Source organism: Chenopodium album, chromosome 1 (genome assembly GCF_948465745.1).
Source record: "Chenopodium album chromosome 1, dcCheAlbu1.1, whole genome shotgun sequence".
NCBI classification, from domain to species: Eukaryota; Viridiplantae; Streptophyta; class Magnoliopsida; order Caryophyllales; family Amaranthaceae; genus Chenopodium; species Chenopodium album.
The window spans coordinates 2,424,204-2,488,365 of record NC_137834.1 but is presented as its reverse complement, the minus strand read 5'-3'; the positions used below and the strand labels follow the sequence as shown (position 1 = coordinate 2,488,365).

The following is a 64,162-nucleotide window of genomic DNA, read 5'->3' as shown; positions in this document are numbered from 1 at the left end:
TGTCATATGATGGAATTATTTATAGGGTAACAAGTTTCCCAAACAATGTAAATTGATGTCAAAAGTATGATATTGACAATAATAAATATTGTAATAAGTTACACTGCGGAGTTATAGTTCAGGATTGTATTCCTGTGGATGACAATTGGAATTAGGAACAACCTCGTTCGGTCTTTACTAAAAACAGTTGAAATTTCTGGTTCAAATTTCTCTGACATCCAATTTGTTTGCCTAGTTTGGAAGCAAAGGTCGATTGAAATATTCAAAAAGAAGAACAAAATCCACCCCTCACTTTCTGCTCCCATACATATGTCATACTCAATCACTGCCTTTCGCGTTGACAACATTACTTTGATGGAAAATTTTACTTGTGAAAGTGAAAATAAATGATTGTTTGTCTTTGCCTCTTTGGTTGTATATATACACATTACACTACTTCATCATTATTGTATTACTCTGGTGACACCGCCTAGACTGGCCTCATCGGCACAAGCCTTAACATAGATCGAAAACGTTCATCATTACATGGTGCGACTTAGAGCCTGTTCTGATTTACTGAACTGAACTGAACTGATTGGATTTGAACTGAACTGAACTAAATAAAATAAATAATGCTGAAATAAATTGTTATGAGAGAAGGAAATTAGGAGTTGAACTGAATTAATTGTAGTTGAATTGAACTGAACTGAAATTAAGCTGAAGAGAACAGACTCCTATTCAATCAAACCTAACTCTGATATGTACCACATGTAGAGGCCAGGAGAGACGACAAGGAAAGGAGAGTTTCATCCTAAAACCAATTGTAAATATAATGAGTAGCTCGCTCATTTAGATTATAAATCGAAAATTCATTACTTTATCTTTCAATAAATAACACGTACATGTATAGTGATAGATTATAAAACAAATTTATGGGCCTCAACCATCGATCACCTTAACCATTTGACTAAGTTGGTCCACTAACAAGGTATCAGAGTAAACGAAAAATTCATTACTTTATCTCTTAGTCACGCACTTGCTTTGAACATATTCTCGGATTTGTTTAATTACTAAATTTGACCAACCTAAAACTTGTAAAAAACTTTAGTAAAACTTTTAGATGAATCGAGCAATGCAAAAAAGAAAGTAGCTAAGTAGTATTGGAACACAAACCAAGCTGACAATTGCCGGCACAGGCACTGCATGCTAAGCTAACTACACTCTCGTATGTTGCGTTGCTATTCTCTCTCAGTTTAATTATCTCCACTAACTCGCTCTCGTCCCAACACGTAAGTGGCTTAATGTTAATTAATCATCATTAATTTTAAACTAATTAAATTAAACCCAATTATTTAATTTTAATAATATTACTAACTTTCATTAATCTCCCACACTCACATGCATACTCTGCCCATTTCCACTCATTATAATCACATGCATGCTCATCTAATATTCTTTCTCCCAACCTCTTGCATTGCTTACGTACACTTCTTTAAATTTATAAATTCTCTTGCTTTATTTAAAACAAATTTCACCCTTAATGTAACATGTACAAAATGTTCATAAAAATGATGATGTAAATCAGTAAATATAATAATGATATAAAAATAAGTGAATATAATTTGTTAAATTAAAAACTTGTTTTTGAAAAATTACTTTTAAAAATTGAAATTATTTTTGAAAATACAATAAATAATGTTAGATATATGGAAATTTTGTGAAAAACTACCTATTATAGTTCAGAATTTGCGATAAACTACCTATTAAAAAAAATATTGTAAATGACTACCTAATTTTTGAAAAATGTTGTAATTTACTACCTTACGCCGAATTATGAAGGAGTTTAATCAAAATTCTCCGGCGTCACATGATACTTAATGACCCTTTTCTTTCTCAAATTTTCTCACAATTTTCCCATGTGATGGTCACTAAGTGTCAGGTGACCAAGTCAACGCCGGAAAATTTTGGTCAAACTTCATAATCCGGCGTAAGGTAGTAAATTACAACATTTTTCAAAAGTTAGGTAGTCAATTACAACATTTTTTTTAATAGGTAGTTTCTCGCAAATTCTGTACTATAATAGGTATTTTTCACAAAATTTCCTAGATTTATCTATATTATAATTACAGAATCAGGGCTTGTTCTCATTGACTGAACTGAACTGAAATGAATATTTTATAAGAGAAGGAAATTAGGAGCTGAACTGAACTGAATTTCAACGTAAGAGAACAGACCCCTTATTAATGAGGTTTCTCCAAAACCTCAATCCTCAACTCTCATGAGTTTTTTTTTTTTTTTTTTTTTTTTTTTTTTTTTTTTTTCACTAACCTCCCACTAAACTTCCATCATTGGTTAAAAAAACAAAATTCTATCTTTCCTACGGAGTATTATTTTATCTTTCTATATATATATGTTACATGCACCGATACACTCTAGTAGTATTAAAAATAGAATTTCAAAAATAAGAAAACTAATTTATTTAGTTTGTTGGACAAAAAAAAAAAAAAAAAAAAGCAATCATAACACACGTCATGTATCTAACCTGTTGTTAGTCATTTTTCAAAATCTACTGTAAAATTTTTACCATTTTGCATTATTGGTCATATATAGCTTAAGTGCTTAACTAGGTATGTTTCAAAAAAAAAAAAAATGCTTAACTAGGTATGTAGTATGGCAATAAAAAAAATGTACTCATAGTATGTCAATACCTAAGTTTAACCATAAGAGCCTGTTCATATTTATTGAATTGAACCTAATTGATTGGAGCTAAACTGAGCTAAAATGAATATTTTATAAGAGAGGAAAATTAGGAGCTGAACTGAACTGAAATTATATATAAATACTTTGTATGCATTTTAATTCAATAAATACTTCACTTTGACGAAAAAAAAAATTACCTCACTAAAGTATTACAAAAAATATAAAATAAAATAAAAATAAAAATATTTGGACATTAATAAAATAAACAAATTGTAGTCAAGGTTAATATATAAAAGGAGCAAAATCGCGAATTACAACAATATATATATATATATGAATTGAATAATTCGAAAATTAATTTTTTTTCCCTTATATCACGATATCGTACCGACTACAAAAGTACAGGTGTATACAGATTTTAAAAAATATATATATGCTATTTTTAAAATTATTTTTTATTTTCATTTAAAGCATGTTAATACCTCGGTTCCATAATCATTGATATAGTCAAACTTAACACACTGGTTACCAACTTTAACCCTAAGTGTCAACAATAAAACTTATTTAAAAAATAAATAAATTAATACACTGTATTATGACATAAACTTAATATCAATACCTTCTTAACCATAGTTAACATGCATGATAAAAAATTTCAAATCATACACTAGTAAAAAAAACTTATTCAAAGTTCATACAAGTATATAAATAATGTGTCAATTTAAATGAAATAGAAGAAGCGTAATTACATACTTCATGCATGTGCACCGCATAATATTAGTATTTCACTGCTTAAAAATGATTGAAGAGATGATTTTTAACTATTCGTTTGGCTTAAAAACCTACTTCGTATTGTTCATCCGAAACAAAATATTGAAGAAATACGTAGAGACTAGCACTAGAGGGTATATAGAGTGGAAAAGATGATGATTGATGAGAACACGATGACGCATGCTTGGAGGGAAAAGCACGCATATATAGCATCTGAAATCGAAGTAACGTTAGTGGAGAGAAAACATAAAAGCAAATTATTTAAACCCCACTTAATTATCTTCCTCCAAGAAACTATAACATGCAATGCAACGACGTTCTATCACCCTTTTTGTTTTCACACATGCAACTACTTACTTACTATGGAGTAACTTTTTCTTTTCTTTTTTTTTTTTTTCTTTTTTTTTTTTTTTACCCTAAACAACTTTTTCCACCTTCTCGATCTTTTTAGGGGGTTGTTTATCACAAATGACTCACTTCTTTTCCATATTCGTAATAAGGGTCTGTTCTCTTCAGCTTATTTTCATTTCATCTTCAATAAGTTTATTTCAGTTTTTAATTTCCTCTCTCATAACATATTCAGTTTAGTCTCAATAAATTCAGTTCAGTTCAGTCAATTAGAACAAGCCCTAAGTATATTTAATAATTACTTAACTAGTCTATAAATTAACTTGAACAAACAAAAATTTAACGAATACATGTTAAAACGAGATTTAAAAGATGTATAAAGGTACACATAGATCTTTAGGCGTAAGTTTTACTAGTTGTTTGTAAGGGGCCCAACCCCAAAAATGAGTAGTACACATTGCATCATATATTCATATATAATTCCAAATGTTTGTGGTGTTTTGGGGTTAGTGGAAATTTTCTATATTCAAAAATCTTTGCTTTGATAGTAATGTATGTAATGTCTTTGGTGGGAGGAATATTCAAGTACCATTATCATTCAACGATCATTGAGGGGCCGCCACTAGACACTACTCCCGGAATAGCCGATGTTTTTGGCTAATTTTCTTCTCTACCCTATAATATGTCTTTTGCAATAATTATCCTTTCTCAATGGAGTTGCAAAATTCTACTACTATATATGCTTTACAAAAGCAAAGTTCACTAATCACATTATTTTCTCTCCTCACAAACACATTAATTAAGCTTGACTAAATAAATGACTACCTTGTCTAGATAATTACTCTCTCCATCCCTTTATTAGAAGCCTATTTTTAATATTTATTACTCATATAATAAAGAGAAATTGAATAAACTACTAATTTAGAGACGGAAGAAGTATTTTAATATGAAAAGAACAATACTCATAGTAATTACTACGCAGTACCCATACCTTTTTTGTTTATAAAATTATATTACTAGTACTCCCTCCGTTTCAATTTGTTAGTCCCATATACTATTTTGGGCGTTTCAAAAAGATATACCCATATTGAATGTGATCCACTTTTAACTTAGTTTTTATTTCCTATTTTATTCATATTAAATTCTCATTGGTTAGATTAATTGATTGTTGACATGACTCTAAGTAAAGAAATTACTCCCTTGATTTATGCAAATATGACTAAAACTTTCCTAAAAAAAATCAAAAAAATTAAATAAGGCAAAACTATTTATGAATTGTTTTTTAATTTAGTGTTAGATTCCAAATATTATCCTTTTCTTATTTTATGTGATTGATTCCATATTGGACTATTATATTAAAACGGAGGGAGTATTATTTAAAAAAAAAAAACTTAATTAGTTTGGTTATTGCCTACTATTCAACCTATGTAACCCAATCCAATTAACTTGGGTTTTCTAACCAAATTAGCCGCAGCTTAGGTACCAAATCATGTCAAAATGCTACCTATGCAAGCCAAGCTAATTTGGTTAGTTCAACCATCAATGAAACCTAGTATTCCAAGCTTATTCTGTCTAAAAAATGTACTCTTCATGTCATAATGCATATTTCTAATATTCGATTGTTGTCTATCCTTAGCTTTAATCTAATTGGTAATTTGATTCTATAAATATATGTATGCAATATGATAACTGATACGAGATACGTTGTAATATTTTTAAAAAGGACTAAATGTTTTTTACCCTGTATTTGGTAGAAATGATGAGTAATTCTTTTAAGTCAATGGAAGATAAAATGAATTGTAGTTGAAATGGTGGTAATAAACTAATAACTTTGATGAGTATATATATTTCATCTGAACAGTATTTTAGTTCTTTGATTTGTCTCAAATCTTAAAATAACCCTAAACAAATTGTACATGTCAACTACACAATTATCTGGTCAAATTAACTTAAACTACATGCTTGTCATCCATAATATAGTTTCTTTTAATTTTCTCCATAAATGTCTCCAATTTCGGATTGAATTTGAATTGACAAGCTTGGCAATTTTATATGCTTGTATGTTTCCATGCAGCCTGCTATGTAACCAACGTATCTAATACAAGATTTGATTACATAATTTTATGAGATTTGACATTATATAAGCCGGCCTTTAAAACAAAATTGGTTGACTTCAAATTTTTCTTCTTTTATTATGCATTTGGCAATAATCTAATTTATAAATTTATTAGTCTGCTTTCATCGGATTGGAAGAATATTTGCACGGAATCTTCTCAGGAATTACTCGTTGGAATCTTTTGATGACTTGGTATATTTTCTTTTTTGAAAATTTTAATTATTTTTTGGGCTAATCTATTTCATTAACGTGTTGAAAAAATATAACTACTAAAAAGTACAAATTGCAAATCAGATCACATATGTTTAGCAAATAAGTCAATTATCAAAATTATGAATCAGTTATGTGGGTCTTAATTTTGAGCAGTTTTTTTTTTTTTTTTTTTTTTTTTTTGAAACATAATTTTGAGCAGATTGATGGCCAAAATAACTTATTTTTAAGCTACCAAACAGTCTAAGATGTACTTATATGCTTATGATGTACTGGGAAAGACTAATGACGAGGCTTGTGTAAGTCCGGATGTCCCCACTTGTAATTTGTAATGTCCTTGTGGTTCATTTTTACACATTTTAAAAAAAAAAAAACAAATCCAAGTAAAACAAGAAATGAACCACTCTTTGTTGTAGCCTATTATTACACAAATTTCACGTTTACAACTCCATTTCACTTTCCTACCTATATATGTTTTCTCATACAATACCCTTTTCTCCTTCTTTTACTTTTATTTTTACTTATAAAACTTATTACCAGCTAGATAGTATATATCTTGAACCGATCTCGATCTAGGGATAAATAATTATACATATTAATTATAAAAACTATTATTATTATGAATAATATAGCTTATTTCATAGTACACTACTTTGATCCGTATCTTATTTTAAATTTAATAATTATATTGTATTGTATGAGAGATTTGACATTAAGCATGCATTATATATATCCTTGAACTTTTCTTTGTTTGTCATAGTTTAGAAGCATTTCAACCCCTACATCAACATGTATGAAAATAATTTGGTTCAACCTAGGTCTTCTACACCCGTTCATGCATGCTACTTACACATAAATTTTGAATTCATAAATAAATGTATAAACTGCTGGCTTACTTGAAATTAGTCGTATTCAATGAGACTAAGTCTATATATCTATCACATATATACAACAATATGTGCATACTCGTAGTATAGTATATATGAGGCTTAATTATTTTATTATATTGAAAAGAAATAAAGTCAGAAATTAATGTTAGTGGAGGGACAAGAATAAGAAGGACGTCATTGAATTCATTTGAAGTACATTATACCAAGTATTATAATAATTAAGATTATAACGATAATATAGAAACATTCGATCGATCTATCGGACTAGTAAACTGGTACTCGTACATGGGCATGCGTTGGATACATAAAAAATAAAAAAAGTATATATTCATGTTGTCTGTTTATATTTAACATAATACGGAGTATAAGATAAGATATAAAGTACATTTTTTTCCTGACAACTGCTCTTCAAAGGCGAATAATTGTCCCTAATGATTTTGATAATAGTACATTTTTAACTTTCTTAATTATAAATACTCAACATTCACCATGTCCTGTTTATTTAGGTTTCAATTATTTTCATCGGCTCATAGAGTTTACAGTGGGTTAATTTTAAGTTTAATGAGTTAGGGTCTGTTTTGATTTACTGAACTAATTAAAACTTAACTGAATTGAACTGAAGTGAAATGAATTGTTTATGAGAGAAGGAAATTAAATTAGAAATTGTTTGGGCCAAGTCCATTGTCCTAGGCCCATTGACCTGGAATTACGAAAATACCCCTCCATAATCCAGCCTATCATTAATCAAAGGAAAGTACGAATTTACCCCTAATCTGTCCAAACAAGTACAACTTCTGCCACCTGAAAGTACATCTATAAATAGCTCTCCAATCATTAATGATGGTAACTTTTTCCTAATTCTCTAAGCTTCTCTCTCTACTTTCTCTCTCTACTTTCTATCTCTAGAAAGTAAATTCGCTGATTTAAGAGTGGCTTTCCCGGGTCACACCCCCGGGGCAGTTAACTTTTCTTTCTCTTTTGCAGGCCTAGCTTTCGGACAGCAAGGCATAGTTAAGGAGAATTCGGACATTCATTGGACATAGCTCTAGGACATCTTGATTTCATATACATTACCCTAACACCGAGGAGTATTCTGTTTCCAGAAACGGAAACTAAACTGAACTGATTGGAGCTGAACTGAACTAAACTAAAATTAAGCTGAAAAGAACAGATCCTAATTACTCTATAACCAATTTGTGTTCTAATCCTCAACTCTTTTTTGCTAGCCTAGAAGGATGAACGCATATTTTCCTACTTATTAAGTCAATGTTTTGTTTACATCAGGTGAAATGTAATAGTGTTTCACTTCATAATGTTTTTCTTATATATCTTCGTAATATATACTTCATTCGTATATAGATATGATCAAAATTCTATCAATCGAAAAAGCATTACGAACCAAGCAAAAATAGGGGTGTTCGTTCGGTTTTCGGTTTGGATTTAGTCCAAATCCGATCCAATCCGAAATATAATTCGGTTTTCAATTTTCCAATCCGATCCGATCCGAATTTCTCTCTTGATCCAATCCGAATTAAAATTCGGTTATTTGAATCCGATCCGAAAATCCGAATTATAATACATTATTTTTTTAGCGCCGAATACAATTATAAAAATAAAGATTTACTATAAATAAAAGTCTTCAAAATCATGATTAAAATACATAGTTCAACGTCAAGTCATTAATTAATTAATACAAAGTCTCTCTAATTTATTTTATGTAGTATTAAGTATTTGAGTTAAACTTCAAAATATACAGAAATCCATAATTATACAAGCTTACTTTTACAATTCGGTTTTCGGTTTGGGTTGGATCCAATTAGGGTCAATCCAATCCAATCCGAAAATCCGAATTTCCAAAAAATCTCAATCCGATCCGATCCGATTTAAAGTTCGGATCCGATCCGAATTGATAATTCGGTTTGGATTGGATTGGATTTCGGTTTTTATCCGAATTATGGACACCATCAAGCAAAAATAGATCAGAACACTCTATTTATTATAAACTATAATTTATTTGTTATAATATATCATAAATCGGTTAGCCCCCTTCAAACAAATATTACCGAGATCTCAATGCTTAGTCATTGAGTTAGGGTCCAGGAGCTCGCTCCCAAGTTTGGGAGACTTGAGGGCGCAATATGACTAGTTATGTTTCCACTCGTGGTGGTGCTACTGTTACCGAGATCTCAATGCACAGTCATTGTTTTTTTTTTCCTAAACCAATAGAAATGCGACACATAAAGAAGTAACCTGCTAATCAGGTTACCAGTCATTTGGAACCTCTGGAAGCAAACATATGGCAAAGTTGAAATTATAACATTATAATCCAAAGGTAGAATTATTAAAGTAAATTTTTCCTTAAATTTATTGATCTCTTTATATTCATTTTTTCATAGCATATATAGCATTGTTCAACATCCAAGCCACTATAAGAAGATCATATTGATGAATTTGGTCTAGATGGATTAAATAAAAATGAATATAGAGAAGAAGAAATAAATAAATAAAAATAAAGTGTAAGCCTAAGAATATAGCTAAAGTAGTTGAAATGTTGAATATTATGCGGGGTTACAAAATCAGAGTGAGAAGATTGGTTGATTGACATCTCCACAAAAGCAATAATAATCAGCCCTGCAACAATTGCAATAAGATGGTGTGTGTGTTTGTGTTTGTGTTTGTGTTTGTGTTGATGAATGAAATATACTCATTTTATTCAAACAATAAAAGAGAGAGATTGAAAGATAGATAGAGATGATGGGCTGGAAAGGATGTCATCAGCTTTTCCAGATTATTAATTAATTTCAATAAATTAAATTAAAATATAAAATAAAATAGTGGAACCAACCAAACCAATTGAACAGCAATGTTTTGGTCATCCTATCTTTAGATCAGTATTTTTATGTTTAGAAAATTATCACGTCTCTGCCATCCTAATTATTTAATTATTAACTCTTAATTATAATTATAACTATTTATTAGAGTTGGACAACATATATTGCATGGAGGGTGGGAAGCACATGATCTTTTCTTAAATACCAACAACAATGCAAGCTAAGGATCAATTAACAGGAAACCACGTTTATTTATGGTTAATTGGTTCATTTCTTTCATTTCTGTTTCTTCATTTCTGCATTATATTGGCTCAGTGTGAATCAAAGTATTATCATGGCAAACACCATCATGCCTATACCAACCTCTTCTCTTTTTCTATTTTTTTTTTTAATATATAAATATCTCACTACTTGTTCCTATTTCCTTTATCTGATCTTTCGCGTCTTTCTTACATGTGTGTTATCTTATTCACATGAAGTTATTAGAGCTTATATATTAGAACTTATTGTAAATATAAATTAAACATAGATAATTAACCCATATCAAAACTTACTTGAATTTTTTTTTCAAAAAAAAAAAAAAATAATTACTTGAATTTAATAATTCTTATTTAAACCCATAACAAAAATAAGGTGAGCAAAACAAAGTCATTAGAAAACATTGTACCACTCTTTCGGATTTGGTAAATAAGTCAAAAAATAAAATTTGCCATTCAATAATTTATAGTAATGTTTGAAGTTGTAAAAAAAAAAAATAGAAATTTCCATACTTAGAATTTTATCCATAGATAGTACGGAGTATTAAAACAAATTTTGTATGAAAGGGTATATATTAAAACAAAATTGATTCAGCTTAATTAGTAATTTATGTGTATCATCATGCTAGCTTTATCACCAGTTTACTACTAGTACTGATGTACTATCTAGTAGTCTAGTACTACAAGACATGCACAGCTAGCACCATCATTTCTTCGTTGCATTGCTAATTTGCTAGGTCCACTACCTTATACTCCATCGACTATTGTATGAGTTTAGATTATGGCCTAGACAGGCACTCCTTTTCCATTTCTATATACGAAGTACTTTGCATGTTTGGATGACACATATAATTATTTGTCACTTTCATTATGTTTTACGATGATTTTTTTAAGGCAATATTCAATCCGTAACACCCGAGTAATGCTACACATATAATGGTTGTATGCGGACAATGTGGTAACCCACATATAATACCATTATATATATGCCACGTCAAAAGGGAGGAAAAAAAATAAGAGGAAAAAAATAGGGGAAAATAAGATGGGGAAGTGGACCCCAAAATGCAAATTAAACCAATCAAATGCTGTCAACAATGGTTGTATGTGATGGGCCACCACATAAAACCATTGTATGTGTAGCCTTTTCCCGTAAGACCCTGTTCTTTTAAGTTGATGTGGTCTGCTTTGTTGCTGACACATGCTATGTACTTCTCTATCCAGAAAAGAACAGGATTCACTTACGTATATATGATGTAGTGAAGTAAATACAACATGTGTTAGTTGATTGAAAAAAAACTAGGGAGTAAAATCTAAGCTTTATAGTGTATGTAGTAGCTAGGAATAATAAGTATGATGAATGCATTATTCTCTCTAATCAAATTGGATATGAAAAGTCCATGCAGCTAGTAAAACAATCAAGACATTATTGTGATGATTTGAATTTGATTGGCCCAGATTACTCGCTAAGTCCACATCTTACTGGTTGCCGCGCGTCTAAGTTACGTGATCAACCTTCCTTTTTTTTCTCTTTTCTTTTCGGCTATCACTTCCTTAGCCTTATGATTATTGCAGTTTCTTCCATAATGGAACTCTTCAGATTTCACTTGTTTTAGTTTGATAGGACTAATTAATGGTTTCTGTCGTCTCTACATGAGATACGTATTGACTTGCTAATTATGATGAATTATGTCCATATAGTTTGCCTTTTATACTATTCATATTATTCGGTTTTTAATAGAGTGATTAGTTCATACGGAGTACATTTTTGTGTGGTGAAATGTCCATGCAAATTTATTTATGTACATAATATTTCTAACATGAAGTACATAATAACATTGATATGAAAGTGATATAATACTTGTATTGCTTGATGAGATTCTATCATACAATTATATACTCACAATATATATATATATGCACTTGAAGTTTGCCAAATGTTTTAGGAAAGTGTTTTGGTGGGCCTTTATATATAGTATGGTTGAAAATGAGATGTGATTGGAGGTAATGAGTGATTTTCTACTAATGAAAATGTAGTATATGGGATTGGAAATAATGAATTCTTAATTATAAATTTTAAAATAGAGAAGAATGCATGTGAGTATTTTAAAAAAAATAAAAATTTAGATGTGATCAAAGACAATAATGGTCCTATACCTAACATAAAAAAGGATAATGTTAATAGGAAAATCAAAACGAAAGGAATGTATTATGAAGTAAGCGGGGAGAGAAAACCTTTCTCCATGTTATTTCTCAAAAATTAAACGAAATTTCTTCTAATTTTGTATTACAATTATAACGTTTTGATTTTACACTCTTTGTAATATACTAATATATTTAAAACAACAATTATTTGTTCATCTTGAATTGTATATTTTTTTTTTTTATAAAATATGGATTTTAATGATTTTAATATAAAATATGATTAAAAAAAATATGAATGAAAAGAAGAAAAGGGACTTTTAAGAGATATCCTAAAAAGAAATGAACTTTAGAGTATATATATTGACCTCTTGAACGACATCCCTAATAAAAATCCATCCTCTTTTCGAATAAATACTTGGTCTTTATAAAGTCAAATAAAGAAATCAAAGTACTCCATACTATTCTTTTCCCCTACACTGATTACTATTCTTACCCCAAATATTCTTTTAATTTATTTATAAACAATCCTTAACCCTCCAAAAAAAGAAAAAAAGAAAAAAAGATAAAAGTGACAATTTTATTTATTTATTATAATATATTATAAAATAAAAAAAATAGAAGTGGTCGCCAATATGGATCTATCTCACGTCCTCATAAAAAGCTCGAAATCACAACTCACAAACTTCCAAAGTAAGAGAATTAACCCAGATTTTTCAGCACCTATTTTGTTTTCCCTCTTTTGCACTCTTCTCTCTCTTCAAATAAAAATTAAAATTAGATATTCTCTCTCTTGAAATTAAAATTGAAAGAGAAGCAATCTAATCTAAAGAAAGCCTTTTTATTAATTACGACTCCAAAATAAATGGGTACAAGTAGATGGTGTACAATCTGTACATGTACATCTACTAATTCGATATTAGTTTGTTGTGTTGTATAATTAGAATTAGTCGGCGTGCTGATGGAAAAACAACAAGCTACCAACAAAAGTTGCAGAATTTCATCAACTAGTGATTTTTCAAGAAATTTAAACAGCTTTTGGTACTGTGGTTGGATTATTATTATTATTATTATTATTGTTATTAGTATTAATATTAATATTATTTTGTTGTTATAAGATATGACTATGGTTCCTGCTCCTAAACTATCCAAACCACATCTTGTTTTTTATGGTGGCTGTGGTGCTGGTGGTGCTGGTGCCGATGTCATGACTCGATTCGCCGATGGCTGCAGTGCTCCTGCTGGCTATGTTGGTTATGATAGCGTCATCGACGGCAACACTTGTACTAATACTGTTACTAGTAATACCGACATTATTGCTAATAGCAAGCTAGATATTGATAACGATAACGATAACAATAGCCATAACTGTGTTTTAGGATCTGGTTTAGGGATTGGTTATCCTAATAATAATAATTACGACTCCTACCATAATATTATTTTTCGTATGGCTGAGGAAGACCACTCTAGAACTTCTAACAGTACTAGTGTTAACGATGATGGTGATCATCAGCAGGCAGCTGCTGCTGCTGCTGCCGCCGCTGCCGCCGCCTCTTCTACTTCCATGAAGGGGCGGGACGATACCCCTACCCCTCCCCCACCTCCACACCATCATCAAAGGGGTATCGTTGACAGCAGCAGCAGCTGGCTGCAGTTAGGTCTAGGTAGGACGACCCATGTGGATACTCCTCCGCTTCCACAACAACATCCAGCGATGTCATCGTCGTTACAGATGGGAGGAAGCGCGGGTGGGTTGATGCTGGAGCTCAACCTAGGAGGTGGAGGTGGAAGCAGTGGCGGAATACCGTTAATGATGCCGGGGTTAGAGCCAAGAATAATCCCTCAAAGATCAACTGATCATCATCATCATTTTATTACAACTAGTAATAATTTGTTTACTAGTGGAGGTGTTATTGGATCACCAACTACTTACATCTCTCATCAACAACAACAACAACATCATCCCATGATTCCTCTAATAGCCTCTATTCCACAACCTCAACAACTCCTCCAATCTCATCATCAACAACAACATCAGACGGGTTGGGGTTTTGCTAATCAGAGAGCGGCTTTGTCAGCAGCCGCAGGGTGTTCATCATCTCTATCTCCATCTTCATCTTCGTCCATGCCACCTGCACAAATTGGTGCGGGTTCGGGTTCAGGTTCGTTTTTAACCCGCCCATTTACACCTTCCGGGTCATCCGTAGATGCCGCAGATTCCGAATTCAGAGTATTACATCCTCCTCCTAGGAGACCTCATACTGGCATTTGGTTTGCTCTTCAAGCTTCTCTCCATCAGTAAGCTTTGTTACCTACCTCTATTTTTATTTTTAATTTTTTATTTATTTGTAATAATATTCTACAATATAAACTAATGGGTATAATTTGTTGCTTAATTTGGTTCGTACCCAGATCAAAAGAACCGTTTTTACCTCAAGTATCCAAGAGTTTTCTCCGAATCAAGTAATTTTCTTTTTAACTTTTTCTCTTGGTTGTAAAAACAAATGATGATTAATTAAGGTTTAATTGAAGTTAATTAATTGTTTGTTTGATTAGGGATGAGAGGATGACTGTTCGATTAGTGATGAAGTATGTGGCTAACAAGCTTGGATTGGATAGCGAATCAGAGGTAAATCAATTAAATCATCTATGTTTAATTTCTTCTACGTACTATTACAATGATAATGATTTAATTAAACCTAGTTCATCACATACTTTGATTACTTAGTTCATCATTAGTCAATTAGTACTAAATCATCTTTGGGGCTTTTTGGGTGTTGTCAATGCAAATGGTGTTAGAAACATCGATCAAGAACTAATTAATTAGTTTCACCGGATATATAAATCGAAGTGTATGTAGATATGTGTATTGTTTTTTTAGCTGTAGAGAAAACCACAAAGAATAAAGACGTACCAGTAGATAAAATTTGATCTTAAATAAATGTTGGTTATTATTAGCTCCTTATACTTTAATCGATTAAGATAGCTAACATTCATTGAGTTATGATACAGGATAGAGAATTAAGGAGTCCGATAGTGCCACAACTTTAGTTTAGGTGGTGAGTAGATTTCTAGGTTGCAATCTCCTTTTTGTTTTTATTAGGGGGGGCTAAGTTAAGCTACGTATATATTACTGTTTATCTAATCTAGGAAATGCGCTCCTCGAGTTTGTATTGCTTATAAGCTTTCATGCATGCTTTGGGCAGTAATTAATTAATTAATGTGTTAGTGTATTTAGTCATTTATGTTGATTAATTAAGCACTCATTGTAGTTAAGAGTAGAAAATGGAGAGATATAGGTTAGAGAACTACCTACCACCATCTTAATTTGCTTCCTACCTCAAAACAAATAAAATTATTATTTGATTCATATATATGTTTAAAGTAATTTTCTCAAATATATATATGCCTTCTTCAAGGGGATATTACAATATATATATGTCTATGTCCTTCACCTTACACTTATTTATTTCACTAGAAAGCAACATCTCGATTAAGTGCTTATCAATTTATTTTACAAAATTTTCCAAAATAACAATTCACCAAAATTAAAATGAGAGGAGTTGGTGAGGATTTTTTATTGTTTTCAATGCACATAATCAACATGTAAAGTGAAGAAGCTAAAAAAAAATTGGAAAGTGGAAACACATAGTGAGAAGAAATTCAGTCATTATTGACAAGCTTAGGCAAAAGAACTGAAAATAAAAAATTGCAAACACGAATAGTGAAAGTGAGTAAATCCTAATTAAAAAATAAACTCCATCAATGTGTGTTCATATGCCATGATTTTAGGAAATTAATTAAAAGACAATGCTAATTGAGCTATTTATTTCAAATATAATTGTACAATCTTATAATAAGTTACAAGTATTATACAAATTATAAAAAAGACAATAACATAATCTATATTTTGATGTATTAAAATTCTAGCTCAAGTTAGTCTACTCACCACGTTTCAGTCTCTTTTATACTACCTCCGCTCCAAGTTACTCGCAATTTTAGGGTATTATTTGTGAGATATAAAATATTCCAAAGTTGGGAGAAATTTGGACCGGAGGTAGTATAACGAATCTCATCACATAGCCTAGGATTTGAAAGCTAGAGCTTAACAGTTGAGATGTGAGATATGTAATCCTACATACATGTTTTCCTACCCCAATACTTGTATTTTCTACTTACTTAATAAAGCCTTGAAACTAAATACGAAGTATCTATAAAAACCCATACTAATGTTAAAACACAAGAACAAAAACAAGTCTCATTCCCAAAAGTAAAACGTACAAATAATCACTCCTTTCAGAAGACATATATAACACAATTTTTTTTTTTTTCAAATTAACTAATGGAAACACTAATTAAACTTATATCCTAACAATTCTTCTTTAGTCATATCTTCTACTCCCTCTATTCCTAAATTACATTCCTATTTCAATCATTTATTCCTCACATAATAGAGGAAAACAGGAATGTAATTTAGGGACGGATGAAGTAGCTAGGAGAATTCATGCTATTTTTTTTTTTTTTTTTTTTTTTGGAATAAAACATTCATTATTATGTATAAATTTAAGGTACAATAATAGTAATAATCAATTATCATGCGATACTAATAATAAGGTGCATCACATAATACATTGTCCAGGGAACATTATCTAATTCTACTACTACGTATGTTCATATTCATGCAATATTCTTAAAATTTCCTACCATCCTAGTAATGATTAATAGAGAATAATAACAAACTTCTAATTTTAATTAGCAATTAGTTATTAGTAATAATTACTATATATACCTACTACTTTAATCATAATGAGATGATTAGAGATCATATCCTCGCACACCATCTATTCGGCTATACCTTCCATGTCTGAAACTATATTTGCTGTGTTAATTAATTTACATGCAACTAACATAGGATTGACTTGTTCAAGCTAGCCGGCAAGTATTATTTATATATGTGCATGTAGTAACAAACTCTAGTAAGCCTAGATTAGAATTATTTCTTTTAATTCTCCAAAAAATAAACATTATATTAACATACCAAAGATATTACAATGGTGCAAATAAGTAGTATCTATAGTAGGAAATACTTCATCTTAAAAAAAAAAAAAAAGAAAAAAAAAAGTACTACGTAATATATACTTATAGAATTTCATATAAAAAAAATATATATATTCTTCGTATAAAGAAAATATTATAATAAACATATATATACTCCGTAGTAATTAGTTGATTTATCAATGTATTGTGTCTTTCTAGCACGTCAAAAAAACGAAAAGATAGATTATCAAGCAATCAATTGATCAAGTAGAGAAACAACTACAAACCCGTATAAAAGTCAAAGAATTAAAATAACACAATTGGTCTTCATGTACTCATTTTTCCCTTGCAGATCAAACCTATTTCTAGGATTAAAAGAAGATTAGTGGTGCAACAATTACATTATAATTTATACAATAATTAAAATAAACAAGGCAACAAACTACTACAACGACGGCAGAAGTTCTTCAACGTTTAATATATGAATAGATGCATAATCTTATAGATTCTTGCGTTTGATTATGTCATGTTTTGATACTTTCATACAAACAAGATTATTATGAAAACCTTCGTTATAATTAATATTATGCTTTATATATATAATACTCCGTATAATATTTATTCCTTACCAAACAACTATAATTATATATAAATAATAATTAAAGTGTTTTGTTGTCTTGACTTAGCTTAAGAAGAGGAATGCATGAAAATACTCCAAACATTCCTTTTTATTCTTCTCCCCTTGCTAGCTACCTAATATTTTTATAATCAAGTCAACCCTTAATTATATACGTCGTCTTAAGTGAGATTATATCCAAAGGATAATATTGTAGCAATCATTCATTTACATTTATAATCAGAAAAATATTCTTACGTACCAATCAAGAATCTGAAATCTATCTTGTTTAAGCTCAATTAATTATATTTAATTTGTGATTATTTGGTTGTCTTGTCGTCTTCATCAAGGATGTGATCAACTCATCCCACGTAAAATTAATCATGTAACTTCAAATTTTCTAATCTAATAGAATGTGTGACAATATCAATATTCTTTCTTCTAATCATAATATCACCAAATTATAGTATAGGTATTCTTATTATATTGAACTAGCTTAATTGCCAGTAATATCTTTCTCATGTCAACCTTAACATTGTTGTCTACCAAATTATAGTAAAGGTTTTTATTTTTATATAGAAAATCATTTGTTAATCCTTAAGCTAGTCTACCAACTGGACATGCAAGCCAATTAGCCAAACATTACTTCTCTTGTCATACTCTTGTACATACATACCCTTTAGATAGCCTCTAAGGATATGTTGGGACGTTGGGTGTCCTCGCCCTAACTATACAACTATATGATGTACCGTCATAAGGACTATCTCTTTTATTTTTTGGTTTTGGAGATACGGAGTAGTAGTCAAGGGTGTTTTAATTGTAGGATGATTTTACAGGAGTCGTTTGAAAAATGACTACCATATTATTTTAATAGTATACAATATGATTGGTTTATTTTTTTCACCTTATAAAATGGTCACAATTAGTCTTATTATATCTACTATGCATACATATTTATTGAAAATTTTAATCCAATATATAATAATTTTTTTTCGAGAAACTATAAAATAAGAATAAAAATTACATAAATGTTACTAAAAATTTGATAAATCAAAAAAATGTTGATAATACTATTTTATACCTAAAATTAAGTAAAATAATTAATTATCTTGAAAAAATATATCAATTATAAACTTTATAATCATGAAAACATTATGGTAATCATATTTCAAATGACTACTGTAAAATTTTCATGTAATTGTAAATAAGGTGTAATACTAGTCGTCATTATATCACTTAAGGTCGAATTTCAAAATATCAATCAAAATCCCAGAGTCTGCTTATAGTAATTTCACAATGAGTTCTTGCAACTCAAGTAAGAATTCAGTTTTTGCGTAAAAGAAAATAGAAAGATTGTGTATCAACACAATATATAATTTCACGTCCAAAACTCTCTAGTCACCCAATTCCCAAAATCTGATATGGCATGCAACTTATAGTACCAATCATTATATTCTCTTTTAATATTTTTATTTTTTATTTTTTACAAATTGGAAAATACTCTTACTTGATTTTACCGCAATTCACGGTCTCTAATCATATACCCACTCATCCCAACCTAATTCATGCATATTGATACCTAGAATTTTATCTTTTGAAATAAGTACCTTGCTTTTTTTTTTTTTTTTTTCCTAAAGTAAAACAATGAAATAAAATGAAATAAAATAAAATAGTAGCTCATTATATATAATAAAGAAAAATGAAATAATGGTGCATAATTTCTAGAATGGCATGATGATTTTTGTTCATATTCCGCACGCAAACGTGTTGTACTTATATGCATATATCATATCAATCATCATGATGATTACCCCCTTATAAATTACTATATGAATAAAAAATAATAATAATTTGATCGAGAAGCACTGAGATATATCATCATCAAAACATGAAAAAGAGTCTTATAAACAATAATGGTAGGATGCCACGGGAAAGCAAAAAAAAAATATAAAGATAGTATTATAATTATAAGAAAAGTGAGCATGTTTGATATATCTAGCCTTAACCCTAATAATATCACTTTTCCTACTTAATTACATAATAGTAGCTTACTATATAATATATTTCTTTTTATGGGTGCATTGACTTTTTTTATGAGATGTGTGAATAAAAGTGCATTTATAGAAGAATCAATCATATATTTATGGCATTATCTAATGTTTTGGGATTAGTTTGTTGACACTCAAAATTAAACAAGAAATGAAGACATTAGGAGGAAAAAGAAGAAAAAAAGGGATTTAGTTGATGATATTTATAATAATTAGTAATAGTTGTGGAACTATTACATCCATCATAAAAAATCATCAACACCATTAATATTATTTAATTATTTACGAGAAGTATGGAAATGCATAGGCACCTAAAAAAAAAAAGAGTACACGTGGAGGCTTTTACGTGAAGCAGCCCATTTGCATGCCTTTCTATTGTAAAGTTTATGTATGTAGCAAGATCTTCTTCGTCATGCTTTCGATTGTTTACACTCATCAATCATAATTCATTCATCCAATTATCTCTTTAATTTCTCTGTAGCATACGCACTTAGTCCGTACGTTACTAGATGCCTTAGATTGTTTTATCTATGGTTGGCCCCTCCATATATCATCTCTAGGATCTCTTATTCTAGCTCTTCCGTCCCACAAATTTTGCCTTACATGGTTAGATAACGAGGAGTTATAAGGTTTCACTAAATAAATTTTGATTATGAGGTATTTGGTGTTGTGGTTTACTTGATTTATTCCCGTTTAATAAAAGAAAAAAAAACGTAGTCTAAATAATAGGGTGAAGCTAATTGTCAAATAAGGCCAAAATATTTGTTTTATTTTTTCTTTTTATAGAGTTCGATTATTGTTAGTGGAATTCTAAATCTAAATGAATTGTTTCTATCAATGTAACCAACACACACCTTCTTGAACCAAAGGGAAGGAAAAAGAAGGGGAAAAAAAAAAGAAAAAAAGAAAGAATGCATAATGCTCTTTGATGTTTTATCTTTTAAGTAGATCATCAATTATTTTAATTTAGGTTGATAAGTAATTTATTAGCTGTTGAATATTCAATCTAAATGATATATAAAGTATTAGGGCTTCATTAGTTTAATTTGTTGGAAAGATGGATTGACTCTTATGATATACAAAGTACTTTCTTTGTCACTTTATTATTATAGTTAGTTTTTGACTTTTACACTCTTAATAACATCCGGTAACATTGACAATAATATTTTTGAAACACTAATATCTAATCAAATAAAAAACTTTAAGTTTTTGGAAATATATAATGCCATTAATTTATATATAAAAGTATATAAATTTATATTCATAAAATTATTTTGAGTAGCTACATACATTGGTATATAAATAGTATGGAGTACAAGCGTAAAAGCCAATACGAAACAATAATAAAAGAAAAAGAGGAAGTATAATAAATAATAAAAATAAATAAAAAAAGCAAGAGCTTCATCCCTTATCTACTTAACTAAGCATTACATAAAATTAACAATCTTATTTAAGGGATAGTTAGTTCTACGAAGTAGTACATTGTTAAGTTGTTAACGAGCATGGAAATAAGTTGGTTTACGTAAGATGACCTATTAAATGTACATTGATGACGTTGCTTAATTGTATAGAAAAGATAAAAAAAAAATGTAAGGTAGATGGGAGAAATTAAGTGAGATAAAGGATGAAAAGACAAGTTGGTATAATATGTGGAATTAGATTGACCCTTGGCAAAGTTCTAGGGTTTCTCATGAATGATAACTACAACGTGAATACGACGTGCATGGAATTTTTCCATTAAAAAAATTGTATGACAATGAAAGATGAATAGTGTATACCATGAAAGTTAGGTTTTATTATGTATGTATTTTTAGATGTTAGAAAAGGTTGAAGAAATTTACAAGAAAAAGTGTTACAAAATCTTTTGCCGATTCCTCGCCGTACTTTGTGGATCCTATTATCTACTTTTATACATACTCCATTCAGAATTTCAATTCTTAAAATTAGACTTTTTTTGGGAGAAAACTTCAATAATATGGTATCATATAGTATTTGGATAAACTTGTCTTTGTCTATTATTGTTAATTTATCATTTTAGTATATAAAAAAAATAATAATAATAATCTCTTGAAACGGTGAAAAAAGAAGCCCTATTAAATTATGAGTATGACGTTTTAGATTAGGAAATTAATTTTAAATTAGTTTTGAGTGAACTTTAACCTATTTTTTATTATCTTTGTGTATAAAGGAGTGATTTTTTAAGGAACAAAAAATAGTATAGAAATTAATCTTTAAAATGATACACTGAAAGAGTGAAAGAGGATAACTTTATCAGTAAAACAATTCGATACACATAGTATCACTAAATTATTTTAGAGTAACTTTATATCCGCCTTACTACATACATTGTACGCCTGTCTTTTTTTACGAGTTTGTGTAAAGGGATAGAGAAAGCAATAGTGTATATATGCACATAATGTATGTGTGAGTTATAAAAATGAAAAGTCATAAGAGATGATGATTTTGGCTTACGAGCAAAGTATGGGTGGGACATGTAATGATTTAAACTCGGGCAAACTTTTGATCGTGGGATGGCGGGCAGATTAATACTCCACTAATTTTAGTCTATAGTTTTGTGATAATATTATTAGTGATTACCCTAATTATTCAATCGTATCTTTTAATTAAGCGGCTGACCGCTGACCGTAGTGCTTTGCCTCGTCTTGTCGGGAGAAATTTAGACTTTTTTTTTCGAGGATCATCAACTATTATAACTTTAGGAGATCACTTCTTTTTTTATGATGATTTTGACGTCGACATAAAAAGTATTTTTAGCTAAAATAATTTTAGCATGAATGACGTAAGCTTGTCACAATGGTGATCTCATTACTACGCAGTAATTGTGTGTGTGTGTGTTTTTTTTTTTTTTTAAAAAAAAAAACAAAAAAAATTGATCATGTTTATAGTATTGTTAACGTCAAATAAAGAGCACAAGTAGTGTGTTTGGCTTTATTTGTAAAAATGGTGGTGTTCACTATCAGTAGTAGTTGAGGTGGTACTTGCCTCCTAATTTTGGGTTTTTCTTGTTTCAAAGTAATTGTTCTCATTATAGGAATCAAACAATTTAATTACTACTTCGTGTCTGATAATTAAGGTTGCGGAGCGTTGTTTGATCTAAATTTTGTTACTTTTACCATTAGACACTTTTAACATGGAGGCGGTGTTATATGATCCACAAACTCGTGCAATATATGACCATGTTTGGTGAAAAGCTGAAATTGATTGTATTAGCTGATTTTAACTAGTCGATTTCTTACATTCTTTTGAGATATTGACATAATTATTGTGGTAGGGTTTTGTGTTAAATTAATTAAGGTATAACTATTATTGCACCTTAAAATACTTGAATAAGCTAATGAAAAGCTCCCTCAAACTTATCGAAAATGAGTTTATTTGGTGGAATGAACTCTTTGAATCACCTCGCCACCAAATGCTCCAATTATTTAGCTTTTTATAGTAGTCAAACAGCTATTAAATTGGTCAAATAAACTAATTGTGCGGTTCTGCATGCCCCAATAAACTTCTTACCAAACACCAATCTCTATATATGCTTAATAAGACTCTTCCAATATATGCTCAATAAGACTCTTCCAACATGTAAAATAGAAAGTTGAACTACTCCCTTTCTCTTAAACTACTATGGTCCGTACAAATTAAGCTACTCCCTTTCTCTTAAACTAAGGGTCTGTTCTCATGAACTCAGCTGAATTGAACTGGACTGAACTGAAATGAGCTGAACTGAGCTGAGCTGAGCTGAGCTGAATTGAACTGAACTGAATTGAATATTGTATAAGAGAAGGAAATTAGAAGCTGAACTGAATTGAATTGAACTGAACTGAAAATAAACGTATGAGAACTGGCCCTAAGTAGCAAAGTAATTCTAATAATGTTGGCTCATAAGGGGAAACTACTCCGTAGTCAATCTTGAATATTAGCTCCTTCCAGAATTGTAGGCCAACACACTCAAAGTTGTGGTGTGTGAATGTATGACTTTTGAATTCGTTGTGAGAGCTGAGAAATACTTTGGGTTGATTATTATTTTATAATAGTATGGGGTAATAGAGCTTAATGGTCAAAGTCATAAGTTTATGACCATGATTAATAATAATCCATCATTAAGGACTACTTGTGTCCTTAGACTGATTATCAAAAAGGGTAGTCAACTATAGTTTTACCCTATGTGACCAATTGCTAGAAGCGTCGAAGTGGCAACCATTTTATTTTTTGGTGTTTAGAGAGCAATAAGGACAAGATATAGAATTGATTTTAGAATCCCCTGAAACCAGGAAGAAAGGCTTAACCACTTAAACCATCTCTCACTCTAGACAACGAATCTTACATGGTCATCACCTCGTGTTAGGATTTTATCTAGTTCTATCTTTTCTTTTCTTTCCTTTTTCCAATAATCCCAAATTTTTTTTTTTTTTTTTCGTCATACATAATTGTCAATCGACGGGAGAAATACTCTTCTTTCTTATTCCTTAAATCTAGAAGAATAATGCAAGTATATTTTGATTGATATTTGTTTTTGGTCCAAAGAATAATCATCTTATCGAATAATGAACATTTGATTTAGTACAAGATGCTCATATTCTCTATAGAATTGACATTTAATAAGGCAATAAATTATATACACACCATATAGATATAATCATATAATAGTATGACTTTCCCTGAACTTGTTAATTAATTCAATCCATAGGCTCTTATGAGTAAGACTTAATTTGTTTAAAGTTGACAAATTAGTGCTAATTCACAACTAAACACTACTACTCATCTTAATTCTTAAAACTGTCACTTTAAAGCGGATTTCATGGAGATTATGAAATTGATAATGTATAAACTATTATTCAATATTTTTAATAATAATCACTTTTCTTAATCTTAAAACTTTCAATATCTATCATTCTATCTGTCATAAGCAAGGAATATGAATGAAAAGCACGTACCATCTGTTACATTACTTACATACATCTATATTAATTAATTTTAGGACAAAAGGAATAAACATTATTGTTAAGACTTAAGATTATTATAATATATGATATTTTATTATATAATAAATAATAAATTATGCATGGGAATGTTTATATGCAGGTAGAGATAAGGTGTAGAGGGCAACAACTAGTACCATACTTGACGTTGCAGCATGTAAGAGACAATATTTGGAGTTCAAGTGACGCGGCTGTGACGACTGTGACATTACTTCCTGACTCCTCAACAACTGATCATCTCATGGTTTTGAATTATGGTAGGAGCACTTCTTCTTCCACGTACCTCGCTACCTCTACCTAATTAATTAATTAAATAAATTAATTAATTATGCTTAATTATAATGCTAGGTAACTAAATTACTACTATGAGATCGATCGATTAATCGATAAATTATGGAGATTCTTATTTTTTTTTAATCTCTCCTTATTCATTAACCAACCCCACAACATCATCTTGTATCAATATTGTTGTTGATCAATTAAATTAATACCCTTAAATTAGAAGGAAAAAAGAAAAGAAAAAAAAAAAGGAAGTTTTCTCTAACAGTTCCAATTGTAATTTTCCTTCTTTGCTTAGGTTGTAGGATGAATTAATTAGCTACCAAATTAAATACCCCATTATGTATGGTATGTGTTTTTGGCATTTGGGGTCCCTTGTAATTGTATAAAACAAATTTTATTGTCCGATAATAGGACATTTTATTTATTCTCTTCTTATACTAGCTACTTTCACTTTTTCATAAGATTATCTTGTATGTATGTACATGCTTATCTATATGATTGTTTATGAAATTAGTGCTTGATTTGTGTAAAGATAGATGTATGGGGTGCATACATTCTTGCAAAAATAGGGTTGGTAAATGAACTAAGTGGAGTTTAGTTTTAAGTTGAAATAATTTGTTTAAGCATGGCTAGCTTGAGCCACTCAAACTAACAATTAAAGCTAATTAAGCTTTGCTCATCAAACAAGTAAACTCTCATGTTAGGTTAAGGCTTAGCATGTTGGCTTGTTTGCAATAAACTCATATTTTTAAGGGTAAGGCCTAAGGGCTACTCGTCTGATTTTCACATAATTTTTAGATGGAAACTTTTTGGAGATGTGAAGAGAACTCTTTCCGCTTAGTGGTGCAATCTAAACCCGTATTAAAATAACATTGTTAAAAATAAAAAATAAAAATAAAATTATGGGTTTATTAGATCGTATAATTTTTTTTATTTAACATTATTTGCTGTATTATTTTATATTATTTAATTTTTACATGTAGTGGTTAACATGCATTGAAGCCATGCAAGAGAAAGGCCGGAGCGCCGAGTTATACAAGCATTATTTAGCTTAAACTTTCAGCATCATTAAAGATATGAAATCTCTATATAATCAAATACGTAGTATCATATTAATTGACTAATTAAGCAATTAAGGGGAGGTTTAGAAGTTAAGTGCATGAACTTGGCTTCATTCTCATAAAAATATTACTACGGAGTACTAATCTTCAACGCTGTGCTATGTCACTTTCCAGGTAGATTTCATCGACCATCGTATCTCTAATTACTGCATTAAACTAAAATTTAGTACATTGCATGGCATTTGACTTATCCTCTTTGTTCATTATTTTTAATAAATGGAGTATATAATTTGTTGAGTCAATACCACAAAACCAATTCAAGACAACTATGCTCTTTTAATACGTATATTTGTAAATTTTGCAGTTGTCAAAGTTGACCTTATACGCCACAAAACAAGTCAACTAATTTTACAAACAAAAGTCAATTTTCAGGAGGGAGATCAATGTAATATTCATTTGAATTCGTTTAGGAATTAGGAAGAATAATTAAAATTAGATACTACTTTCGTTTCATATAATTTGCAACGATTAGACATTTTTCCTCTCTACTTTATGTCAAATCGTTGCAAATAATATGAAACGGAAGTAGTACAAAACAATAAAACATATCTCATCTTTTCCCTTCATGACTTCATTTGATATGCTCTTTCATGGTGGTCAAGGCTGCGAACTCCAAAAGCTTGGGTCTGCTACCATCTTTTCTCTTGCTTGATGATAATACTAGGTTGCAGACTTGTTGGTGGGGAAACATTGTCGCTCACTCGCTCATTTGGCAGCTAAATGGGACTGTACAACAAACACCAGGCTTGTAGTATAGCTGTATGGTTTGATGCATTCCCCCAAAGTCTGATGAAGGAGTACGTATTACTTTGGCGAAGCTAGATTTACATAAATAATAATCTACTGACCTTAACAAAAAAAAAATTAATAATAAAAAAAAAGTACAAGTACGAGTATGCCTTTTTCCCTCTCCTGAGCCATGGAATAAGACCCAATAATCAAATGTTAGGACTGTTGTTTATGTTCTACAAAGTATTTTCATTTTGAAGACCATGTTCATCATCTGAAACTGATCCATAGCAACAACAACCAAAGGAATGTTCTCAATAATTCAATTCTATACTTGGTAAGCTATAATTGCTGGGCTTAAAGATTTCTTGGCTAAGCCAGATAGACAAAAGTTTTATTGGGCCTTGTCTTTCAAATTGGCTACTCTTAATAATCAGAAGGGCCCAATACACTGCAAGTTCTTCCAAAAACTTGGAATGCATTAATAACAATGAGTTTCCAACCTTCCAGGTATCTCCATCTAGCTACTCAAAAGAACCTCTTAAATTTTACTGACACCTTAGGAGTTAGGATTCAATAATTCGAAAACCGTCAGAACAGTTGCAGCAAATTGATCCAGAAAAGCTAGTCTAAAACTATAAAGTACTGGTAAATACAATAAGTGAACTACGTGAAGCTATCTATAGACTAAATAAACAATTAGCACATTCCATTCCTTAAATCAACAAGGCTGCCATGACTAGAGTGGGGTAATGGGTTCAAATGACAGAACCTTACCCCCAGATTAGTAAGACTGTTTGCCTATTCCCATGAGACCATCATCCTAAAGCCAACTGATTGTCAAACTGCTTAACATCACACCACAGATAGACTTGCTTCAGCATGCGTAGTTACTTAATGGCTAAAGAGTTGCACAATTCTGATGTGCATGTTGAAAGAGATGAGAAAAACATACGTAAAAACCGTACAGCAGGGATAAATTTTGTATTACTGATTCTAAGATAATGCAGAACATAATTGTGAATCGTACAAACTAGATACCTATTCTATTATACACAACTATACAGCCATAATTAGGCATCAGTAGAATAAACTGTAAACGGATCAGAAGAATTAGCATAAGTTCATTATGAAGTGAATTGCCTGCACATATGATTTACACAAAGGAATGTACCAATACGGCAATACTAACAAACATAGAACATTGCATGCACCTCCCATTATTGGCAGCTGAAAGAACCATGTGCCAAGATTTCAATACAGGTATGGGACTAATTACCTGCAATGACAAGTATATTGGATAACTGATGTAAATGGTTCCCATAGAACTAGCTTGTGCTCAATTTTGAAACAATAACCTTTTAGAAGGATCACATCATGCATTCATGCATCGCTTCATCTTGGACAACATGCAAAACAATATGAACAGAATCGACAGCTTTTAAGTTTCAGGATGCTGTTATCTTTTATCATTTAGGCTAAGAAGACAATGAGCAACAATTTTCAGGATATATAACTATACTAGGTCTATCAAAGGTAAGAGGAAGCCTCATTCTCGTAAATTAAAGCATCACAGAGAAGTTTGAAGATGATCTTCAGCATATATCTATTATCAATTAGGGTAATAAGACAATGAGCAACAATTTTCAGGATTGATAACTATTACTAGGTCTATCAGAGAGGTAATTGTCCACTAGCAACCTCATTGTCCTAAATTAAGGCATCACAGAGAAGTTTGAATAAAATCTTCGACATATATCTTATATCAATTAAGCTAATAAGAAAACGAGCAACAATTTTCAGGATTTATAACTATTCTAGGTATATCCGTCTATCAGAGGTAAGAAGTAATTGTTTACTAGCAGCTACATTGTCGTAAATTAAGGCATCACAAAGAAGTTTGAAGAAGATCTTCAGCATATATCATTACAGATAGGAGAGAAGTTTACTCCCTTCCTACTTAAAAATAAAATAAAACAAAAATCCTACTTTACTGTTGCATCTTGAATGACCATACAACTTAGAAACGATTAGATAGCATAACGTCAAATTGGAAGCCTTTGTTAACTGAATTCTTCTGTTTCCAAGTGTTATAGCCGAGAGAAAACAAAAGAAACCACAATTAAAATAAAAATTAACTTGATCACACAAATGACATATGCATATGACACATTTGACAGTATATCGCGTTTCAAAGAACTATAGACAGTTTTTCAAAGTATACAGGGATTGCCCAAAGAACTGAAACTCAAATATCGTGTTTCAAAGACAGTTTTGTTGATGATAGGCAGTCTTGCACTAACTTATCATATAAGGCACAGCACCAAGCAGCAGCATTTGATCTTCTAGGAAGACAGGGTATAAGAGTTATACATATAGCAAATCGGCACTTCATAACCTACTTCTGTGCTCAACTCAAAGGCAATATAAACAGGTAAAATCATTCATCACAATCATTCAGAATTTAACTGAAGTCACTACACTGTGTAGAAAACATAAGAGTTTACAGTATACTAAGTACCAAATATCTCATTGCACCACAAAAAAAATGCAGCATATAACATTGTCATGAGCTCACTAATCACAACTCACACACATCAAGCGGGCATTACATAACGCGATTCAACAAAAGCGCAAATTCCTGAATAATGATGCTTAAACAAAAAGGTGAATCCCCAAAAGAGAGCAAACAAGACAAGTCAAAAACTGGTAAGCGAATTTCCACAATAAGAATGAACTTCATTCCATCTCAACTTCTACCAATCAATCAATGCAAGACAAATACTAAAACAATGTGACATAACAACCACCCTGCAAACATCAATTGCGCCAAAAAAGAGATTCTTGCATTGAAATCATTATTACTATCATCATTATTATTTATCAACGGATTACTATAAAGAAAAAAGAAGAAAAACTTGGAAATATTACAACAGAAAAAGTGAGCAACAACAAAGTTGATATAATTGAGTAAAATTGAAGAGTCAAGATAAACCTTTCCTGAGATTTTGAATGGCAGAATACAATTTCCTTCTAGAACCAACTGCATTTATCCCCATATCTTTAAGATCATCAAGGGTCAAGTATGGCAACACCTCCTCATCAACCTCATGAATTTCGAAAACCGGGGCGTATCGTCCCAACCCCAATTCCACCAGCCATTTCCTTACTCCTTCTTCCAATCCACTTCCTCTGTTTCTGGAATTCGATTCCATCCCCAATTCTTGCTGCGAATTTGAAACCCTAGTTGCTCTAATTGACCTTCGATTATGAGCATGCCAAATATCTAGATTAACCCCAACATCATCCCCTGAGTTAAATGGGCTTTCAGGTCCATCAATTTCTGGGTCGAAATCTCTAAACCCTTCTTCCCCATTGTTATTATTTTTGTTAATATCTTCATCAATATCCTCATCAAATTCATTAAAATCATGATTATTACCTCCTCCATTTTCTCTCTCCTCCTCATCATCATCATCTTCTTCAACCCTCAAATTGGTTCGAACCCTCTTCGAACTGTTAGTACTAGTAGCCCTCTTAGATTTGAACTCTTTCGGAAACTTCCGGTGAGAAACTACCCCGTTATTGTTGGTTGTGGCGGCGGTTGCGGTGGTTTCCGCGGAGGAGTAATCGAAATTGCCATTAATGGGGGCAACAAGATTAGTTAACGGGCGAATCTTGGAGGATTTATTAGGGTTATGATGTTCTCGATGTGGGTGCGAGTTGGGGTTGAGCCGCCATGGTCTGGAGGTCCGAAGAGTGGCGGGTTGGTCTCCGATATCGCCTAATCGGACACTGGGTCGCCGGTGCCGTTTAGGGGCTAGAGTTGAGCCGGGGTTGGGTTCGGTGGTCGATGAAGGTGGGACATTCTGAGGTGCTGCTGCTGATGCTCCGGGAAGAAGGGTTGTGAGTTGGGTTCCTAATCCAGGAGGCTGTAGTTCGGCCGCCATTAATGAAAGCTTGATTCGAAGGAGAGGAGAGAGAAAGAGAGAGGGAGAAGGAAGATGAAGAGGAGAGAGAAAGTGTGTGAGTGAAGTGTTGGGATGAGGAGGGCTTGGATTGCGTTATTTTGACCCGAACCCGGTGTTTTTTAATTATCTAGGCCCACTTTCAGGGCATCCTTTTAACTATATCCAAATTATTTTTAAGATTCATAGAAAAACTTTCACTTAAGCCCCTTAATAATACTACGTATATAGTTTTGTTGTTCTACCTAGAATTATTAACTACTTGGTTGATATATGATCATATCGCCAAGTCTTTTCATGTTTTTAGTATTTCTCATATTCGTAGAGCAGGAAATTCAGTAGCTCATCTCATGGCTAGATATGGGACACTCGAAATAGTGATTAACTTATTTGTATTGGTAACATATCGCAAAGTCTTTTGACTCTTGCGGCTCTTGATCTATAATAAAATCCTGCTAACGTTTTCCCTCAAAAAAAAAAAAACCTAAAAGCTCAAAAAGGTTTAATTCTGGTATTTATGCTAATAATGTCAAATTATCCATTCTTATTATGGATTTGAATTAGGAAGATAAATTGATATAGAAATGATTACAATAACAAGTTGATTTTGTTATCTTACAAAAAGTTGATCTCTCTTACTTAAGTCGATCTTTTCAAAGACGGCAGTAAATTATATGGCATAATTCAACTTATTTTTATATTACTGAAACTATTTAAATGAAAATAACTTGCTTGTGTAATTTATGAATCGTGAATCATCCTTTACATATACTAATGATATGTGTACAAATTTTTCCTTTTATAGGTGCATTAGATGTTAGGTCAGTCAATTTGTAACTAAACTTGATTATGTTTGTTAAATCTCTTTATTTCTTTCAATAACAACGCATAAAATTGACTTGTAACTGGTTTATTTTTTTTCATGTTTTAACTTGTGGAATCAAAATGATTTTTATATTTAAATTTATATGTTGTATGCTATTTATTTATGTTGGCTTGTAATGTGGCTTCCCTCCAACTATCAATGACTCGCATTCCACTTGCATGCAACGTCATGTGAAATGCACACGTGTTCATGTAAAGATAAATTGCGTGAGTGTCTAAAAACAACCTGGAACCTCCTCAAACTTTTAGGATTTGCATTCCCATTAAGAGCACACGATAACAAATAAGTAAGAAGCAAGTTCGTTACCATAGGTGGTTGGGGATTCGTTACAGATTCAACCAAAATCCAGAAATTCAAGTCATACAAAAAGGTTGGTTAAGACTTTTATCGAAATAAATGTTTAAAGAAAAAAAAATTGCGCAATAAATGTTTTTTTTTTCTTTGACTGAGCCTTCCTTCTAATAAGATTCTCACACCAATCAAGTTAAGAGACCAAATGATTGAATCCTAACTCATTTTTGGCGAGATCTTTTGAACAAAACCTTGATTCACATTATTTGATCCTTTTCCAACCTTCAAATTTAGTTGAACTACCATAACTGAATTTGTAATAGTCGATATGAAATTCTCTTACCTTATATTAATTTTTATTAGATCTAAAATTTAAATCAGATCTAATAAATTCAGATAAGTTCAGGTCCAATCAAATAACAATAACACTCACTATTGATCATGATTCAAGGCAATATTAATTTAATATATATATTAGTATATGTTCCTATAAGTCTTTTTTAATTTGTGCTCACAAATTTGCTAAAAACTAAGGGTCTGTTCACTTAAACTTAATTTCATTTTAGTTCAGTTCAGCTCCAATCAGTTTAGTTTAGTTCAGCTCCTAATTTCCTTCTCTCATAAAATATTCATTTAAGCTCTATTCAGCTCATTTCAGTAAATGTGAACAGGCCCTAAGCAATAACCAAATTTGTAGTTAGCCAAATATCACTGATATACTAACATATACAAAAGTTAAAGATGGTGGTATATGAAAATTGGTAATAAAATTATCTTATACGGCGAATCGAGCGAGCTACCCTTGCGTGCAATTATGTGGCGGTGAACCTCTCATTTGAATTCAGTGCTCTTCGAACGGTGCGGGAGGGTTTCCTATCACATAACTCACCAACTTGATTTTCTGCGGAAACCTTATAACCAAACAGGCCTGGAAAAAGAGGTACGATCTCGCTTTCCTTTTCCACTAAGTGTACGACATCTGCCTTGCTTAGGCCCCTTCTTCCCTTCCCTCTCATTTGAATTCAGTGCTCTTCGAACGGTGCGAGAGGGTTTCCTATCACACAGCTCACCAACTTGATTTTCTGCAGAAACCTTATAACCAATCAGGCCTGGAAAAAGAGGTACGATCTCACTTTCCTTTTCCACTAAAGTGTACGACATCTGCCTTGCTTAGGCCCCTTCTTCCCTTCCCTAATCAAGTAGTCCACCACCCGCCTTAATAGTATCAAATCTCATTAACAATACACCATCATTAGACACTTATTTAAATCTTCTACTAGAAAGAGTCGACGGACTTATCTATTCTAGTCTTCCCGGTGACCAAGGCGCAAGGTGGGTGGTGGCCTGCGTCACGGATAGCTTTGCTTTCATTTTGATTGGCTACTAGAAAGGATAAGAACTATGCTTTGACCGGGAGGCACCTATGTCGCTGTTACTTATATCCTTTAATTTTAAAATATTTATTACTATTATATTGTCCTTTAAGAAAACTCTAATTAACAATACTTTTAGTTATTCTTTTTTTTTTGTCATTAACAGTACTTTAATTACTTCCTGCATTTTTACCATCACTTTTTTCATTGACTTGCTTTATACTCGCTTCGTTCATTATTCTATTCACTTGTATTTTGTGCGGTATCCAATGCATATGTTTGACCAACTATATCTTTAATTGTGTACTAAAGTTAATTATAAATTTTGATATTTGAAAATTAGACAGTGATTAGTTGTAAATGATAATTTTAAATGTGTAATTAGTTGTAATGGATGGAAAAAGTTTTCTAAGTTTAAGCTAATGAGTAATGAACGAGTAAAACAAAAAAGAACGGAGGTATTGTAGTACATAAAAAAATTATAATCGTGTGGGATGTTATTAGATTTGTCTTGATTTATGGAATGCTTTTCAAATATCAATAATTTATAATTTTTATTAAAGCAAGTTAAAGATAATAACGGTCAAAGTTTTGTATTGGCAAGCGTAAAAACTCTAAAGGGTGCAATTAATAAAAAGTGTAGAAAGTAATTTTTAATACTTTGTACTTCCTTTTTTTAGTTGACACACTTTGACCTTCGCACTATTCACAAATTATTAAACTACATTTTGACTAGTTTTTGTGATTTGTAGTCACTTAAAAAAAAAAACAAAGTCATGTAAAATCTTGTTTGAATGGTCTAAAAGTAATTTTTATTAATACCCACTTTTTAATTTTTTTTTTTTGTTAATTATGTTAACAATTAGAGATATTAATCGTTAAAATTGTACGTTGGCAAGCTCGATAAAAGAATTGGGTCAACTATTATAAATGAGGTAGGACTGCAGTAGAAAGGTACACATAACATAACCGTCTCCATATCTTAATTATAGGAATGAAATTAAAATGCCCATCAAGTTAAGAAAAAAAATAAATAGAGTGTCGGATAGCTTAATTGGTTATTAGAATTTGTCTCCTGAGTCTAGAACATTTAGTGATTAATTCACATCACTCGACGTTGTGACTCTCTAAAAACCAAAAATAAATAAAAAGAAATAAATTTTACATCAAACTAAAAAGTTACTAAAGCAAGAAAATACGGTCCGTGAACCTCCGAAGAAGTTGAGAGATAGTGCGGTACACCCGAGTATATACAACAAACTCGAAGGAAGTTAGCTATGCAATACTTGCATGCTTAGCTATCTACATTAAAGTTTTGAGAAATCTTTGTTGATTCTACTCGGCATTCTAGCTACTTATTAAGGTTGACCATTGTGTATCATATTGGATATCAAGCAGGATTAAAGGTTTTTTTTTTTTTTTTTTTTTAAATTTTAAAAAATTATCATTTGCTTTGTCTTCACGAGAACTTGCATATATACCCTTAACTTAGTGATTGAGCTGGCAATTGTTGTTTAGTGTACATTAAGTTATATAATCGTTGAGAAAATGTAACATTTTATGCAAGTAACTTGTGTTTATGTGCTCACGCAAGGTACAACAGGTTGCATGATGAAACTTGAGTCGAGATAAATCCAAAATATACGAACATCACACACAACTTACTATTTAATGTAATCAAATCCACCCTGATACATGTAGAAAAAGGGATGTAATAATCAACAAAAAGACAAATATAAAACTGAAAATTGTAACCTTTAACCCAAAAATAATGTGTTTATAACTCCTAAATTTGTTACACTTGAATGATACCGTGTTTTCTTTTTCTATTTCTTCCTTTGTTAAATTTGTAACAAGAGTTAATGATCCTGATTGACAAGCGTTCATCTGATAGGGGTGTATGTACATGCAGTAACACTAATACATATACTCTTTAACCCAAATAAATTTGTACACCTATATATGTTTCCTTTTTCCTTTAATTTAATTTTTTAATTTTAAACTCGAGTTTGGAAAAATCAGTTATAATTTAATATACGTATATATATAGCTGTTAGTATTAGTCTGCAACTATTGTACTTCGTATTTTGAAGTTGTTGTAAAAGGCAGCAGTTTGGTGCTAATAGCTAAACAATTTTTTTACTCACCATGGTGTCTGGTTGCTCTAGAGGTAACACCGTGAATTTTGGGCCATTTTTATCAGGCCAGGGTCACGGTGGTGCAGTAGGTGGAACGCGCATGTCATGTAACAAGGACTGGGTGTGGCCTCCCCTTCAAAGAATCAATAATAATAATTCAGAAAATGTTATCAGTAGTCAGGGGACGTGCTCTTGTGCATCAGAGATTTCGCGCCAGCAGCAGCAGCAGCAGATTCTCAACATCAATTCTTTGATGATGCCTGTTGGTCAATCCGAATGGCATGCATCCTTACCTATTCCCTCTACGGTATACTACCATACTGTTGCTCCCCTAACTGTAAGCACCTTAACTCTTTGTTTACTGTCTCCTTTTATTCCTCCCTGCATGCACTACTTCTAACTGTATATGGCCTTAATTTTAATTATTAATACCTCCGTTAAATATTAGTTACAACTTTGGGGTAATATTTGTGAGATATAAAATATTTCAAAGTTGCAACTAATTTTTAACGGAGGTAGTACTGCACTTTCTTGATCATATAAAAATTTATAGTCTTTCCTAGATTGATTATTGATTATGGAGTACAATTGTGTTTAGCACAAAAATTTGGATGATCTCATTATATTTATCAAACTCGCGCTTGCACGTGTTTACCATGCCTAAATAAAAAAATTCTAGCCGAATTGAACAAGCTAGGTTATACACCAATAATCTATGCAACTAATTTTTAGCACTTGATTTGAACCAACTTATGTTGGATTATTATCACTCATTTTTCGTGGCGAAGGGATTATGCTCCCTAGGCTAGGCGTGCAAGCCACACTGTTAATGTTACATGTTAGTACTAGTGCAGAATGTTTGTTACCTTGAATTATTGTAGTCCATCATAACATCAAAAACTATTTACAAGTACATAATTTTTGTAATCATGAATATAGTATGTCCAAATTTGTTTCAAAAAGGGCATTTTTGTTGCTTAAGGCCCCCTTTTTTGAACCTTAACGCTCATAACAAACTTGATGAATACACGTACATACAGGTAAACAATGCAAGGCCTTTGAGGTTCCTCTTTGGCAAGGAGCTTACACACAGTGATGCCTTGAAGAAAAACAAAATAATCATTCCTAGGGTCAGCTAAACCTTCTAACTATATTATTATTGTTGGTCCAGATATATGATTTATACCATTAAAATCGATATCATTTCCCTAATATAGTCTTATATGATTCCATAACAGAGGGATGCTGAAACTCATTTGCCTTATTTAAGCTCGAGACATGGTATGCGACTATATATGGAAGATACAGAAACTAAAGGAATTTGGTGCTTCAGATTTAAGTATGCTTTATTTCCTTTTCACAATACATAAAGATATGTTCATATATGTATAATTGTTTCTTCACATGATATAATGAATAATGAGTTATATGATTCACTTTGTTTCATCCCCTTTTATGGAGCAGATACCGTGTTACAAACAAGTCCAAAGTCCATTCCCTAGAAGGAACTCGTAAGGGCCTTCTTCAACATTTCGAAATTGAAGTATTCTTACTTTGTGACACTTTTTTATGCACAAACAAATTCAATTATTGTTTAATTCAATTAAGTGTATGCATTGAGAAGATTTTGCATCTTGTAGGACATTTTGTTCAAGTCCATGATTTGAAAGCAGGGGACTATATTGGCATTTACATAGATGAAGAAAGAAGAAGATACGTAAGTTCGTTGGTCTAGATTACTTATTTCTTATAACAAAATATATCATAATATACATTATAGTATGAATGATTAATTGCAATTATATATATGTAACATTCCTAATGAGCAGGTGATCGGAGCATCAAAGGAAGCCGAACAACATAATATTGGAGAGTCTTCGGTTAATAGTACTAATACTAATGAGAATAATAATGGCTGCTTGGTTTCCAACTTGGGTGTCACAAACAATTCTAACAGCTACATGTACATGGACAATCTTTCAGACTTTTCTGTAGTAGATGATATGGAAGTGGAAGCGAGACCAAGCACGCCGTATCCCTATGGCAATGCTACATTGACTGATGGTCAAGATTCATGTCAACTTGAAAGGCTTACCCCATTGCAGACTTTCGAGTTCTCTGACTTGCCAATGGATCATGTTTCATGGAATACATGATACCATCTAAAAACTAATTGTTCTATAAGCATTATTGTAATAAAATCGCGGTAGACTATCAGTCTAAACTCTATAGCATTAATTGGTCATAGAGATCAAAACTTAAACATCCTCTTTACATACATGGAGATGTTAAATCCAAATACAGTTTGTTGCTGCAACTATTAGAAGTTTAAACCTTTTTAAAATTAATTGTACTGCATTCCATTTATTTATATCCACAATCCGACGACATATATAACATACATGCACCACCTCTGCCCCCATTCCATTAGAAAATAAGTGAATGAGGGGGGTTGATTACTCTTAAAACAAGACATAATACATGAAATTAAATTGTATATTCCCGGTCTTCTAGAAGAGCAAGCCAAGGTGAGGGAAGTGCAGATACCGCCTGAGCACTGCTTCCATACAAAGGAATGGACTGATATTGAGTTGCTAACCTTGTGCATTCTGAACCATCAGTCGTAGCATACGAATTCTGTCACACATTCACACACACAAACACAGAGAAAAATATTAAGTCGAAAGCTTTACCTTTAATAATCAACTAGTCAGTAAAAATCTCACATAGTAATAAGAGTTGTACATACCTCTAGATGTGTCACAATCGATTCTAAGGCAAGATAATTGACATCAAATGTGGGATCAACCAAAGCAATCTCTGTCATTAGGGACTACATGGAAACACATACATGTGAGAATTAGAGTGAATAATTAATGACAATTTATCAGGTCAAATTCTGTTAATTTAAGGAAAAAGGAAGAAAAGAATAAAACCAAAGGAGTACTAAAAGACATCAATGAATAATATGTTTTTCTCGTTTTGCATGACTTTGTCAGTATATTTACCTTGACTTGATCCTGTAATGTGTGAATATACTCTATTATGTTGTCTAGTGTTGGGATTTTTCCTGCTATCTGTAAAAATGCTTAATGTTAAGTTTTGAAACAACGAAACGAACAACATTAATCAGTTCAATTTTGACGCACCTTGTCACAACCAGGAACAATGGATTGCAAGAGCTTCATCTTTTCACTAATTTTTTGTCTTCTTACCTGAAAGAATTAAATGAAGTGTATTTCATAAGAAATGTTTAATTATTTGCTCAAATTAATGTTTACTATAATAATACAATACAAGTATTTAATATTAAAAATAAAATATATATATATTTCGAAGACATACCCTTTCAGCAAGACTATGACTGTCTATGGCTTGACCCCTCTTGGCCCTTACATACACACAACCATCTTTACAACCTGATGCATCCTCTTTATTATCACAAATTGTTTTTTCTTCATTATTCTTGCTAATATTTTGTGTTGTATTATTCTTCTTCTCTAAGACATTGTCTTTCTTTTTGTCAGTCCTTCGACTTCTCTGTCTCCCTTTCGTATTCTGTCTTGTTCCCTATATTATACACAAGCAATGACCATTCAGTACATATATATAGTATGTAGTCTGTTACATTTATAAGATAATATCAAATACGAGTATTCAGTACGTATATAGTAGTCATATATTGATATATGTCTATTATTGCAATATTACATTGAGAAAAGGTTTTCCTAGGTTATGTTACAACAAAAGTCTTAAGAATTGTAGCTAGGTATGCATGCAAAATTTGTAATGTAACAATGTTTTTGTGTTACCTCAGGAGGGATAGTACTACACTTGGTATTTTCGGGTACAGGTGTGAGCTCATTAACATCAGAGGCCTGATAATATTGCTGATGATGACTATCATAGTACTGAGAAAAATCCTCAAAAGTACTGAAGTTATCACAAATCCATGAATAATTATGATTCATGTTATGTGGCATGGTAGTCAAGTTACTTGTACACGACGAGCCTCCATTATCGTAGTTGCTAGCAGGGTGATGAGCAGACTGGATATGATGAGGATGTTGTTGTCCATCATCCACCACACATAAAAATGAAGAGGGTTGCTGGTACCATGTAGCTGACATTTTGAGTTTATATTAAACTCCAATATTATTTGTGTAGCTTGTTTATTTGGTGCTAGATGAACAAGGCACATATATATATAGTACTTCATATAACAGAGCTGTAAAAATATATATAGTATAGTGTAACACAACAAATACTGAAATTAAAGCAAAGGGAATTTAGAAAACTAGCAATAATAATGAATAATCCTAATGGTACATTTAAGGCTGTCATTGTCAAAAAATATATTGCATCATGAGTGGTCGCTTTTTTTGAGCAGAATTGTAACTGCATATGCCCAGGAGAATGAACACAATTAACCTCCATTCCCTGTATGATTTTTCATGTGCGGCTGATTTCCTATGCAACACTAGCTAGTAGTGTAGTCACCATTTAAGAAGTGGTGCATTCTTCTCAAAACTTCTTGGATAAACAAGAGTTTTTGAATTTGATTTATAAGATCATGTTAAATCTAATTCATTGCATTGGTAGAAATTCAATTTAATTGGCTATATACATTACATATGTTGTACATACAGTGTGGTAACGTATACTATTAGAGGCGAAGTCAGACTTGATTGTTGAGGGGACAGACCAATAAAAAGACCTATTAGTTTTAACATGCTCTGTATTACCCTTTTATTAGTGGGCCTTTGGAGGCTATGACTTACTAATTTAAAGCCCCTTCAAAGTCTTGCCATGTATATAGTCCGGTTTTATTAATATAAAACTCACATACAAATTGCAAGTCCAATGGACTATCTATCTATCTGTTGTCAATTGATTTTATAAAGTAGTAATCTTACACCGTGTCAGACTTAATTATATGTGGTTACACTCTCTTCTTTAATGTTGGCGTGATTACCTATATATCGCATACATCCCATGGAGAGGAGAAAAAGGAAGAGGATAAAGTAGGAGGATGGGGGGCACTTGAATGCTAGTTGCATCCTCTAGAACAAAGGAGGAGTTCAAAGATTATGAGTTAGATAGTTAGGGACCAGCTAGCATATATAACAGAACATGAAAACGATACACTAGTACTACTAAAGCCAGAAAACCATAGTCAAAAGAGCATCTGCATACATACATTAACATATATCGGTTGTTTAAGTAGTCGGCGCCCATGTTTGTACCACGTGGTTTTGCTATCAAATGGCCTGCAACTTTGCATGTAACTCTCATTTTTAGTTTTTGTTCTTTCTGAGTTCGATTACTACTGAAGCCGACATCAAACGGTTATTATTACTCCGTATCATTTATCAATATCAATATCTATATCTATATCGACTATGCATGTAGTAAAATTATTTATATATATATATGCTAATACTTTGTATTGTATGTATGTATCATTTGAGTCAATATGGATTATATGGTTTTCAAGGACTTAATGTTGACCATTGTTTTGCATGCTTCTTAGGAATGGAGAGAAGATATGTGAAGGGGATGAAAACTGAAAACTGGCCTTGGAATACTTCACTAAAGTCCGGCTTCATAGTAGTGGTCCTAACTTTATCATGGATGCATTTGCTTCTCATTTTGTTATGCCACGTTAATAAAACTTTACCTTCATATCTATATGACTATATGTAGTAATAACGCAGAGTATATATTAAGGAAAAATTACTAATTACTAATAATAAATTAATGATCCACAATGAAATTCTATAAGTACTAATTGACTTGTTATAGGGGGTTTTGCTCCTCTTTACAAGTGATGTTGTGGTATTAGAGTTGATAGTAGAATTGGTTGTCAGTTTGTCACATTCACTTAAGATCAATGAAGCTCGTAGATTGAAACCTTTTTTTTTAAAGCTTGGTAAACACCAAATAACAAGAACAAGGCATTATATACCGATAATATGTAACTTTTTTTTTTACTTTATTATGATTTACTAGTGTAAGTTGTTATAAGAAATCATTATTTTTAACCAAATACTTTGTAGAAGAAGGATTACGTGCAAGAATTTTTCTATCCCATATTTGCAAACAACCAAGTTAAGCTAAGCCAATATGATTGGTGATCTCTCTCTTCTTCCCACTCCAAATGAGCTAGCCCGTTCACTTTAATTGGACCAAGGGCTTGTATTGATTTACTGAACTGAACTGAACTAAATTGATTGGAGCTGAACTAAACTGAATTATTTATGAGAGAAGAAAATTAGAAACTGAACTGAAATTAAGCTGAAGAAAACATACCATAATTCATGCAAGATTTCGCTTAGATAGAACAATTCCTTTTACCTATCCAAAAATACCTAGAAGACATAGACCATGTAGTGGTTATTTGTCTAAACAGAACTAGTACTAGACTACTAGTAGTGTTTTGTTTAGATGTCAAAGGCCTGAAAGGTAACCATTGACCAAAAGAAGCATATAGGCCCAAATGCTAAAAATATCCCTCCCAAAACCAAGAATCTTACGGAAGGATGAGAAAACCTGCTACTCTGAAGCCTTAATGCCGCCCAGAAAATGAAGTGAAAATAGCAAAACCAACAATTAAACCTGCAAAACTTTCAAATTCAGAAGAAAGGGGAAGAATTGTGATGTGAAGAATCTGAAAATGGCAATGGCTGCTGCAATAGGAATTGGTTTGGGTTACAGTAAACGACCCTTTGCAATTTGTCCTCCTTTCATCTGTTGTGTTGCCAAGGTAAACTAATCTTCCATTTTTGCTTTTTTTCTTTCAATTTTCTCTCTTTTACTTTCATTTGATTCAATTTTGATTTGGGTTTTCTGGGGTTTTGCAGTTTCCTCGCATTACTTTTGTTTCTGCTATTGAATCTCCCAAAGCAGATGATGTTCATCCAACCCTTCCTAAACCTACCCCTAATTCACCAGGTTTTTATTCTGCTTAAATTTGATTTCTTGTTGCTTGATTTCTTGTTGTTGTTGTTGTTGTTGATTGAGTTTTTGGTTTTGAAGGTGTAGTTAATGGAGTTGGTGGTATTCAATGTAAAACTCGAGAGTGGAAGACGTTGAGTTCCAAACAACTTGGCATCACTAATTCCATGATTGATAAACATACTAAATATGTTCTTAAATCCCTCAAGAACAAGGGTTTGTCTTTCTCTTTACTATTTTAAAACTATCATACAATTCCTTTCAATAAATATATTTTGTAGGATCAATTTTCTCTTTGTATACCTGTATGTCTGCAATTTATGACTTATAGTGGCTTTTCTGTTTTCATAAACTTATCTCACAGGATACCAGGTTTACCTTGTTGGAGGGTGCGTGCGCGACCTCATCTTGAAGAGAATTCCCAAGGATTTTGACATCATCACTTCAGCTGAGCTTAAGGAGGTTTGTCTATTGCCAACACAACATTCTCGTCACTCCTTTTCATCTATGTTTGTTCTATTAAGACATTCAAATGGCCCAAGTCTTTGGTGAAGTGGAATGAGGGATGTTATATTGTTATGTTAGGATAGGGCAGTGTTTTGAATTGAACGTTCGTTACTTGGATTAAAGAACACTATTGTGTGATATCGTATGCATTGATAAGATGGTGCAATGGAATGAGGGATGTTTATGTTAGGATAAGGATGTGTTATTGTGTTTTGAATTGAACTTCCTAACTTGGCTATAAGAACACTATACTACTATAAAATGAGTGTTTTATGTTTGGATAAGGAAGCCTATTTGCTCCCCATGGGGAGAAAGCGGCTGAACTCTTGCCAAAGTGATCTTATTTGGTTCTGTGGTCAGTTAGTGGCCTATACATATCCTTAAGTAAGATGTACATGACTATGATGGTCTCTGATTTTACTGTTTCTGTATTACTTTCAGGTTGTTCGAAGCTTTCCTCGGTGTGAAATAGTTGGAAGGCGATTTCCTATTTGTCATGTGCATGTAGCGGATTCTATTATTGAGGTTTGCAATCCTTATTGCGTGAAATTAGAGTGACATCCCTAAATAGAAAGGGGGGGGGGGGGGGGGGGAAAGAAAGAAAAAAAAGAGCAGAGAGTGAGAGTTATGTTTATGTCAGTTTTCTTCAGTTGGCAACTTTTCTCTGTCAACATCTCAGTTTTCCAACTTGAGGCATTTTATTGTCAGAACAGGTGTCAAGCTTTAGCACTGTTGCAAAGAAGCCAAGGAAGAATTCTGATCATCTTTTCAGAAGGCCTCGAGGATGTGACGAGCACGATTATATTCGCTGGAGAAATTGTATTCAGCGAGACTTTACGATTAACGGGTATTTACATGACTTTTGTAAGTCAGATATTTCAGATTGCATGTTCTGGCTTAACTAATCTGGTTGAATTCGAATGATCCTATTATAATCTTACTATTGTCATTTGCCTCTCTCATCAATCCACTCTCCGAAGTTAGTTATTTGTGAAACTTTCCCACCCTATTTTCCTTGGTGATATTTGCAGGCTGATGTTTGATCCTTACTCAAAGCTAGTATATGACTATATCGGTGGAATTGAAGATATTAAAAAATCTAGGGTTTGTTTCTCTCTCGTGTTGCTCTCACCCATTGTGGTTATCAAATGCTTATTTTTTGTGCTCATGTAGGTGCGGACAGTAATCCCGGCATTTTCTTCTTTCACGGAAGATTGTGGTAAGCATAATAATTTTCTCTCATTGTTCTGTCTTTGATATAACTCTCTTGTTGAAAGATTGAAAATCGACCATGTAATTAATAGATTTGGAACTTTATATTTCTATAATCTGGGATACCAATACCATTACATCTTCGTCTGGTACATCATCTTACAGATAAATTCTGATTTTGCAGCTCGAATTTTACGCGCTTTTAGAATTGCAGCACGCTTAGAGTTTAAATTTACTAAAGAGCTCGCACTTTCTTTGAAAGAATTATCTTACTCATTGCTAAGGCTTGACAAGGTATCTATACCTTTACTTCTTTTTATGATTTGTCTCTCTTGCTTTTCACACATAGAGTCTCACAGAATGCTGCAGGGAAGGATCCTTATGGAGTTGAATTATATGCTGGCTTATGGGTCTGCTGAAGCTTCTTTAAGGTTACTATGGAAGTATGGCCTTCTAGAGATACTCTTACCTTTACAGGTATGAAATCTTTATGTTTTTCATGTTAGGACAATTGCCTGACTTCTTACTGTGTCCATATTTTATTTCTTATACATAATTGTTACTTTTTGCCTGCAGGCAGCATATTTTGTTTCACAGGGTTTTCGAAGGAGAGACAAAAGGTCTAACTTGCTTCTGGTAAGAGGAAAATTTTGCCTTCTTCTACAATTAAAAAACCTTTCATTCTTTCCCTAGTTTGTGTTTAGTGTTATAAGTGTAATATAAATGCAGCTGAATTGCCTGAATATATGACATTGTCTGCAAAAAAAAAAAAAAAAAAAAAAAAAAAAAAAAAAGCCTTATATTATGCATGTGATTACAAAATATTTGTAGCCGCTTTGAGGGGCAGCTGCTAAGTTTACTGTAATGTTTATGTACCTGATTAAAATTAGCTCCCAGGTTCCTCTTTCTTACATTGGCTTCTGGATCACTATGATCATTTTGTAGTACGTTCAATGTCGCCTGCAATTTATCATTCATGGTCGTGGGCAACATATTGATTGACTGCCCTCCAAATAGTATCTGCTGTATGAAGAAGCTGAATCTATTGTGAGAAGCATGATTCACATCCAACTTAAATGATGTCAAAATTCATAATATTTTGAGAAATATGCCCACTGAAGTTGACCCATTCAATTCTTCCTTGCTTAACTCAAGTAATTCATCCCTTAGCTTTTATGCCAAACCTTGATTGAATTTCTAGTTATATTCCAATGATATTAAATTTTAGTAGCTTGAAGGAGAAGTTAGTTTGTTTGTTAGGTAAATGCTCTCTATAAATAGAGATAGCTAGAGAGAGATAATCATGTTGAATATTTTGATCAGTGATTGATGAAGTTTGGGAGTGTGTCTTTCCTCTCGAAAGATTGGCAAGGCTGTAATTGGTGATTTGCACCTTGGTTAGCACTAATTCAGTCATATCTTTAATTGTTCTTCCTTTATCTTACTTCTTCGTCCCTTATGCTATGTTTGGATAACAAATTAGAAGAGAAATGGAAGGGAGGGAAATAGGAGGAAGGGGAAGGAAGGGAAAGTGGAGGAAATGACGAGCTCCATTTTCCCTCCAAATCTCTCCAATTTTGAAGGGATGGTCTTTATTAAAGGAGGAGGGAAAATGGATCCCTCCCCCTCCCCTTCCCTCCCCCAACATATTATCCAAACAAGGAAGTTTGTCTCCCTCCCTTTCCCTTCCTTTCCTTTCCTTCCATTTTTTGTTATCCAAACATAGCCTTAATCTCTCGTTTCAGTCCTTAATCTCTTTGTTTTGTACTTTTGGTCACTAATAATTCATAGTATTCCACCACTAAGTTTCAGTCATTCTATTCTAGCCAACAATGTGCTACATGCTTATATTGTGTTTAACTTGTCTGCAGTCTTTGTTTTCAAATCTGGATAAACTCCTAGCACCAGATCGTCCATGCCATAGCAGCTTGTGGTAAGAAATTTCACCTGCCTAGATAATTGTAGCTTTGGTTGATTGCTATTGCATGAACCAATCAGTATTTGATGTTGCTGCTTATAGGTTGTTATTATAGCTGAAAATGCTGTATGTTAAAGTATCAGGTGACTTGGATTTGATACTTCTAGTTCCTACTCCCTAGGACCCTTTTTGTTTGCCCCATATTCCTTTTTGGGTATCCTTTTGAGATTGCTCCATTACCCTATTTGGTTAATATTAGGAAAAGTTTGGTGAAAAGTTTGGTGCAGGTCTCATGGTATCACTTTGGTCTCTCTCTCTCTCTCTCTCTCTCTCTCTCTCTCTCTCTCTCTCTCTCTCTCCCTCCCTCCCTCTCTCTCTCTCTCCCTCCCTCCCTCTCTCTCTCTCTCTCTCTCTTGAATACTTTGTTTAGTAGGCTTTTCCTCTGCGTCTTCTCTATGCTTGGTCCTCACACTCACTTTCCCACTTTTTCTCTCCATGTTTTACTCTTCTTGATCACCGTGCCAATTTGGATATTATGGGATGAAGAAAGTCACTTTTGATTACAAAAAATAACCTTGAATTGAACTCAGTTATCCTCCTCCTCAAAATATTAGTCATATTGCACTACCTAGAAATCTAGAATGCCACTCCCCATTAACCTGATGCATCACAAATTTTACAGAATTCATCAGACAAAGGGAGTAGCATTTCACTTGGGATTATATTTAATTGTTTTTGTTTTGATGCAAGTCCCGACTGAATTTTTTACTTTTATGGAGCCCATGATCCTTATGTATATAGGTTTATTAATATTTAATACATCCATCCATCAGACTCGAGCCTTTCGATTTCTAATTGTTTGCATCACATTGCAGGGTATGCTTATTAGCATTTCACAAAGCATTGGCTGACCAACCACGGGATCCTTTGGTTATAGCTGCTTTCTGTCTAGCTGTCCACAATGGTGGCTCTTTATCTGAAGCGATTAACATTGCTAAGAGCATCACTCGACCACATGCTTCAGGTTTCCGTGAATTACTTGAAGACCAAAATCAAAGTATGGGTGATAATTTGGAAAATGAAGTCAAAGATCTTGCTGCTGCTGTTAAAATAGCATTGTGTCAGATGACTGATGAGAATATTGTTTCTCAAGCTATGGCGAAGTATCCACAGGCACCATTTTCAGATTTGGTTAGTTTATTGCTTGATGTAATAAAATCATCACTAAAGTTGTTTGTTGGTTTAAGCTAGATTATACAAGGGTGGATAATTTTTGCTAATCTGCTTTCCTTTCTTAATTTTTACAGGTTTTCATTTCACTGCCACTGCAATTGCGGACAGAGAGGATTATAAGTTGTGTTACAAAGGGAAGGGAAAATGGATTCGCGCCAAAGCATGGGACTAAGATCAACTATGAGTCATTGGCTATTGGGAGTTTGCATGAAGTGCGGTATATGTTGTCAAGAATTATTTTTGATACAATTTATCCTCCATACTCGAACAAAAATGATAAACATGTCAATGGAAATTAGATTTTACATGAAAATTAGATTTTAGGGAGTAGGATATTCTTTATTCAAAGGAAATATTACAAGAATTACTCATGTAGTCTTAGAATCTTACAACATACTTTGTACGAGTATATTATATTATTAAGGTTGCTTAGTTGACCTTGAGCCCATTGTTAAATAGTGCTTGTTGCTTTCCTTTCCTTTTTTTTTTTTTTTTATTTTATTATTATTATTATTACTATTGTTATTATTATTATTTCGGGTCAAAAAGGAGGCTAGCTCCCAATTGACTCAATACTACAATTTGACCATTTGACTCTCGTAACCATACTAATACAAGTGCTAAAAAGGAGATAGGGGGTACAAACATTGTGGACTACATGATAATGCAAATAAGGGAGTTGAGGAGACACATCGCCAGTACTAGCCATCAGTTGTTCCACACTTCATCCCTTGTGTTTTTTGAACCTGTAAAAACAAACCCTCTATTACCTTTTACCTTTCTTGTTCTTCACCCTTGATCTGTTTGGCCTTCCAAACTTCTTTGACGAGGTAGAAAACGTGAAGGTAGAGAGTGGTGGAAAAAAATTGCACCTGGTCGGGTTCAAAATTCATGGGGTCTTCATCATTAGAACCTAAAGATTCCACTTTAGCGATGTCATTGGTAGTTAAAAATCTCGCAGAATACTCAATACAATTAGTGGTTTGTGGAGGCGGATGTACCATGCGCATGGTGCATCCGTTCCAAAAAAAAGCGGAAAGAACATTGTATAGAGACGTAAAGAACATTTAGCTAAAATGAAAAGAACATTTAGTTAAGGTGAAAAGAACATGTTATTGAATTGTAAAGATTCAAGAAATGAACATAACACTATCTCATAAAGAACATCATCTTCAACCTTTGTCACATTGTTCTCAAATTCAACATCTATATCCAGATTCATCAAATTTTAAAAAGGTAAATTAAACAATGAATTTTATGATTACAGAATATTCTAATTGAAATCTAAAGTAACACAATTAAAGAAAAAATAAATACAAAATTTCATTCAAAATTACCTTCGATCTTTGATTAATAAATCCACATATTCACCTTCATTAAAAATCACTTCATTAACAAAACAATGATTAGAAGCACTGCGAAACTCGATCTAAATGCGTAGCCATCGTCTTCTATCACAAGAATTTCTTTTTCTCTATAAATTTTCTATTTCTCTCTCTAACATTTTTATTCCTCTCTCTAAAAATTTCAAACAAGTGAAATTAAATATGAGGAAATATACAAATTTCTAAATTGAGATTGGGAAATAATTACCAAAACTCTTCAATTATGGAACAAATAATTCATTTAAAGATTAAAAGGCTAAATGTTCTTTAAAAAATACTATTATGTTTTTTTTTTTTTTTTTTTGTTGAATAAAAATAATATTCATTACATTATATTATCATGCTCTTTATTAATGTTACGAATGTTCTTTACATATATACAAAGAACATAAAGTTGGATTTTTTTTTAACAAAATAGTTATATGTTCTTTACAAAACAACTATATGTTCATTACAAAACAACCATATGTGATGTTCTTTATAAAATAACTATATGTTCTTTACAAAAAACCATATGTTCTTTACTGAACAATTATATGTTCATTCTGCCTTTTTTAAAGAAGAAGCGGATGCACGGAGCATGGTGCATCCGCCTCCACAATAAAAATTTCATACTCAATCCCCTCCTTGATACTTGAACCTTTATTACTGCTATAGGTTAGGCAAATAGATATATGATCATCTATCTAACTTTTTCACGACAACGGTGCTGATCTTGGGAAGCCCAACAACATGGTTAACCAAGGTGATATCCAGGAATCGCTTGGCCTTATTCTCTTGGCTTTTCCTTGCGCAATTCCTCTTTTCCGACCCATCATTTTATTGGGCATGAGCAAGGTTACGAGAACTTTGAAGTCCTTTGCTTTGTGAGCTTTGGTCTTTTCTTTCACTCGTGGAAAAACTCAAGGTTTTCCCTTGACTGAGATCCTAATAAGATAAAGCGGAAATCTTGAGGGACTAATTAACTCTCAATTTGTTAAAGAAGATATGAGTTCTCCCTGATCATATCCCTTGTCTTTAGCTTTTCTAAAATCTTGAATGTTAAGGGGACTAGTGGTCTTATCATCCCCCCTTAAGGCTCTCTACCATCATCTCACTAGTAGCATCCATGGTGGTTAATTTCGTAACACCACTCTAAGAATCTCTATCAAGCATCCTATTAGATTCTAGATTGACATAAGGCTTGTTGATCTTTCCCCTTTTTGTTGATAATGACATGGCACAAGTCGGAATCCTTAGTACCCTTGCCCTTGAGCTTGCTAGCTTTGGTTCTTAGCCCCTCCACCGTTTCTATCTCACGGAGGATGTCCTGGTTGTTAGGCTTAGCTTTGGCTGCTTTGCCAAGGTCTTCATGAGCCTCTTCAAGTTGATTGAGCTTGATATCGGCTAAAGCTACTCTGTAAAAGGCTTTAGTGTTACTTCCATCAAGCATAATGACAATCGAGCGACAATGCCCCTTGGTTTGTGCATGATCACGAAGTTTTAGGACACAAGCTGCAAGGTTTAACTCAAAGGACATGACAAATGTTTTATAGAAGGACACAATCATCTTCATTTCTCGGCAGTACAAAAACAATAATTTCAACTCTCTATCATACTTAGCCCCAGCATGAACGACTTCACCTTTCTTGAAAATGATGTTGCCCTCCTCATTCAAGGCCTTAACTTGATTTAGGATATTTCGGCGGCAATTATTAGTAGCAAAGTTGACGATACTTTCATCAATATCATCGTTCAAGTGTGTGTGCATAAGGGCGCTAATCAATTTTTGGCAATCCATAACTAACTTCTTAAAAGAAAAAGGAGGTTGACTAAAACTTCTACCAATGAACCTCACAAACAAAAACAAGATGAAAATGGTTCTTGGTATCAAAATCATATTAATCATCAAATAGATGGACGAAACATTAATTTTTCTTCTTAGTATTATTTTAATTTTTTTGAGTTAAAAGAACTCAGAAAACATAACAACTCAAGCTATCATATGAAAGAGGGAAAACTACCACTAGCAAAGGGATTAGAAAGAAACTACCACGTCTACCGCTTAGGGCGGTAAGAAGCAAAGGTCACATCTACATGGGTGGGGAACAGCAAGGCAGTGGTCGGTGTACCACCACCACGAGAAATGCTCGCGAGACAAAGAAGGAAAGACTGGGTGCATCATCGCTAAACTATGATCACCGCAGGACCTTGATGGGGCTTAACTGGGGGTCGTCGCCAATTGAGGAGCAAGCGAAACCACTCTAATTGCCGCGCGGCCTGTCGGATTTCTGCTGGCATAAAAGGTTGGTAATCTTAAAACGGGGGCTGGTATTGGTGGTTTTTGGTATTTCCAAAAAAGCGCGTGGCGCGCGTTCCATCTAGCTTTTGTCCCGGGGGGTAAAACTTGCTATATTGTGCTTGCGCACTTTTTTAGAAAAATATTGTGAACAAGTTCCTTTTTGAATAGTTTTGCTTCGGTGACTTTATCTAAAAGATAGAAAATTATCAAATGAGATGTTATTAATTTGTAATGTGTTTTTTTTTTTGTATATAAAAATTACATAATATTATAATTTCATAGCTAAAGTTTTATAGAGATAAGTACAATTGTACGGGAGACTCGTGAATCAAGTCTTTCTCTCTCTAGCTCTCTCTCCCAAAACCCTACTTTTCTCAAAAATTTCTCCGACCATGAGGATCGCCGGCGGGTGTGCGGCTCACCGCCCATGCCACAACGTCGGCGAGCCTCCGATCTACTTCCTTAGGGTGTTTTTTTTTCTTTTTTCATTTTGGTTTTTTATCCGGTCGTCCTAGCAACTTGCGCTGCTAACCCTTTTCGGCCGCCTCTTTTCCTCGCCGGCCTGCCGCCGTTCTTCTTTTCAGCTTCCCCGCCGTGTCTCTGCTCCACCGCCTTGCCCGTCGTCGCGACGTTTTGTAGGGGAATGGGGAGGGAGATTTATCTCCCTCTGAGTCCCTCGCGTAGGGTCGTTCTCATGTTTCCAGCCGTCGTTGCCGCGGTTCAGGGGTTTGTGGGGTTTGGGCTACTCGGGCGGGTCTCTGCGGTTCGGGCTTTACTGTCCGGCGGTGAGTGGTTTGGGTTGGTGAATCTCGGAGTATTGGTGGTGGTGCTCGGATGGGCTGCGGGGTCGGTTTTTATGGTCACGTTCGTAGTTCTCGTTTTTAAGTTTCCTTTTGTTTTTTCTATTAGTGGTGTGTGCGGTGTTTGGGTCTCTTTTTTCTGTCTTTGTGTGTGTGGTTTATTCGGGTTTGTTATTTTTTCTTTTTATGTGGTGCGTTGGTGTGCTATGGGGATTGCAGATCGGTGTGTCGATCTTCTGGTGCAGGATTTGAGCCGGGTTTTTTGGCTATGGGGCTTTGGTTTGATCTTCTTTTGGTTTGGGCTGAAGGGTTATGCTTCCAAGCTGAAATCCGTGTTTGAATCGGAGATTGTCTTGTCAATGGTAAAGTGTACGACGCCAGTTTTGAATTCAGGTCGAGGAGTACAGGATTCTGAGTCAATGAAGGTTCACGTCAGAAACTACAACTTATTGCCAGACCCCCTTGCAAGAGGCTGCATAGGACAACGTTATATGAGACAAGGGTATTTCAGGAAGTCAATTTGCGCGTGCAATTGTAGTTTATTTTATTTCGAACTTGTAATTGGTTCAATTGTCTTTGTATTGTTCGATTACGATTTCTTATGTAAGTGCCGTATGACTTATTATTAATGAATTTTAATCTCCCCTTCAAAAATAAAAAAGTTTTATAGAGATAAGTAGACGAAAATAAATATTTGAACATTATATAAACCTAAATTAAGATATGTTTAATAAAATTGGTACTAGAGTACATGGTTATTCACTAACTACAATGTTAATCCAAAGTTGTAACTATCACTCCAATGATAAATTTTATGATTGAATATTTCTAGAACTTGTATTTGGAATAAATAAATATTCGTGTTTTATACAAATTAATTAAAACTCCCAAATTTTGCTTGTGAGCCTCCCCTTCAAAGGTGCCAGTTCAGTAAGTTCCTGTATTATATTCTTACCCTTAACAAAAAAAAAAAAAAAACACACACACACACACACAAAATGAAATAGATTAAGTTATATTTACAGTACAATTTTACAAATCCATACAAAACATAAATCCAAACAAATCCCAAGTCTTTATATTTATATTTTGAAATTTGAATGATGTTTATAAATTAATCTCAAACGACTCAAAACTTAAATTCATATAAATCCTAAGTCTTGTTAAAATAAATTTTATAAATAATCATATATGGAGTAAAAGATCAAATCAAATAAAAAAATCGTGAATGTGATAACCTGAGACATTGATCTAACTTAACTAATGCAAATTTAAAATTCAGTTATACGAGTACAAGAAGAAATAGATCAAGTTATAGCTTTAATTAAATCAAAACTAAAATTCCTAATACGTAGTATTATGCAAACATAACCTTAAGTGAAGAATTATTAGTGGCTTTAGTGCCGACTGTCAGTGCTTTATTCAATCAATCCAAAGGCCAGGAAACTACTTTTTGATTCGGATCGCTGACGTGTACGGCTGAGATCCGAAATCAAAGTGTGTGCTAAAAATATTTTGGTTTATTTAAACCTCTTAATTTGCTTTGCTTTGTTTTCCATCGTGAATTAAACATCATCATCAACGTCATCTTCTCTTTTCTCTCTCCTCTTTCGGCTTCAATTCGTGTTCTTGTTTTTGTTCTGGATCTTCAATTCATCATCTCAATAAAATCAACAATTGAATAGATCGTCAAATTCGGCGGTTAAGAGTCGCTTAATTTGAGATTTGATAGGCTTACTGACTTTTAATTTTTCTGTAATTTCGACCGAAAAGATAAAAGAGTTTCTCAAATCTGAAACCCTAATTTTGACGGAAATTTCCAGATCTAACTTAAAAACTACATAATTTTGTTGTATAATATCATAGATCGGGTGAGTTTTTTCGAAATCAGAAACCCTAGATTTGTTAAATTAGGTAGTATAATTTCAAATGGGAAGCGATGTGAAGGTCAAGACTAATGGCGGCGAAGATGGTGAAATCTCAGAAGCAGATTCAAACGCCATTGTTGAGATTAGTAAGGATGAAATTAAGCCATGGAAACAACAATCAATGAGCAAGACAACAACGGCTTCATCGGATTCGACATCGAATAACAAAAACAATAACAACAACAACAACAACAGGTATTGGATGAATAATTTGTACAAGTATTATCCAAGAGGATATGGAGCTTCAGGTCTTCACAATTTAGCGTGGGCGCAAGCTGTACAGAATAAGCCTTTGAATGAAGCTTTGGTAGAATTGGATGATAAAAACAGTAGTAATAAAGTTAGTGATGATACTTCTGCTGCTGCTGATGCAGGGAAGGAGGAGCAGCAGCAGCAGCAGTTAGATAGCAGTGGTAATAATGGAGTTGCTGAAATGGTTGATAGTGAGAAGGAAGAAGGTGAATTGGAAGAAGGCGAGATTGATTTCGATTCCGATGACGAAACTGATAGTAATCATAACAAACTTACTAATAATGCGAATAAAAAAGTTGAAGATGAATTTAGTAGGTTAGGAGGTTTGGAAATGGAGGATGAAGAGTTGGAGAATCAGGTTTCTTCTATTCGTAAAGTTCTTCAGAATGTCACTATTGCTGAAGCCAATAAGTAAGTTTGATATTATCACTTTGCTTTGAAATAATTTATCGGGAGAAACAAATTGATTGTTTGATTGATTGTTGTTTGTGTGTTTGTTGTTTAGATCATTCGATATCGTGTGTGCTCGGTTGAAGGGTTCTTTAGAGAGCTTGAAAGAGTTGGTGTTGCATACCTGGTTTCCTTCCAAAGATGCGCTTATCCAACAAGCTTTTGCTGCTGTTCAGTGTGTTTACTCTGTAAGCCAATGTTCTCTTATTTTCGAAACTTGAGTGTTGAATTCAGTTTTAATACATATGCTCGATTTCGATTTCGTAACTTGAAGTGGTGTAATTCATGATGTTTGTACAATAGGGAAGTTTCTTGTTCAAATGTATGATGTTTGTTATTTTATTTTCTTTCAGGTTTACAGTTCAATGACCCCTACTTTAAAGGATCAGAATAAGGATAGGATGTCAAGGTCTTGTTTTGTTCCCTTCATTGTTTCAGTTACAGATTTTAAGTACTCAGTAGTAAATGAGGCCATTGTTTTGTTTTGTTTTCTCCCTCTTTTGACCAATCAAGTACTTTTTTGCCTACAAATCTTTAATGCAGACTGCTTACTTTTGTTAAGGGCCTCAGTTCTGCTCTTTTTACACCAGAACAGAGGAAAGAGGTTGGTTTACTGCAATGTTTTCTCTCCTTAGACATATGAATTTACTTCCGATTCGTTCTAGTATTGAAATTTGATCGTGTTATGTTTTAATTATTAGTTGGAGGGCATGATTGCCATTGTTACCCCTCCACCACCGGTGGTTTTAGTGAAGCCCAAGTCCAGGGACAGGCAGGAAGAACTGTCAGTTACAGACAAGGCTATCCTCACTGATTCAAATACATTGACCGTGAATACTGGTGACAGCAGTTCCCAGTATTTGAAGAAAGCGGAATTTGAATCTTCTGTTTATCAGCCAGAAAGAAAGAACAGTGACATTCTGTCAGAAGCATTGAGGCAACTTCCTTCGAATGTAAAGGCAAGAAGCAATTATGGACCTCTGCTAAATCTCCATATGGTTCATGATGAAGACAGTCTTCCATCACCCACCAGCAAAACAGAGCCTCCTTTGCCCTTCGTTGAAGCAGCTTTTCCCCGTGTTGTCCACAGTTTGGAGGAATCTCTTGTGCATCCCTATCAAACTGAAGCAGTGAAAGCTGTCTCAAGCTACCAACAAAGGTATGTTCGGAGTACATTCCAAGCAACTGACACACTTCCTAGCCCAACTCCTTCCGAAGATGGTAATGACGGAGGACCTGATGATTCCAATGAGGAGGTTTCTAGCTCTGCTGCCTATAATAATATTGTTAGTAGGAATACAAATTCCTCTGTAACTCCACAACCAGTTGTTTCTTCTGCTCCTTATACAAGTACTTCAAGTGTCCAAGGGGTGATTAGTGGCACTAGTGCTGGACTTTCTTGTGCTGGATCATCTTCTTTATCGCGGCCCACTGCAAAGAGTCGAGATCCTAGACTTCGGCATATTAATCCCAGTTTTGGCTCATTAGACCTTAGTTTCTGCCCTTCACCCATGGTGTCCAGCCCAGCAGCTAAATTAGAGTCGTTGGGCGAGATAATGAATCCTAAGAAGACTAAGGCACTTGAGGGGCCCCTCTCGGATGGTCCTGTTTCCAAGAGACCAAGAAATGTCCTAGTTACCAAAGAGATGTCCACAAATGTAAATCTAGTAAAAACCTTGCCTGGAAGTACTGGAGTGGAGACTAGTAGTAGTATTCTAGGACCACAATTTGCAAGCAGAGGGCTGTTGGGTCCGGCTGTTGATCCTAGGAAAATAGGAAGTGGTATCGCTTCTTCTGGGATTGCTACTGTTAATTCCAGTGCGACAGTGAATACAACTACTCAGTCTACAAAGAATACCAGTGGCACCTCGTCCTTGGAGTCTCTGTTAAAAGGCATCACAGGGAATTCAGCAGCATGGATAAACATTATGAAGGAGCAGCAAAAATCCAGTGAATCTTTACAAAGTGTATCACACTTTGCGAACTCTAATTCAATACTAGGAACATCTCTCTCGCCTAGCACTTCTCCAACAACTTCGCCTGGGGTGGGGCAGGCAAGTGCAGGATTGCTTCAGGTCCCTTCTCAGATAGCAGTCACGGTGAGACACTGTTCCCTTTGATTATGGGGTTTCCCATTTAAAATAAATAATGTTTTAAGGTGTTTTGTTGCTTCCTTTGCAATTAGCCACTTGAGTTCTCACTTTTGAGGCTTTGAGCTGCTAGTTGTGATCTTGTCTGCATGGAGTTGCTTTGTACATCATTATGATTTAGAATGATAATATGTACCCCATACATTGTTTTATTAGTGGTTTGCTCTATGTTGCTCTTGGCGGCCATCTTATATTATCCAATGTACCAACAAGGCTACTATGTGTAATTTATGCTTGCTTTCTTTGAACTGTTGTTTTGAAGCTTTGTAACTCATGCCTAATTAAAGCAACTGAGGCTAATTGCTAATATTTTGTAAACATGATGTACTTGCAGAGTCCGCAGGATGAATTGACAAAACTTCGCATGAAACCCCGTGACCCTCGTCGTGTCCTGCATGCCAATATGGTCCAAAGGACTGGCAGTTCTATACCAGAGCAGACAAAAGTAAATGGAGTTCAAAATGCAACTACTCAAGGACTCCAAGACCATTTCAATCTCCAAAAGCATGTTAATGGGAAAAGCCTTAGTGCTGCATCTTCTCAGACCCCAGTTTTGCCTGATATTACTAAGCAGTTTACTAAGAATTTGAAAAATATTGCTGACATTATTTCTACCCCACTAACTTCCAGTATTCAGTCTCCACCTGCATTAAGTTCTCCATCTGTGCAAGTTAATTTGGACAGCGAAAGTGTTAGTTCTGGTGGAGTATTAAACACTGGCGACCAGCGTAGTGGGTCTTCATTGAAGCCTGAAGAAGTTTCTACTGGTCCACAATTGCAGAACAATTGGGGAGATGTTGAGCATTATTTTGATGGATATGATGATCAGCAAAAGGCTGCTATACAGCAAGAGAGAACTAGAAGGCTTGACGAGCAGAAGAAAATGTTTGCTTCCCACAAATTGTGCCTTGTGTTGGATCTGGATCATACGCTGCTTAATTCAGCAAAGGTGAGTGTGGTGCTTAAGGCTATTACTTAAGTGCCTCTGTTATTCTAATATTATTGGCGCTCTTGACATTACATAGATAATCATCTGGATCTGGTTCCTCACAGTTCTCGGAGGTAGATCCTGTGCATGATGAGATTTTGAGAAAGAAAGAGGAACAAGATCGTGAAAAGCCCCGGCGACATCTCTTTCGCTTTCCACATATGGCGATGTGGACAAAGCTACGGCCTGGTATTTGGAATTTCTTGGAGAAGGTATGTATGTCTGCAACAAAATTAGTTTTCACCCTTTTACTGGCTAGAACTTGATTGCTTAGTGCAGCGTGATTAATTTGAGCACTTTCACTACTTTTCCAGGCTAGTAAGCTTTATGAACTTCACCTATATACCATGGGGAACAAGTTGTATGCTACTGAGATGGCCAAAGTGCTTGATCCAAAGGGAAGTTTGTTTTCTGGGCGAGTTATCTCACGGGGTGATGATGGGGATACTGTTGATGGAGATGAGAGGGTACCCAAGAGCAAGGATTTAGAGGGTGTTTTGGGCATGGAATCTTCTGTTGTTATAATTGATGATTCTGCCAGAGTTTGGCCACATAACAAGCTAAATCTGATAGTTGTCGAAAGGTAAGCGAATACAAGTAGTGTGTAATGTTCTGGAATTTATTTTGTATTTATGTTTGTCTCTTTCTGTGTTTTCACTGCTTTGCATACACCTCATAATCGTATGTCCCACAGGTATACTTATTTTCCGTGTAGTAGGAGGCAATTTGGGCTCCCAGGACCTTCACTTCTTGAGATTGACCATGATGAGAGACCAGAAGAAGGAACGTTGGCATCGTCTTTGGCAGTAAGTCTATTGCAGAAGTTTCTTGGATTTAAGTGTGAAGTTGGTTAATATTTTTTATGTAAAAGAGCTGGGAGGTGAGGGTTCTAGGGAATAGAGAGCATGTGCTTCCTTCTTCATTCCAAATCTTCTAATTTTATTTGAAGGGTTTTTGGATTAATGAAAAGGGGGGAAAATGGGTCACTCCTATTCTCTGTCCTCTCCTCATCCCGTTTACAAATAATAAAAATTTTCACCCTCCCTCTCCTCCCGTTCCCTCCAAATCTGTCATTTAAGCACATAATCAGAAATAAAAATGGTTTAAATTGGATCTTGTGTATTTATTTGTTAAACAGGTCATAGAGAGGATACACCAAAATTTCTTTGCTCACAACTCCCTGGATGATGTGGATGTGAGAAATATCTTGGCTGCTGAGCAGCGAAAGATTCTTGCTGGCTGCCGCATTGTGTTTAGCAGGGTTTTCCCTGTTGGGGAAGTTAAACCTCACTTACACCCACTTTGGCAGACAGCAGAGCAGTTTGGTGCTGTGTGCACCAACCAAATAGATGAACAAGTTACCCATGTAGTGGCCAATTCTCTTGGGACTGACAAGGTATTTTATTTTTTTCACCAATTTACTGTAAATCCTTGATTGTGAGACTGTTAGTTGTGAGACTGTCTGTGATTAATCGTTCTTCATGGCTGTTTGATCAGAAGAATTACCTATTGCCCATAAGGGCATAAATCTATTTCATTTTTAACAGTATGCCTTGGTTTTATTTGATTTGTAACAGGTTAACTGGGCTATATCAACTGGAAAATTTGTTGTGCATCCTGGCTGGTGAGAATTTCTGCCTGTCTAACCCTAGTTTATTTTATGGAGTTTTAATTATTATTCCTAGTAGATCTTTATTCTTTTTTTAATTTGTTCTGATGATTACTATTATTATATTCAACTGCATGACAGGGTGGAAGCTTCTGCATTACTTTACAGAAGGGTAAATGAGCAAGATTTTGCTGTGAAATCGTGAAAGGTTATAGTGTGTCCAGCTCTCTGGTCGAACAGAAACTGTTGAGTGCAGATTGATATTTTTAGGTAGCCTTCCTCAAATTCATGAAAAGCTGATACCAAGAGGAAACTGACCTTATACCATCCTTGCCAGTGATTTTGAAAATGTGGTTTTGATGGCAAGGACCAGCCCTATCTTTTCACCCCTGACTTTTCGCCTGACATTTAGGATGGTTTATCCCTAGTGATGGTTGATCGGGTAATTGATGGCTGGGTGCCCATCAAAAATGGCTGGCTGTGTTTGTTTAAGGGATTGGATTTTACAGCCAAGGTAGTGTAGAATGTAGTAACTGCTGGGACATGTGATAATTGTTGATGCTCGATGACTGGGGATAGAGGAAGTTGGTGGTTGATGCTCTACAGTTTGACATAGAGAGGGGGAGAAGCCGTTTTCTTGGCTGTAGCTTTTTGGTGGGAAATCAGTGTCGTGGGTTAATGAGAGATTGATCGCGGAGGCTAAAATGTTGAATATTGAGGATATGTGGTGGTACCTTTCTTGCAAAGTGAAGGGATAAGCAGGGATGATTTAACTTGATGCGATGTACAGAAAAGCACGATTTTTTACAACTTTGCCTGGGAAACCAAAGGGCAAAGTTGAATGCTGGCCAGATCAATTGCTCTCTTAAATTCCTAAGGCCAAATCATTAATTCGAGTAACTAACTAAAAATGAAAATTTATTTTTTGGGTGGTAACTGGGACATTATCAAAGATTATCTGAATCAAATTTGATGAAAGATATACCATTTAAGGTAAAACTGTAAAAGTAATCTGAACCAGTGGTTGGGCGAATGGTGGGTTGTTTGTCAAATAAGTCTAATCTGCATGTTTGTTGAATTTTTCATTTTTCAAGTAATCTCATAGGAGAAATAGGTTAATTAACAGAAAGTGATATTTTGATTGTTTTGATCTTATATTTTAACTTGGAACCCTTTATTTGATGGATGGTATATATATATTTGTCCCATTAATGGAAATGTAAAAACATGACTACTGATTTACTTAAGAGTGGAACTAACTAAAATTTGGTCCACCGAATATCCAAGCCGTTGACTCTGACATTACAATTTACAAGTTTACAACATTAAGAAATTTATTATGGATTACTATTATTGAACTATTGAACATTCTAAGAAAACCTTTCTAGTTGTATATGCGAACTTGGACTAGTATGTGTCGGCAATAAGCCATCAAGTCTCGCATTTTTCCGGCTTATGCAAGTGACGGCAGTACTGTACTACATAACCTACTTCATTTATGGCTTGGTTTTTACCTTTTGACATGGTAGCAAAATAGATACAGCATACGCCGCCAGCAGAGGTGGGCTGCTAGTGGCCACGCCAATGGGGCAGATTTGATACTTCGCAGAACGGAGAGTGTAAGTGTAACAACGACGCAAAATTCTATTACCATGCCCAGCTGAAGGGTAGTGATAAATGCACATTAGTACATTACATTTTATTAACTGAACGTGTTGAGTGCTTGCTTTATTTCATAGTCTCATTGTTCCCCATCAAATCAAACATTTGGACCACACTTGGTGAGTTGGTGACTGAGTCTGTGACGTCCTTCCTTCACAAAAATGGGAAAAATTGAGATATAATTGACACTAGACATAATTCACTTCTTGAAATACTTAAATTGGGATATGATTAACACTAATGACCTAATTCACTTCTTGGATTACTTTTTAAATGGACATTAAGGCCTTGTAAAAAAAAAAAAAAAAAAAAAAACATATTAAGGTTATGTTCAGTTTAAATGATACTCCCTCCGTCCCTAAATTACATTCCTCTTTCTCTCTATTATGTGAGGAATAAATGCTAGAAAGAGGAATGTAATTTAGGGACGGAGGGAGTACTCCATATCATCTTATTTGGTTTGAATTTTTTATTTATTTAATCTGATTTAAATTCAAATTTGATCAAATTTTAAGCCAAATTGTACACTATGTATCTTATAAGGTATAAAATTATTAAATGATATGTAATAAGATTCGTATAACATGTACTTTCAAATAATTAATACAAAAAAAACTTTCTTTCAAAAAAAATAAAAATAAATAATAAACACAAATAAAAAGATAAAATCTAATTCGATATTGTGAATTAAGTTGATATGAAGTTAAGTTACTTTGAACTAAACGTAGCCTAAATACTCCCTTTGTTCAAAATTAGTTAGCATGTTTTTATTCATGTTTAGTTGTTTACCAATGTGAGATATATATATATATATATATATATATATATATATATATATATATATATATATATATATATATATATATATATATATATATATATAGGGGAGGGATCCGGTGAGAATAGGTTCATATGTGAGAATTCATACTTATATGAGAACTGATTTAAAATTTAGAACATATGAGTAAAAATTTAGAACATGTGAGTAAAAATTTAGAACATGCGAGTTAAAATTTAGAACATGTGACTCAAACTAAAATTCTGAACATATGAGTAATAATTTTGAACATTTGTGTGAGTAATATGTTTAGAACTTCTGATTTAAGAATTAGAACAAGTGATTAAAAATTTATAAAATTTGCTTTATGAAATTTTAAACATATGAGTAAATTTAGAACATCTGATTTAAGATTATGAACATGTGAATAAAAATTTAGAACAAACTGATATAGAATATAGAAAGTGTGAGTAAAGAATTTAGAACATACGTGTAAAAAAATAGAACATATAATTAAAAATCTTAGAACACACGTTTTAAAATTTAGAACATATAAATTAAAATTTTGGAACAAGTTATTTAAAATTTATGACATCAAACTTAACTAATTTATGGTTTAGAACATGTGAATACTAAATTAGAACATTTGATTTAATTTAGAACACCTAAGGAAAAGTTTAGAACATCATATTTAAAATTTAGAACATACGAGTAAAAATTTAGAACATAAAGAGTGTTCTCACATAAGAAAAATTCTCATATAAGAAAAATTCTCACGAGAGCCTTCCCTTATATATATATATTGCTACATATATTATTATTCTTATTAAATATTAATTATTATTATTAAATATTAATTATTATTATAATAATTCAATATTAAGTATTAATTTTAAGTAGAGCAGAGCAGAGCAGAGCAGAGCAGATTGAAGCAGCTCTAAAGAACGGGACCTAATAATAGTTTGACAACATTACTATACATATATGATGAGTTGGTTTCATATAATAAGAAGTTTTCCCTGTATTACAAAGAGATAATTGATGAGATTTAGTACCTTTTAGCAATTAGATAACTATTTGACCACTTAATCAAATATTTTTGGTGTTTGAAAAATAGATGATTGAAAGAGGTAATTTATTTTTTATTTTTTTTGACAAAGGAGAAAGAGGTAATTAGAGTTCAACAAGTTGACTTGAAAAAATTTGTTCAATCCACATTTTTAGAAGACCTATTTGAGCAATTATGGCAATAAGATAATTTGATAATATACAAGCAGATGATTTAAAGAGTTCGTCAAAACAACTAATGTAACCAGTAAAATCAAATTCATCTAACGAGTTAGGGGCTGTTCTCTTACGTTGAAATTCAGTTCAACTTAGTTCAGTTTAGTTCAGCTCGGTTCAGTTCAGTTCAGCTCAGTTCCTAATTTCCTTCTCTTATATAATATGCATTTTAGTTCAGTTCAGTTCAGCTCAGTGCAGTTCAGTTCAGTTCAGCTCAGCTCAGTCAGTTCAGTTCAACTCAATTCAGTTAAGTTCAACTGAGTTCAGTCAATGAGAACATGCCCTTAGTCAAAACATCTAATGTAACTAGTAAGTCAAATCCATTTACTCGTAGAGAGTTAGTCAATCAGTAAGTCAAATCGATATATACAACCATTTATATAAGCTATTCTCTATATCCCTAATTATTGCTCCATTTTTCTTGTCAAAAAAAAAAAAAAAAAAAAAAAAAAAAAAAAAAAAAACGCTCCATTTTGACTATTCATGAATTTTAAGATATGTTCTTAATCATAAATATGTCTAATTATACACACATTAAAATTATAGAAATGAAAATTTAAAAGTAGATATTGTAAAGAACACAACAAGATCGCATCCAATTATATTATTCGGTTATTCCTCACTAAAGATTTGTGAGGATTTTTAACCAAATGTTTTAAACAATGTCCCAAATAATACAATTGGGCAATGAAATGAGTATGGACGGAGTAATTCCTTTATTTACTTTTACCCTTTTTTTTTTAATATTCCAACGATTTCACTTATCTTTTACTTTGTTTGTATAATATTCAAGTTAATTAAATCGTCTAAAAATATGTGTCAATTATTATTATTATTTTTTTTTTGAAGGAAACTATTATCTCAATTTATGTGGATACTTATATAACTAAATAAAGTCAAAATGTTGCGATTAAAGATCAAAAGTGGAAATCTTACCCGTCACTCCATAAGGTCTTAGGGCCTGTTCTGTTTCGTTGAAATTCAGTTCAGTTCAGTTCAGTTCAGCTCAGTTCAGTTCAGTTCAGTTCAGTTCAGTTCAGCTCA

General features: G+C 33.0%; 6 protein-coding genes across 7 annotated transcripts; 3 read left to right on the top strand and 3 right to left on the bottom strand.

Annotated features, from left to right (window-relative positions):
• The first annotated feature begins 12,785 nt into the window (after nucleotides 1-12,785).
• Nucleotides 12,786-25,679, top strand: LOC145628339 (uncharacterized). Its single transcript, XM_081680655.1, has 4 exons — nucleotides 12,786-14,539; nucleotides 14,654-14,704; nucleotides 14,798-14,870; nucleotides 25,040-25,679. Exons 1-4 carry the CDS (start codon nucleotides 13,362-13,364, stop codon nucleotides 25,235-25,237), a joined length of 1,500 nt encoding a protein of 499 aa, XP_081536781.1. The 5' UTR covers nucleotides 12,786-13,361; the 3' UTR covers nucleotides 25,238-25,679.
• Nucleotides 25,680-30,052: 4,373 nt separating this feature from the next.
• Nucleotides 30,053-31,018, bottom strand: LOC145591991 (uncharacterized). The gene has a single exon (XM_081651225.1). It carries the CDS (start codon nucleotides 31,016-31,018, stop codon nucleotides 30,053-30,055), a length of 966 nt encoding a protein of 321 aa, XP_081507351.1.
• A 7,041-nt stretch (nucleotides 31,019-38,059) lies between these two features.
• Nucleotides 38,060-40,176, bottom strand: LOC145628242 (transcription factor bHLH76-like). Its single transcript, XM_081680571.1, has 6 exons — nucleotides 40,156-40,176; nucleotides 39,070-39,294; nucleotides 38,874-38,939; nucleotides 38,733-38,801; nucleotides 38,474-38,557; nucleotides 38,060-38,361 (listed from the first exon to the last, which is right to left on the bottom strand). Exons 1-6 carry the CDS (start codon nucleotides 40,159-40,161, stop codon nucleotides 38,212-38,214), a joined length of 600 nt encoding a protein of 199 aa, XP_081536697.1. The 5' UTR covers nucleotides 40,162-40,176; the 3' UTR covers nucleotides 38,060-38,211.
• Nucleotides 40,177-42,166: 1,990 nt separating this feature from the next.
• LOC145639922 (uncharacterized) lies at nucleotides 42,167-47,994 on the top strand. 2 transcript variants are annotated; one of them, XM_081691248.1, is made up of 14 exons: nucleotides 42,167-42,490; nucleotides 42,588-42,678; nucleotides 42,769-42,897; nucleotides 43,046-43,143; nucleotides 43,630-43,713; nucleotides 43,902-44,035; nucleotides 44,220-44,292; nucleotides 44,362-44,407; nucleotides 44,585-44,694; nucleotides 44,770-44,877; nucleotides 44,977-45,036; nucleotides 46,272-46,333; nucleotides 47,194-47,509; nucleotides 47,626-47,994. In XM_081691248.1, exons 1-14 carry the CDS (start codon nucleotides 42,401-42,403, stop codon nucleotides 47,848-47,850), a joined length of 1,626 nt encoding a protein of 541 aa, XP_081547374.1. In that variant the 5' UTR covers nucleotides 42,167-42,400; the 3' UTR covers nucleotides 47,851-47,994. The 2 variants fall into 2 exon arrangements, with proteins under 2 accessions (XP_081547374.1, XP_081547371.1); XM_081691245.1 differs by having other exon boundaries at nucleotides 42,168-42,490; nucleotides 42,763-42,897.
• A 2,101-nt stretch (nucleotides 47,995-50,095) lies between these two features.
• Nucleotides 50,096-50,716, bottom strand: LOC145583013 (uncharacterized). Its single transcript, XM_081642722.1, has one exon. It carries the CDS (start codon nucleotides 50,714-50,716, stop codon nucleotides 50,096-50,098), a length of 621 nt encoding a protein of 206 aa, XP_081498848.1.
• A 2,872-nt stretch (nucleotides 50,717-53,588) lies between these two features.
• On the top strand, nucleotides 53,589-60,549 carry LOC145639914 (RNA polymerase II C-terminal domain phosphatase-like 3). Its single transcript, XM_081691236.1, has 12 exons — nucleotides 53,589-54,608; nucleotides 54,703-54,835; nucleotides 55,001-55,056; nucleotides 55,191-55,251; nucleotides 55,349-56,746; nucleotides 57,132-57,746; nucleotides 57,851-57,997; nucleotides 58,100-58,368; nucleotides 58,480-58,591; nucleotides 58,924-59,181; nucleotides 59,363-59,409; nucleotides 59,536-60,549. Exons 1-12 carry the CDS (start codon nucleotides 53,947-53,949, stop codon nucleotides 59,597-59,599), a joined length of 3,822 nt encoding a protein of 1,273 aa, XP_081547362.1. The 5' UTR covers nucleotides 53,589-53,946; the 3' UTR covers nucleotides 59,600-60,549.
• Nucleotides 60,550-64,162: the final 3,613 nt, after the last annotated feature.

Excerpts from the sequence above, each read along its gene's own strand:
- LOC145628339 (XM_081680655.1), top strand. The coding sequence starts at position 13,362 with ATGACTATGGTTCCTGCTCCTAAACTATCCAAACCACATCTTGTTTTT. Across the intron at positions 14,540-14,653 it reads CTTCAAGCTTCTCTCCATCA|ATCAAAAGAACCGTTTTTAC; the intron begins GTAAGCTTTGTT and ends GTTCGTACCCAG. Across the intron at positions 14,705-14,797 it reads AAGAGTTTTCTCCGAATCAA|GGATGAGAGGATGACTGTTC; the intron begins GTAATTTTCTTT and ends TTGTTTGATTAG.
- LOC145591991 (XM_081651225.1), bottom strand. The coding sequence starts at position 31,018 with ATGGCGGCCGAACTACAGCCTCCTGGATTAGGAACCCAACTCACAACC.
- LOC145628242 (XM_081680571.1), bottom strand. Across the intron at positions 38,802-38,873 it reads TTGTTCCTGGTTGTGACAAG|ATAGCAGGAAAAATCCCAAC; the intron begins GTGCGTCAAAAT and ends GCATTTTTACAG. Across the intron at positions 38,558-38,732 it reads CATTACAGGATCAAGTCAAG|TCCCTAATGACAGAGATTGC; the intron begins GTAAATATACTG and ends GTTTCCATGTAG.
- LOC145639922 (XM_081691245.1), top strand. The coding sequence starts at position 42,401 with ATGGCAATGGCTGCTGCAATAGGAATTGGTTTGGGTTACAGTAAACGA. Across the intron at positions 43,144-43,629 it reads CTTCAGCTGAGCTTAAGGAG|GTTGTTCGAAGCTTTCCTCG; the intron begins GTTTGTCTATTG and ends TATTACTTTCAG. Across the intron at positions 44,036-44,219 it reads CGAGACTTTACGATTAACGG|GCTGATGTTTGATCCTTACT; the intron begins GTATTTACATGA and ends TGATATTTGCAG.
- LOC145583013 (XM_081642722.1), bottom strand. The coding sequence starts at position 50,716 with ATGGATTGCCAAAAATTGATTAGCGCCCTTATGCACACACACTTGAAC.
- LOC145639914 (XM_081691236.1), top strand. The coding sequence starts at position 53,947 with ATGGGAAGCGATGTGAAGGTCAAGACTAATGGCGGCGAAGATGGTGAA. Across the intron at positions 55,057-55,190 it reads AATAAGGATAGGATGTCAAG|ACTGCTTACTTTTGTTAAGG; the intron begins GTCTTGTTTTGT and ends TCTTTAATGCAG. Across the intron at positions 56,747-57,131 it reads CTTCTCAGATAGCAGTCACG|AGTCCGCAGGATGAATTGAC; the intron begins GTGAGACACTGT and ends ATGTACTTGCAG.